Source organism: Bos indicus x Bos taurus, chromosome X (assembly GCF_003369695.1).
Source record: "Bos indicus x Bos taurus breed Angus x Brahman F1 hybrid chromosome X, Bos_hybrid_MaternalHap_v2.0, whole genome shotgun sequence".
Taxonomy (NCBI): domain Eukaryota; kingdom Metazoa; phylum Chordata; class Mammalia; order Artiodactyla; family Bovidae; genus Bos; species Bos indicus x Bos taurus.
The window spans coordinates 66,701,793-66,773,881 of NC_040105.1; the positions used below are offsets into that span (position 1 = coordinate 66,701,793).

General features: G+C 43.3%; 1 protein-coding gene and 1 pseudogene across 1 annotated transcript; both read right to left on the reverse strand.

Annotated features, from left to right (window-relative positions):
• Positions 1-24,809: 24,809 nt before the first annotated feature.
• LOC113886742 (doublesex- and mab-3-related transcription factor C2-like) lies at positions 24,810-44,952 on the reverse strand. The gene is made up of 6 exons (XM_027533159.1): positions 44,868-44,952; positions 28,876-29,094; positions 28,635-28,792; positions 27,844-27,980; positions 26,330-26,477; positions 24,810-25,352 (listed from the first exon to the last, which is right to left on the reverse strand). The coding sequence occupies exons 2-6, from the start codon at positions 29,088-29,090 to the stop codon at positions 25,306-25,308; spliced, it is 705 nt and encodes a 234-aa protein (XP_027388960.1). The 5' UTR covers positions 29,091-29,094; positions 44,868-44,952; the 3' UTR covers positions 24,810-25,305.
• Positions 44,953-61,200: 16,248 nt separating this feature from the next.
• LOC113888068 lies at positions 61,201-62,571 on the reverse strand (annotated as a pseudogene).
• Positions 62,572-72,089: the final 9,518 nt, after the last annotated feature.

A 72,089-nucleotide genomic window follows, 5' to 3' on the forward strand; every position in this document is an offset into this window, starting at 1 on the left:
CTCAGGATCAGCCCTTGGCACCCTCACAAGGCCCAGACCTTGAGGATGCCCAAGGGTGTGTCCAGGGCTTGAAACAGGTTTTGTAGAACACTGTGATGAGTCTTATGGCGGTGACACCTGAGCCCCTAGGGCTCTGGTCTAGGAAGCATCAGTTGTCCCAGTCTTTCAATTTCTCGTCTGTGGCAGGAGGAAGAAGGAAAATGTGGAGATGCATAGAAGGGCCAGGAGATTATGGTTGATCAGTCCCTGCTAAAGGGCTCTTCAAACAATCTGCACCAATTCACACACCCAACATCAGTGTATGTGACACTTTTGATATCATTAATTTTCATCAATTTGCAGTTTGAATAGTATAACCCCATTGTTATTTTGTTTCCATTATTTCTTGTGGTGTTGAGCTCCTATTTCTTTTATATTGACATTTGTATTTCTGTAATCAACTTCTTCAGGTTCTCTGCTAACTTTCCTATTGTTATTTGTTTGTGGGTATGTGTTTCTTGAGTTGTTTCAGCAGAGTTCTCTGTATAATGTAACTATGATTCTTTAGTGTGTTATAACTGGAAGAAACACAAGCTGGAATCAAGATTGCCGGGAGAAATATTAATAACCTCAGATATGCAGATGACACCACCCTTATGGCAGAAAGTGAAGAGGAACTAAAGAGCCTCTTGATGAAAGTGAAAGTGGAGAGTGAAAAAGTTGGCTTAAAGCTCAACATTCAGAAAACGAAGATCATGGCATCCGGTCCCATCACTTCATGGGAAATAGATGGGGAAACCATGGAAACAGTGTCAGACTTTATTTTTCGGGGCTCCAAAATCTCTGCAGATGGTGACTGTAGCCATGAAATTAAAAGACGCTTACTCCTTGGAAGGAAAGTTATGACCAACCTAGATAGCATATTCAAAAGCAGAGACATTACTTTGCCAACAAAGGTTCGTCTAGTCAAGGCTATGGTTTTTCCTGTGGTCATGTATGGATGTGAGAGTTGGACTGTAAAGAAAGGTGAGCGCTGAAGAATTGATGCTTTTGAACTGTGGTGTTGGAGAAGACTCTTGAGAGTCCCTTGGACTGCAAGGAGATCCAACCAGTCCAATCTGAAGGAGATCAGCCCTGGGAGTTCTTTGGAAGGAATGATGCTAAAGCTGAAACTCCAGTACTTTGGCCACCTCCTGCGAAGAGTTGACTCATTGGAAAAGACTCTGATGCTGGGAGGGATTGGGGGCAGGAGGAGAAGGGGACGACAGAGGATGAGATGGCTGGATGGCATCACTGACTCGATGGATGTGAGTCTGAGTGAACTCTGGGAGTTGGTGATGGACAGGGAGGCCTGGCGTGCTGCTATTCATGGGGTCACAAAGAGTCGGACACGACTGAGTGACTGAACTGTACTGAACTGACCAGAGCCTTATACCACCTGGGATTCGTTAATTCTCAAAGGCACTGGGACTCTAAACAACTAAAGGACAATTCCTTCACGTAGCAGGTGCTGTTCAAGCACTTTTTTCCCACTCTGGCCTTGAATAGTGGACTACGTGAGTTAAGAGAAAAGAATGTTTGGCGTGTGCCAGTTATCCTCTTTGATATTGAAGAGCTCTTCCTATATGTTTATCTGCTGCCTGGTAAATTTGGTGTTGCAACACCTAACAGGGCCTTCATGTGTTGTTGGGTTAAAAGGAACAAATAGGTTCCAACCCCTGGGACAGACTTGCCCTACTGATATTATGTTGCAATACATATCAAGGTCACCTTACGAAGGCAAAAAAAAAAAAAAAAAAACCCTCATCATATGAAAATGAATAATCTGCAGTTAGGGACGAAGTTGCCTGTTGGAAGGGCTGTCTTGTGGTGGAGTGGGTGTGCTTGGGAGTTGACTCTATGTATGTGGGGCTAAGAGTTTTTCTTTGGATCTAGAGATTTTTTTTAAGGGTACCTCCCCCATCCCCTTCCATATAACCACTGCGCAGTTGTTCTCAGACATGAAGACTCCCTGTGGTGTCAAGAGAAGAGAGATGTTATTCCTTTCTTATTCCTGGCTTAGTCCTTCCCCATGAGGGTCAGAGCTCTCTGCTGTGGAAAATTCACTCTTTATTGGCTGAAGTCTATTGCAACCATGACCGAGGAGCCAGTGGCACTGCCCCAAGAAGGAGCTAGTACAGCCTTAAAGGGCAAAGTGAGATGCTATCTCCCACCCTTCACCACCCCACCTCCACCACTGACATTCCCCAGTCCACCTGAGGCTGGAGTCAGTGTTGAAAGCTTCATAGTTGTAAAGGTGAAGTGAAAACAGTCCAATGTGCCAGTATTTATTTCAGGCCCAGTGACCGAGAAACTGGGGAAAGTAGGGATGGGTGGCAGCAGAGGGAGCTTGGTCACTGTTCATGAGTCTGTGTCTGTGGGTCCTGAGGTCTCAGCTTCCCAGTGTCTGATATCCTCCCCTAGAAAGGAAAGCAGAGTGACAGTTGAACCTTTGGGAACCCTGGGGGAAGGCAGGCTTGGCCTGGGGCTCTCTAGGTCAAGCAGGAAGGGGAAGCATGTTGGCTTGGCTGTGAGCAGCGAGAGAGGCAGAGGCTGACTCTGAGCCTCTCACCTGAAGGACTGGGTGAAACAGGCCAGGGCTCTCTAGAACTGGCTCCTCCGACACCCTTGGGGACCAGAAGGCTCCCTGAGCAAGCTTGTGCCACTGGATGGGTTCTACATAGTGTCAGATGAAACCACAAATTCCTCAGTGTCTTTAAGCTGGATCTTCGTGTTCTGCAGGAAAAGAGACAGAGAGACAGAGAGGGCGAGAGAGAGCGGCCTCATCCTAATCTCCGTGCCTTCCCTGATATTCACTACCTCATTCAACAAGTAGTATGTGCACTGCAACACTGTTCCAGATGCTGGGGATACAACCGTGACCTCTACAGACCACATCCCAGCCCCAGGGGCTGACATTCCATGACACCAAGGGGAAAGCAGACTTGCCAGGTCAGGAGGTGGAAGGAAGGGCCTGCTTCTAGGAAGGTGTGATGTGTGTGTAGTGACCAACAGGACTTCTTTGAAGAGACCAGCTAAGCTCTTGACTCTGCTGTGTGCAAAGAGGCTGAGGAGCTGGCTCCTCCACATCCTTCCAGCCCCTCTGGCCCCGCCCTGTCTTTCCTCCCTCCTGCAACCCGGTGCAATGTGCTCAAGCAGTGGATACATTTCTGGTATGTGACGTCCCTGCTGTTGTTGTGTGTCTTACTCCCACCCTTCCCTTCTCTCTGTCTCTCTTTTTCTTCTTTCCACTGAACCTCCCAGCAGGCTCAAGCCAGGTTTCTGAGTGCTGAAGAAAGAAAGCAGATGGTGAGTTGTCATTTGGTGGGGATGTGATAGACAGGGGTGTGTATGTGGACCCTCCCCACATTTAGAGTCATAGGATTGTGTACCTAAAAGCCCCAGGGAGGTATATGGGTCCAAATGGGTTATCAAAGAAAGGAGGGTAAACTTGGTGATGGCATCCACAGTCCCAATCAAGACCGGAGTTTTTCCTCTCGGGTGGCAGGGGCCGGGGTGCGGGTTATGTGAGATGCCATGTCTGTGAGACAGTCAGCATCTAGTGGGTAGTGGACAGGCGATTTGGGGCCTGGTGGGTGGGGGGAGGTCTTGGAAAATGTGAGGGACAGAGGGGAAGGGGAAGGGCCTGGCCTGGACTAAGCTGAAAGCAGAACAACTGAGGTGAGTGCTCCTTGTTACCTAGTCCTATGTTATATGAGATTCCATCGTTGATACTTGGATTTTAAGAGAAGCTGCCTAGTTGTGGCCCCTGTTTATCACCTAGAACTATGAGGCTGTGCTCCACTGACTTCAAGGGAGCCCCCTGCAAACAGTAACTGGAAGGAAAAGAGGACGTAGGTGGCCTAAGAGTCTTTATCTGGTTTTTGAAATAATGGTGTTGCTTAGGAAGACATCTTTTATATACATGTGAGGATACAGGACTGATTGATTGTCTTCAGGAGCCTACCGCAGGTCATGGTCTGAGGTTATAAAATGGATGAGGTTCTGTTACTGCTTCAAGTCATTCAGTGGGACAGAAGTCAAAAAAAAAAGAAACAAAAAAGCAAGAAACCCAGGATGATAACAATACAGGGAGATGGCTATGAGAAGATGGAGGAGGGGCAGCCACCAGCCTTGAGAGTTGGAATGGAGTCTTAGAGATTTCCCAGAGAAGGCATGCCTGAAATGAGTGAAGAAAGAAGTTGGCCAGGAAATAGAGAATGGGGAGAGCTATGCAAGCAGTCGCCTGAGACAATAAAGTGCAGATTTTGCAACTGAAAATAAGTAGACTCGGGTTTCTCTTCTAGGGTTTCAGAAGAAAGTCAGTCATGCCACTTAAGTATAGGGGTAAAAAGTGGTGCCACACAGAGATACAGAGCCCTGGATTTTGAGAAGCAAAAGATTTTGAGTATTGTTAACTTTCATGATGGAGAAGGCAATGGCACCCCACTCCAGTACTCCTGCCTGGAAAATCCCATGGATGGAGGAGCCTGGAAGGCTGCAGTCCATGGGGTCGCTGAGGGTCGGACATGACTGAACGACTTCACTTTCACTTTTCTCTTAGACGCATTGGAGAAGGAAATGGCAACCCACTCCAGTGTTCTTGCCTGAAGAGTCCCAGGGATGGGGGAGCCTGGTGGGATGCCGTCTATGGGGTCACACAGAGTCGGACACGACTGAAGTGACGCAGCAGCAGCAACTTTCATGATGGTCCATTGATTATTTATCCTTTATTATTCAGTTTTTGAATGAAAGTTCTACCTAAGATATCTTTGCCTAACCTCATGGCACAAAGGTTTTCTCCCATTATTTTCTTGTAGGTTCACAACTTACACTTAGCTCTATTATTTATTTTGAGGGCTTTTGCATGCAGTGAGAGGTATTGACGTTTATTGGTGGTTTCCATACAGAGATTCCCTTTCTCCAGCTCTATTAGTTAATTATCAGTTAATTTAATTATCTTAGCACCTTTTGTCACAAATCAACTGACCATATTTTTGTGTACATCTGTTTCTGGGCTTTCTATTTTATCCACTGATCCATACATCTAGTTTTATGGTAATACCACACTGTCACGACTACTATAGGTTCACATTAAGTCAGGGAATTTGGTACCGTAAGTCCTCCATCTTTGTTCTTTTCCAAATGGCTTTAGCTATTCTACGTCCTTTGCATTTCCATATAAGTTTTAGAAATAACTTTTCATTCTAATTATGATTATGACAAATCGATAGATGAATTACTAGAGACCTGACATCTTAAACCTTCTGGAGTCTTCTGATCCACAAACATAGTATGCTGCTGCTGCTGCTGCTGCTAAGTCACTTCAGTCGTGTCCAACTCTGTGCAACCCCAGAGACGGCAGCCCACCAGACTCCCCCGTCCCTGGGATTCTCCAGGCAAGAACACTGGAGTGGGTTGCCATTTCCTTCTCCAGTGCATGAAAGTGAAAAGTGAAAGTGAAGTCGCTCAGTCGAGTCCGACTCTTAGCGACCCCATGGACTGCAGCCTACCAGGCTCCTCCGTCCATGGGATTTTCCAGGCAAGAGTACTGGAGTGCGGTGCCATCGCCTTCTCCGAAAACACAGTGTATCTCCATTTAATTTGCATCTTCTTTAATTTTTCTTAGCAATATTTAATAGATACCTGTATATGAGTCTTGCAATACTACATTAAGCTTCTTAATAGGTATTTCATTTATTTCAGTGCTATTGTAAGTGATATTTAAGTTTCTTCCATCTCCAATCATTTGTTCCTGGTATGCTGAAATAGAGAGGACTTTTTCCCGTTGAGTTTCTATCCTGTAACCAGGTTAAATGCATATCAGATCTGAGAGATGATTTTGTTTTCTGTAGACTACTAAGTATTTTCTAAGTATTACTAAGTATGATCCCTTTAATGTATTGTTGCATTCAGTTTGTGCCTCTAGGTGTTCTTGCCAAATGCCATCAGGGAAAAGGATTTCAAACTGGGTAAGGTCTGTCAGAGAAAGCCACCCAAGTGAGTCTTCTAGGGAACTACCAGACAGGACAAATAATGACCTGGGAACCTTATCTGGGAACAAGGCTCTGCAGGAGGCCTGTCCCATTTCTGCTCCCTCTGGTGGCTGCCAGGCTGCCGGTTTTCACCATGATTGCAGGCTGTCAGCATTCAAAGCTGAGCTTCCCTTGTGGCTCAGCTGGTGAAGAATCTGCCTGCAATGCAGGAGACCTGGGTTCGATCCCTGGGTTGGGAAGATTCCCTGGAGAAGGGAAAGGCTACCCACTCCAGTATTCGGGCCTAGAGAATTCCATGGACTGTATAGTCCATGGGGTTGCAGAGTTCGACAAGACCTAGAGACTTTCACTTTCACTAAAATTAGTGAGTTTACCGAGTGACCAATTTGCCACATTTACTGGATTTCTTGATTGTCACGTTAGCAACCTTTACGGGAATAGCTGGGCTTCCCAGATGGTATTAGTGGTAAAGAACCTGCCTGCCAATGCAGGACACATTAGAGACATGGGTTCGATCCCCAGGTGGAGAAGATCCCCTGTGGAAGGCGTGGCAACCCACTGCAGTATTCTTGCCTGGAGAATCCCATGGACAAAGGAGCCTGGTGAGCCACAAGTCTATAGGGTCACAAAGAGGCAGACGCGACTGAAGTGACTTAGCACTGCTGCTGCTGCTGCTAAGTCGCTTCAGTCGTGTCTGACTCTGTGCGACCTCATAGACGGCAGCCCACCAGGCTCCCCCATCCCTGTGACTTAGCACACATGCACAGAAAAAATCATTTTTATTTTAAAGATGAATAATATGTTTCTGAGTATTAACTCAACAAAGTAGATATACCTTAGACATTTGGAAAAATACCCAAAATTAGGGACTGAAAACTTTCCCCATGAAAGGATCGTTCTAACCCAAAATTTGGATTTTACCTATGATGAAACCATTTTAATTATTCCTGATTTATCTGGGAATATTCTGAATGTTATTTTCTATCTTTTCAAGCCACATGGATTTTGTGTGTGCGTGTGTGTGTGTGTGTGCATATTTTCAAATAGATTATTAGATAGAACTGCTGGTTTCTTGCATTTATAATTTTTAATCAAAGATGGGTATGTTAAATTCAAAAACTATATTTAATTTTAATTTTAAAAACTGTTATTTTAAGCTGAACTAAAATTAATTAATTTAAATTGATCAGATCAGATCAGTCACTCATTCGTGTCTGACTCTTTGCAATCCCATGAATCACAGCACGCCAGGCCTCCCTGTCCATCACCAACTCCCAGAGTTCACTCAGACTCACGTTTTGAATTTAGATTGAATTTTAAACTTGAATATGAGCTAAAAGTCAAAATTTATATTTAAGTTCATATGGACAACTCTGCTTCTGGGAAGACAGAGTGGATGAACGTTTCCTATTCTTCCCACCAAGTACCACTTAGAACCCTGGTTGCCATATATAAAATAAACATAAGGCTCTGCAATGTGGGGAGGAGAAGGTGGATCAACTACGGATCTCAGAACCTGAGAAAGGACACGGTGGTGAGTTCCCTGGGTTTTCTTTCTGCATCATGTATCCCAGGCTTGGAGCTGAAGAAGCCGGCTTCTGAGAGAAATGCCGAAAGGTGGAGACAAAACAACAGTGACAACAACAGCAGCAGCAGCAATGAAACCCAGCTGAAACAGAAAGAAAAGTCTGCTCTCTCTAATGTAAGGATCAAGAATGACAAGACAGAAAAGGTTTTCTGCATGACTGCTCTACTCCAGCCAAGCCGTATGGAAAGGAAAAAAAAAAAAAAAGGATTGTGGCCTGCCCGCCCCCTCGCCGCCCCTCCTCCCCGCCCCCGCCACCCCTCCCCCGCTTCCACCCCGCCAAGCCAGCGAACATCTAGCAGGGTATCTAGAATTCCACGTTTTACTGGCGGGAACAGGAGCCACCTTCCCCTCTTCACCAGGTCCCTGGAAATCAAACACATGGAGATTCTGGAATTATACCTCCACTTGGCAGTAAGATGGCAATCCTCCCCATCCCTGCTGGGATGATTTCAATACTTTCACCACCACTCAGTAGTAAGGAGGCCGCTCAATCCGTGGGCTAAAGAAAAGTTTCCCAGCACATTAAGAGATGGCTTGAACTAAATGGAGATGATTACAAACCATACCCAAATTTGTGGGATGAAGCTAAAGCATTGCTGGAAGGGAAATTTACACCAGTAAAGGCTTACATTATGGAAAGGGAAACGCACCAAGTCAATAATCTAAGTTCTCACCTCAGGAAACTAGAAGCAGCAGCAAAATAAATCCAAAGCAAACAGAAGGCAGGGGATACAGAAGATGACCCCAGTAATCAATGGAATTGAAAACAGAAAAACAACAGAGAAAATCAAGGAAACAAAAATCTCAGTTTTTGAAAAGATCAATAAAACTTACAAACCTCCAGCGAGTCTGACAAACTAAACCGCAGTGATTCACTGCATTTACTGAATGACTTCAGTGACTATGTTCGTGAAATAGTCTATTTTAGAAACCACGTGTAAAATAGATAAACCAGTGCAAGCTTGATGCATGAAGCAGGGCACCCAAAGCCACTGTTCTGTGACAACCTAGAGGGATGAGGTGGGGGTGGGGGGATGTGGCGGGGGACAGAGGTGGGAAGGGTGTTCAGGATGGAGGGGACACACCTATGGCTGATTCATATTGATGTATGACAAAACCCGTCACAATACTGTAAAGTAAATTTCTGACATAACAGCTGGATTGATGTCCTTCATACAGAAACTATTTGAGGTAACATTGTTTTGTAATTAGCTCAAATTCTTTTCTAAGTGATAGAAATAATTGCCTGACATCTACTCCACAAGTTCAAAATTTTTAGGCTATAATCATATCTTTGCAGATTGCAAAGTCCTTGGAGAGAAAAATGTACCTAAAATATTAATTGGCCAAGGTTTCATGCAGCATGACTCATGAGAAGAAGGTATTTGAAAAGTAAGGTGTTTGAAATGCTTTCCTGGTTTGAATCAATTGCTCTTTCACGTTGTTGGAAAGGTCCTGTATTATATGGGCTTAGTTGCAGATCTTAGGCTTTTAGTAAAATGATGTATATGGTCCTGCAATTCTCTAACATACGTTCTGTAACTGTAATAAAATGCATTTATTTTTATTTGTTTTCTATGTGCTGTGCTTAGTCACTCAGCCATGTCTGACTCTCTGCGACACATTGGACTGTAGCCCACCGGGCTCCTCTGTCCATGGGATTTTTCAGGCAAGAATATTGGAGTGGTTGCCATTTCCTTCTCCACGGGATCTTCCCAACCTGGAGATTGAACTCGTGTCTCCAGTGTCGCCTGCATTGCAGGTGGATTGTTTACCTGCTGAGCCATTGGGGAAGCCCTATTTACTTATTTCTTTATATTTTACTATATCTCCATTTAAAATGTCTGTGTGTGTGAGAGAGAGTGAGTGCATAAGTGTGTGCTTGCGCCCAGGATCCAAGCTACTTTATAGCGGCCAAATTTATAACCCAGGTTCTCTTAATAATTGTTAAAAACTGTTTCTAGTTGTTGCTGAACAGTTACTTCCGATTTCAGGCAACAGATCTTGTCATTCTCTTTGGACTGTTAGAGGAAATTCTTTTTGAATTCGTCTTATATTTGCTTACATTTCTCTTCGTATTGTTCACTTTGTTTTCTTCATATTTCTTTGAACACAGCAAATAAATCGCTTTTCCTCTTTATTTTGTTGTTGCAAACACAGCAACCGCAGCAACAACAACAATGGAAGGGGTTGGAGGCTGAGGTGCTCAACTTTACAGCAAAATGCCCACTAATTAAAAGTAGACAGGAATTTCTAGAAAACAGAAATAGAGTATAGCCATGTTTCCAACCACCAAAGCAATAATCAAACCAGACCCAGAGCACTGAATAAAAGCTAAGGCCAAGAGGTGAGAATGTTTTTCGAGAACAGACTACCCACATGGTATCAGAATATCATGCCACAGACTGCTTACATATACGGCAAAACCAATACAATATTGTAAAGTTAAAAAATCAAATCAAATCAAATCAAAAGGTACCTTTACCGTGAAATGATCTCTACAACAACCCCTTAAATAAGTGATCAGACTCAGTAATGCCAACTGTAGCAATGACAGCTAGACACACTGAACTTGGGGGCCTACAGATGTGAGGCTCATGACCTATTTAATATACTTGCCAAGAATATTAAATCTGAAGACATAAATCTAAACAAGAGGAAAATATCAGGCAAATGCATACTGTGGACACTTTACAAGCAAACGAGCCTAGGCGCCATGACATGAAAATGTCATTGCAGTGGAAGATTGGAGTTGAGGGACTGTTTGGGACTGCAGGATACTAAAGAGACATGACAACGGAGTGCAGTGTGTGATCCTTGATTGAACTGTGGATCCTCAAAAGGATATTATTGGGACAATTGGGGAAATTTGACTATGGACTCTATATGGACTCAGATGACACTATCACCTCATTGTTAAATTCCTTCGACATGATAGCAGTACTGTGGTCAGACGGGAGAGCATCCTAGTTCTTAGGAGACAAGTTCTGAAGTAATTGGATGAAGTGTTTGGAACTGTTACGTGGTTAAGCAAAAAAGAAGAAAAAGAGAGCGAGAAAGCAATGGGATAGTAGGAATCTAGGTAAAAGAATGCTTACTCTTTATGCATTTTCAAAATAAAAAGCTGAGGAAAATGGATTGCTCATATTTTAGAGTTATGAATTGAAATATTTCCCAATAAAAATAAGAAAATTTCTGATGCTTTCTTGAAAATAGTCTGGGAGAGGGGTAGAGGAGAAGATATATGCGAATCGAGTTTGGCTATAAGTTGTTGCTGGTTGCAGTTGGGTGATGGGATAATCGGAGGTTCCTTCACTGTTCTCTCGCGTACAATGGTTCTCAAGTGTGGTTCCCTCCCAACAGCACCTGCATCACCAGGGAACTTGTCAGAAAAGGAAACTCTGGGTCCCACTCCAGAACTTTTAATCTGAGACTATAGATATGGAGCTCAGCGATCTGTGCTTTAACAAGCTCTCTGTGTGATTCTGCCGCAAGTTCCCATTCCAGGACCACAGCTCTAGTGTCATGAACTTGGAGATTGAAAATTTGTATACAAGCTCTATTTGCAAATGTTTGAAATCATCCACAGTATAATTTTTAATGTATTTATTTTTATTGAGGGATAATTGCTTTCCAGAATTTTGCTGTTTTCTGTCAAACCTCAACATGAATCAGCCATCAGATCAGATCAGATCAGTCACTCAGTCGTGTCCAACTCTTTGCGACCCCATGAATTGCAGCACGCCGGGCCTCCCCGTCCCTCACCAACTCCCGGAGTTCACTCAGACTCACATCCTTTGAGTCGGTGATGCCATCCAGCCATCTCATCCTCTGTCGTCCCCTTCTCCTCCTGCCCCCAATCCCTCCCAGCATCACAGTCTTTTCCAATGAGTCAACTCTTCACATGAGGTGGCCAAAGTCCTGGAGTTTCAGCTTTAGCATCATTCTTTCCAAAGAACTCCCAGGGCTGATCTCCTTCAGAATGGACTGGTTGGATCTCCTTGCAGTCCAAGGGACTCTCAAGAGTCTTCTCCAACACCACAGTTCAAAAGCCTCAATTCTTCAGCGCTCAGCCTTCTTCACAGTCCAATTCTCACATCCATACATGACAACAGGAAAAACCATAGCCTTGACTAGATGAACCTTTGTTGGGAAAGTAGTGTCTCTGCTTTTGAATATGCCATAGGTATACATATATCCCGTCCCTTTTGAAACTCCCTCCCATCTCCCTCCCCACTCCACCCCTCTAGGTTGATACAGAGCCCCTATTTCAGTGTCCTGAGCCATACAGCAAATTCTGGCTGGCTATCTCTTTTATATATGGTAATGTATGTTTCCACGTTACTCTTTCCATACATCTACCCTTTCCTCCCCTCTCCCCATCACAGTAAAATTTTTTTAAGCAAATAAAACAGGCCTCCTAGCTTAGTGGTCAACCTAGATTAGTGGTCAGGTTTTAATGAAAAGTTTCAAGGACAGATCACACTAATCTTACCTGAACACTGCCAGAGGATAGCAAAGAGGGCAACTAAGTTGCTCCACTTAGTCTATGAGACTAGAAAACCTTGACCCTGGAACCAGCAATTATGCTCTGAGGAGAGAAACATCAAGTCAATCTTGCTCATGAACAGAAGGCAGGCAAATTCCAGGCAAAACTTTAGCAAAGTGAACTCACCAGTGTACACAAAAGATGATACACTGTGATGTATAGCTACGTCTATCCTAGGAGAGCAAATCTGGTGGAAGGGGGCATGAGAGAGGTTTGGGTCTTGCTAATATATTCTGCTGCCTGCTCCAGGTGCTAACTGAATGCGTATGTTTAATTTTTGAAAACTCACTAAGATGCACATGTACGATTTGATTCTTTCTTGATTATAAGATATACTTCACTAAAAATTTGAAAGAAATCTTATAAATAATCCTCATTATATTAACAGATCCCAAATGAATAGAGCCCTGATCATTTCAATAGAGGCCCCCAAATTAAAACCCAATTATCTATTCATGATTTTTAAGACAAACTTATTAAACTAGAAATATAAGGATGCTCCTTAATCTGATAAAGGGAAAGAAGGAAAGAAAAAGAGAGAGGAGGGAGAGAGAGAGAGAGGAAGAAAAAGAAACAAAAGTGAGAAGGAAAAAATAAAGGAGGAAGGGAGGAAAGACAGAAAAAGGAGGAAGAGAGAATAAAAGAAAGAAAGTAAACAATGAAACAAACACAGAAAGCCCATTTTAATATGGAAATGTTGGCAACATTCTGTTTAATATTAGGAACAACCCAAAGATGCCCAATTTTGCCATCTCCATTTGACCTGGTAGTGGATGTCCTAGCCAGCCAGTAAGAAACTTGTAAACTCACAGATTCACAGAAAACTGCAGACCACCTCTAGACACATGATAAAATGTCACAGAGTTTAGCATGGTGGCTGACTTTAAGATCGAGATATATATATATCTTATATATCATATATATATATATATATATATAAGTCAAATGGATTTCTATAAATTAGAAAGAGATAGAAAATGTCATTTTGAACAGATATCAAGCACCAGAGCAACATGGTTCCAGAGTATCTTGAAAGTGCAAGTCGCTCAGATCACGTCTGACTCTTTGCGACCCCATGGACTGTAGCCCACCAGGCTTCTCTGTCCTTGGATTCTCCAGGCAAGAATCCTGGAGTGGTTTGCCATTTCCTTCTCCAGGAGATCTTCCCGTCCCAGGGAATGAACCTGGGTCTCCCGCATTGCAGGCAGATTCTTTACTGTCTGAGCCACCAGGGAGTATCTAGGGATAAATACAAAAAGGAGGTACAAAATCTGAACGTAAAAAAGATAAACACTAAGCTGAAGGATTCCAACGTTAAAGAAGAGCCACAAAAATAGAGAGCCATTCCATGTTGGTGACTAGGAAGGCTGAATATCATAAAGATAGTCAATTCTCCCTTAACTGATCCACAGATTCAATGAAAATGTAATCCAAATCTACCGCAGATGAGTTTTCAGGGAACACGACATGCTGATCCTGACATTTACATTTTTGAGTTTAGGAAGGACAAAAGGCAAAGAATAGCAAAGATGTGCCTGGAAATGATGAATAAGGTGTGAGGACTTGTCCCACCAGAGATCAAGATGTCTTACTAACAGATAAAAATTAAGAGAGTGTAGTACTGGCCCAGGAATAGATTGACTTATCTGTGGAACAGAACAGGGAACTCAGAGACACAAATGAAGACCAAAATGACTCCACACACTGCCCATTGTTCCCTGGGGCTGCAAAATCGGATTTCGAATTGAGAATCCCTGACATAGGAATTGATGCTTTTGAACTGTGGTGTTGGAGAAGACTCTTGAGAGTCCCTTGGACTGCAAGGAGATCCAACCAGTCCATTCTGAAGGAGATCAGCCCTGGATTTCTTTGGAAGGACTGATGCTAAAGCTGAAACTCCAGTACTTTGGCCACCTCATGCGAAGAGTTGACTCACTGGAAAAGACTGATGCTGGAGGGATTGGGGGCAGGAGGAGAAGGGGACGACAGATGGCATCACTGACTCGATGGACGTGAGTCTGAGTGAACTCCGGGAGTTGGTGACGGACAGGGAGGCCTGGTGTGCTGCGATTCATGGGGTCGCAAAGAGTTGGACACGACTGAGTGACTGAACGGAACTGAACTGAACTGACTGACATAGGAATACGGAGGGATCTTAAAAACACAGGCTGAATTTTGTAAAAGTAATTTACAGAATACCAAGGATGCCTGTTTAAAATGCTCGCATATACAGTATTTCACAGGGCTTCCCAGGTGGCACTAGTGGCAAAAATCCTCCTGTCAATGCAGGAGACTTAAGAGAAATAGGTTGAGTTTTTATCATAAATGGATGTTGAATTTGTCAAAGGCTTTCTCTGCATCTATTGAGATAGTCATATAGCTTTTATTTTTCAATTTGTGAATGTGGTGTATTACATTGATTGACTTGCGGATATTGAAGAATCCTTGCGTCCCTGGGATAAAGCCCACTTGGTCATGGTGTATGATCTTTTTAATGTGTTGTTGGATTCTGATTGCTAGAATTTTGCTAAGGAGTTTTGCATCCATGTTCATCAGTGATATTGGCCTGTAGTTTTCTTTTTTTGTGGGATCTTGTCAGGTTTTGGTATTAGGGTGATGGTGGCCTCATAGAATGAGTTTGGAAGTTTACCTTCCTCTGCAATTTTCTGGAAGAGTTTGAGCAGGATAGGTGTTAGCTCTTCTCTAAATTTTTGGTAGAATTCAGCTGTGAAGCCGTCTGGACCTGGGCTTTTGCTTGCTGGAAGATTTTTTGATTACAGTTTCAATTCACATGCTTGTGATGGGTCTGTTAAGATTTTCTATTTCTTCCGGTCCAGTTTTGGAAGTTGCACTTTCTAAGAATTTGTCCATTTCTTCCACGTTGTCCATTTTATTGGCATATAATTGTTGATAGTAGTCTCTTATGATCCTTTGTATTTCTGTGTTGTCTGTTGTGATCTCTCCAGTTTCATTTCTAATTGTATTGATTTGATTTTTTCTCCCCTTTGTTTCTTGATGAGTCTGGCTAATGGTTTGTCAGTTTTATTTATCCTTTCAAAGAACCAGCTTTGGCTTTGTTGATTTTTGCTATGGTCTCTTTTGTTTCTTTTGCATTTATTTCTGCTCTGATAACATGATCCTCTACATAGAAAACCTTAAAGACATCCACCAGAAAATTACTAGAACTAATCAATGATTATAGTAAAGTTGCAGGATATAAAATCAACACACAGGAAATACCTTGCATTCCTATACACTATAATGAGAAAAACAGAAAGAGAAATTAAGGAAACAATTCCATTCACATTGCAACGGAAAGAATAAAATACTTAGGAATATATCTACCTAAAGAAACTAAAGATCTATATATAGAAAACTATAAAACACTGGTGACAGAAATCAAAGCGGACACTAATAGACGGAGAAATATACCATGATCATGGATTGGAAGCATCAATATAGTGAAATGAGTATACTACCCAAAGCAATTTATAGATTCAATGCAATCCCTGTCAAGCTACCAACAGTATTCTTCACAGAGCTAGAACAAATAATTTCACAATTTGTATGGGAAATACAAAAACCTCGAATAGCCCAAAGCTATCTTGAGAAAGAAGAATGGAACTGGAGGGAATCAACCTACCTGACTTCAGGCTCTACTACAAGCCACAGTTATCAAGACAGTATGGTACTGGCACAAAGACAGAAATATTGATCAATGGAACAAAATAGAAAGCCCAGAGATAAATCCACGCACATATGGACACCTTATCTTTGACAACGGAGGCAAGAATATACAATGGATTAAAGACAATCTCTTTAACAAGTGGTGCTGGGAAATCTGGTCAACGACTTGTAAAAGAATGAAACTAGGACACTTTCTAACACCATACACAAAAATAAACTCAAAATGGATTAAAGATCTAACGTAAGACCAGAAAACTATAAAACTCCTAGAGGAGAACATAGGCAAAACACTCTCCGACATACATCACAGCAGGATCCTCTATGACCCACCTCCCAGAATATTGGAAATAAAAGCAAAAATAAACAAATGGGACCTAATTAACCTTAAAAGCTTCTGCACATCAAAGGAAACTATTAGCAAGGTGAAAAGACAGCCTTCAGAATGGGAGAAAATAATAGCAAATGAAGCAAACTGACAAACAACTAATCTCAAAAATATACAAGCAACTCCTACAGCTCAACTCCAAGAAAAATAAAGACCCCAATCAAAAAATGGGCCAAAGAACTAAATAGACATTTCTCCAAAGAAGACATACAGAGGGCTAACAAACACATGAAAGATGCTCAACATCACTCATTATCAGAGAAATGCAAATCAAAACCACTATGAGGTACCATTTCACACCAGTCAGAATGGCTGCGATCCAAAAGTCTACAAATAATAAATGCTGGAGAGGGTGTGGGAGAAAAGGGAACCCTCTTACACTGTTGGTGGGAATGCAAACTAGTACAGGCCACTATGGAGACAGTGTGGAGATTCCTTAAAAAAAACTGGAAATAGAACTGCCTTATGACCCAGCAATCCCACTGCTGGGCATACACACTGAGGGAAACCAGAAGGGAAAGAGACACGTGTACCCCAATGTTCATCGCAGCACTGTTTATAATTAGCCAGGACATGGAAGCAACCTAGATGTCCATCAGCAGAATGAATGGATAAGAAAGCTGTGGACATATACACAATGGAGTATTACTCAGCCATTTAAAAAGAATACATTTGAATCAGTTCTAATGAGGTGGATGAAACTGGAGCCTATTATACAGAGTGAAGTAAGCCAGAAAGAAAAAAACACCAAAATACAGTATACTAACGCATATATATGGAATTTAGAAGATGCTCTAACAATAGACCCTGTGTACGAGGACAGCAAAGAGACCACTGAAAGCATAGAAACATCTTATGGACTCTGTTGCCAGAGGGAGAGGGTGGAAGATTTGGGACGAGAATGGCATTGAAACATGTATAATATCATGTATGAAACGAGTTGCCAGTCCAGGTTCGATGCCACGATACTGGATTGCTTGGGGCTATGCACTGGGACGACCCAGAGGGAGGGTATGGGGAGGGAGACGGAGGAGGGTTCAGGAAGGGGAACACATGTATACCTGTGGCGGATTCAATTGATATTTGGCAAAACTAATACAGTTTGTAAAGTTTAAAAAATAAAATAAAATTAAAAAAAAAAAAAAGAGAGGGACATAGGTTGGATGCCTGGATCGGGAAGATCCCATGCAGAAGGAAATGGCAACCCACGTCCAGTATTCTCGCCTGCCAGAACGTTCATGGACCAGAGGAGCCTGGTGGGGCTATATAGTCCATAGCTCTCAAAAGAGTCGGACATGACTGAAGAAAAGTCAGAAACCCTATAGAAATTCGGCCCCAAATGACAATTAATAGTACAAAAGGAAGAAGAAAACAGGACTGGGTTTTAACCATATAAAAAAGATACGCAAATTTGTCCACATTGAGGGAAATGTAAGTTAAAACATACACTGATATACCACTTATCTACCATCTGATTGGCAAAATTCAAAACTCTGGCAACAGTACTAATGAAACACGGGGAAATTGGCACTCTCATATACTGATGAAGAAAAGGCAAAAGGTACAGCATTTCTGAAGGAGAATTTGGCAGTAATGAGCAAGATTATATATGCTTTCTTTACACCCTTACTTCAATAGTATATCTCAGGATCAAACTCAAAGACACACTGATAAAAACTGTATAAGATGATGTCACAAGTCTATTCACTGTAGATATATTTGTAATAGTAAGAGCGCATACATGCTCAGTCACACAGTCTTGTCTGATTCAGCAACCTCCTGGACTGTAGCCTGACAGGCTTCTCTGTCCACAGGATTTTCCAGGCAAGAATACTGGAGTGGGTTGGCATTCCCTTCTCCAGGGGATCTTCCCAACCCAGCGATGGAACATGTGTCTCTTGTGTCTCCTGCATTGGCAGGCGGATTCTTTAAAACTGTGCCACCTGGGAAGCCCACAATACATCTTACACGAAGCATCGAAAATAGTCAAGCGTACAGAAGCAGACAATAGGATGGTGGTTTCCAGGGGATGGGAGAAGGGGGCTATGGAGAGTAGTTGTTTCGCGAATATAAAGTTACAGTTGTACAAGATGAGTGTGTGCTGGAGATCTGCTGTGTAACATGGTGCCTGTACTCAACGACAAAGGGCATGTTTTTAAGTGAAAAAAGGCAAGGTGGAGAAGTTTGTGTAGATTATGCAGCATTCATCTGAGAAAGACGAGGGAGGGTAGCGAATGTCTGTCTCTTGATGAGAGATACAGATCCCATGGCCAGGGAACACCAGTTGCCCCATCCCTTTAACCTTTAAGAAATCTGTTAACAACATCCCTGCATGAGTCTTGCTTATTCTGGCCTTTACCAGACAAGGCATGTTTGCTCATAAACAATGCTGACAACTCATTTTGCTCAATATTTGTTCCAGATCATTCGATTTTTAAAAATCAGTAACGAATACTTTCCCCTCACTTTAGGCTGTTCTTGGTCAGAAACCAGTGGCAGCAGCCCTGCAGTGTTAGTGTGCCCTACGTTGAAAGAGATGCCTTTCTGGGCAAGAGCTGAAAGCAGTAGAGTGCTGGAGAGGACTCTTACTGGAACATAAAAGGCGAGTATCACATTGTCAGGAATTTCGTGAGCCAGCTGTTAAACACAGCTGTTATTAAAACTAAATGTATAAAGTAACAAATGCATTACATATGCATTATATTGAAAATGAACATAATATATGATCAAAAGTCATCGATTTCTAATTACTTTCCTACATTTTACTATTATCTATGCTCTTGAGATTATGTATATTTATTGTAATTGAATGATGGAAATGCATCTCTTCCCAACTCCGCATCAAAGGACATCTCGTTGGTAGCTTGAAATTGGCAAATGCTACAACACAGGGCGGTTCATGCAACCCTCCTTCTTCCCCCAGCCTGTTGTTAATCATTTACCTGCATAGCATTGGTTGAGACTAATCCACTCTGCAGATGCTCTGGTGTGATGGATAGCCTCAGACCTAATCAATGCTGTCATACAACATAACAGAGTCAAGAGCTAACTCACACTGTTATGTAAAGTGATATTTTAAATGCGTGAACTGGAGTAGTGACCAAAGGATAGTTCACAAAAGATGTTAGATGTCTAACATTTATAACAATATCCTACGATGCCTATACTATGCCATTCAGAGACTTTTTAAAAAGGTATAGCTCAACACGTGTGGGGGTATGGTGAGGGTGGGTGGGCAGGATCTTGAACATCAGCAGAGGACTGAGAAACAGGTGAAAGTAAGATTTGATTGATCACCACAGAATGTTACTTTGAGTACAAAATAAAGGGATGGTTTTTGAAAGACCCCCCTAGCTGGGTGTCTGCCACTTCAAGTTTCGAACCTCTCACTGGACATTTTGTAAAAAAAAAAAAAAGAAAAGAAAAGAAAAGTAAACTTATTAGCTAATTTCGGGCAAATCAAAGAGAAAGGAGTCTCCCCCCGCCCCCCAACCACCTTTGCCTTAAAATTTCCCTTCAAGTACTTGTGCAAGTTACTTTTCCTCTTTGAGCACATTTCCTGATGTGTAAAAGGGTATGAAAGTGGAGAATGAAAAAGTTGGCTTAAAGCTCAACATTCAGAAAATGAAGATCATGGCATCTGGTCCCATCACTTCATGGGAAATAGATGGGGAAACAGTGGAAACAGTGTCAGACTTTATTTTTCTGGGCTCCAAAATCACTGCAGATGGTGACTGCAGCCATGAAATTAAAAGACGCTTACTCCTTGGAAGGAAAGTTATGACCAACCTAGATAGCATATTCAGAAGCAGAGACATTACTTTGCCAACAAAGGTCCGTCTAGTCAAGGCTATGGTTTTTCCTGTGGTCATGTACGGATGTGAGAGTTGGACCGTGAAGAAAGCTGAGCGCCGAAGAATTGATGCTTTTGAACTGTGGTGTTGGAGAAGACTCTTGAGAGTCCCTTGGACTGCAAGGAGATCCAACCAGTCCATTCTGAAGGAGATCAGCCCTGGGATTTCTTTGGAAGGAATGATGCTAAAGCTGAAACTCCAGGACTTTGGCCACCTCCTGTGAAGAGTTGACTCACTGGAAAAGACTCTGATGCTGGGAGGGATTGGGGGCAGGAGGAGAAGGGGACGACAGAGGATGAGATGGCTGGATGGCATCACTGACTCGACGGATGTGAGTCTGGGTGAACTCCGGGAGTTAGTGATGGACAGGGAGGCCTGGTGTGCTGCGATTCATGGGGTCGCAAAGAGTCGGACACGACCGAGTGACTGAACTGAACTGAACTGAACTGAACGCTGAGCTTACAGAACTACTATGAGGTTATATGAGCTTAGTGTTCAGTGAACACAGACTAACCAAATGATAATGATTCTTCTTTGTATCTCCTGGGTCCTTCAAAATAGGTCCCATATCTAACTAATTTCCCCTCTTTGAGTCTTCTTGTCCAGATTGGCTTTAGTTTCTCCCCACTGTAAAATACGTACTGGACTAGAATCAAACCAGCATTCTACTGGCCAAAGTTGGCCTGCTTGGAAGTTTTTGTTTGGCCCATTTGAAGAGTTTAGAGGAAACCAGAGCCAACATTTCACAATTGAGATATTTTGCATAGAAATCTAGAGTTTCATCTTATCTTTATTTTTTTTTAATTTTTTTTTTATTTTTAAACTTTACAATATTGTATTAGTTTTGCCAAATATCGAAATGAATCTGCCACAGGTATACCTGTGTTCCCCATCCTGAACCCTCCTCCCTCCTCCCTCCCCATACCCTCCCTCTGGGTCGTCCCAGTGCACCAGCCCCAAGCATCCAGTATGGTGCATCGAACCTGGACTGGCGACTCGTTTCATACATGATATTATACATGTTTCAATGCTATTCTCGCAAATCTCCCTGCCCTCTCCCTCTCCCACAGAGTCCATAAGACTGTTCTATACATCAGTGTCTCTTTTGCTGTCTCGTACACAGGGTTATTAATACCATCTTTCTAAATTCCATATATATGCGTTAGTATACTGTATTGGTGTTTTTCTTTCTGGCTTACTTCACTCTGTATAATAGGCTCCAGTTTCATCCACCTCATTAGAACTGATTCAAATGTATTCTTTTTAATGGCTGAGTAATACTCCATTGTGTATATGTACCACAGCTTTCTTATCCATTCATCTGCTGATGGACATCTAGGTTGCTTCCATGTCCTGGCTATTATAAACAGTGCTGCGATGAACATTGGGGTACACGTGTCTCTTTCCCTTCTGGTTTCCTCAGTGTGTATGCCCAGCAATGGGATTGCTGGGTCATAAGGCAGTTCTATTTCCAGTTTTTTAAGGAATCTCCACACTGTTCTCCATAGTGGCTGTACTAGTTTGCATTCCCACCAACAGTGTAAGAGGGTTCCCTTTTCCCCACACCCTCTCCAGCATTTATTGCTTGTAGACTTTTGGATCGCAGCCATTCTGACTGGCGTGAAATGGTACCTCATAGTGGTTTTGATTTGCATTTCTCTGATAATGAGTGATGTTGAGCATCTTTTCATGTGTTTGTTAGCCCTCTGTATGTCTTCTTTGGAGAAATGTCTATTTAGTTCTTTGGCCCACTTTTTGATTGGGTCATTTATTTTTCTTGAGTTGAGCTGTAGGAGTTGCTTGTATATTTTTGAGATTAGTTGTTTGTCAGTTGCTTCATTTGCTATCATTTTCTCCCATTCTGAAGGCTGCCTTTTCACCTTGCTAATAGTTTCCTTTGTTGTGCAGAAGCTTTTAAGGTTAATTAGGTCCCATTTGCTTATTTTTGCTTTTATTTCCAATATTCTGGGAGGTGGGTCATAGAGGATCCTGCTGTGATGTATGTCGGAGAGTGTTTTGCCTATGTTCTCCTCTAGGAGTTTTATAGTTTCTGGTCTTACGTTGAGATCTTTAATCCATTTTGAGTTTATTTTTGTGTAAGGTGTTAGAAAGTGTTCTAGTTTCATTCTTTTACAAGTCGTTGACCAGTTTTCCCAGCACCACTTGTTAAAGAGATTGTCTTTTCTCCATTGTATATTCTTGCCTCCGTTGTCAAAGATAAGGTGTCCATATGTGCGTGGATTTATCTCTGGGCTTTCTATTTTGTTCCATTGATCTATATTTCTGTCTTTGTGCCAGTACCATACTGTCTTGATAACTGTGGCTTTGTAATAGAGCCTGGAGTCAAGTAGGTTGATTCCTCCAGTTCCATTCTTCTTTCTCAAGATAGCTTTGGCTATTCGAGGTTTTTTGTATTTCCATACAAATTGTGAAATTATTTGTTCTAGCTCTGTGAAGAATATCGTTGGTAGCTTGACAGGGATTGCGTTGAATCTATAAATTGCTTTGGGTAGTATACTCATTTTCACTATATTGATTCTTCCAGTCCATGAACATGGTATATTTCTCCATCTATTAGTGTCCGCTTTGATTTCTGTCACCAGTGTTTTATAGTTTTCTATATATAGGTCTTTAGTTTCTTTAGGTAGATATATTCCTAATATTTTATTCTTTCCGTTGCAATGGTGAATGGAATTGTTTCCTTAATTTCTCTTTCTGTTTTCTCATTATTAGTGTATAGGAATGCAAGGGATTTCTGTGTGTTGATTTTATATCCTGCAACTTTACTATAATCATTGATTAGTTCTAGTAATTTTCTGGTGGAGTCTTTAGGGTTTTCTATGTAGAGGATCATGTCATCTGCAAATAGTGAGGGCTTTACTTCTTCTTTTCCAACTTGGATTCCTTTTATTTCTTTTTCTGCTCTGATTGCTGTGGCCAAAACTTCCAAAACTATGTTGAATAGTAATGGTGAAAGTGGGCACCCTTGTCTTGTTCCTGACTTTAGAGGAAATGCTTTCAATTTTTCACCATTGAGGATAATGTTTGCTGTGGGTTTGTCATATATAGCTTTTATTATGTTGAGGTATGTTCCTTCTATTCCTGCTTTCTGGAGAGTTCTTATCATAAGTGGATGTTGAATTTTGTCAAAGGCTTTCTCTGCATCTATTGAGATAATCATATGGTTTTTATTTTTCAATTTGTTAACGTGGTGTATTACATTGATTGATTTGCGGATATTGAAGAATCCTTGCATCCCTGGGATAAAGCCCACTTGGTCATGGTGTATGATCTTTTTAATGTGTTGTTGGATTCTGATTGCTAGAATTTTGTTAAAGATTTTTGCATCTATGTTCATCAGTGATATTGGCCTGTAGTTTTCTTTTTTTGTGGGATCCTTGTCAGGTTTTGGTATTAGGGTGATGGTGGCCTCATAGAATGAGTTTGGAAGTTTACCTTCCTCTGCAATTTTCTGGAAGAGTTTGAGCAGGATAGGTGTTAGCTCTTCTCTAAATTTTTGGTAGAATTCAGCTGTGAAGCCGTCTGGACCTGGGCTTTTGCTTGCTGGAAGATTTTTGATTACAGTTTCAATTCACATGCTTGTGATGGGTCTGTTAAGATTTTCTATTTCTTCCTGGTCCAGTTTTGGAAAGTTGCACTTTTCTAAGAATTTGTCCATTTCTTCCACGTTGTCCATTTTATTGGCATATAATTGTTGATAGTAGTCTCTTATGATCCTTTGTATTTCTCTGTTGTCTGTTGTGATCTCTCCAGTTTCATTTCTAATTTTATTGATTTGATTTTTCTCCCTTTGTTTCTTGATGAGTCTGGCTAATGGTTTGTCGGTTTTATTTATCCTTTCAAAGAACCAGCTTTTGGCTTTGTTGATTTTTGCTATGGTCTCTTTTGTTTCTTTTGCATTTATTTCTGCCCTAATTTTTAAGATTTCTTTCCTTCTACTAACCCTGGGGTTCTTCATTTCTTCCTTTTCTAGTTGCTTTAGGTGTAGAGTTAGGTTATTTATTTGACTTTTTTCTTGTTTCTTGAGGTATGCCTGTATTGCTATGAACTTTCCCCTTAGGACTGCTTTTAAAGTGTCCCATAGGTTTTGGGTTGTTGTGTTTTCATTTTCATTAGTTTCTATGCAAATTTTGATTTCTTTTTTGATTTCTTCTGTGATTTGTTGGTTATTCAGCAGCGTGTTGTTCAGCCTCCATTAGTTGGAATTTTTAATAGTTTTTCTCCTGTAATTGAGATCTAATCGTACTGCATTGTGGTCAGAAAAGATGCTTGGAATGATTTCTATTTTTTTGAATTTACCAAGGCTAGATTTATCAAGAGATGTGGCAACAATGAGTCTGCATTCCTGTAGGGCAGCACTTGGCTAGAGCCAAGTGACAGCTGCTCCCTTAGGTAGAGCATGCACTCTCAGTTGGCCAGGCCCCATCTGGCTTGCTCTACTCATTTATATAATCTGCTTGATCCTGCAGACATCTGAATTTGTGGCCTTCTGGACAACTGGAAGCAGTCATTGCCAGGCAGGGTGTAGGCACTTACTTGCTGAATGAGTAAATCTCCTACCCATTTTTTTTCTCTACCACTTCCTTAACAACCATGTTAAGAAATCCCAGTTATTGAGGAAAGTGATTGTCCCTTTGAAAAGTGAATTGAACATGGTAAACTCAGGGTACTCTAGGTTATACTGTGGTAACAAGCAACACCAATATTTCAGTGCCTTACAATGAAGGTTTATTATTTTCACACATACACAAACCTAGACACAAAATGAAAACATCCTCAGATTTTCAGATGCGTGGATAAGTACATGAGCATGCGGGTATCATGAATCAAAATAACCTCTGGCTGATGAACAGATGAACTCAGACAGAACCCTACTTAGAGACTGATGAGCTTAGATTGCAAAACCCTGTTTTCATAAGAGACATTATAAGACCCCAGGATCCAAGAGAGTAAAGGATGGAGGTAGAGGAATATCCACCCTCAGTCAAGGAATTGTCCCATATAATAAAAAGCACCTAAAACTTATAAAAGAGCCTAAACGCTTTTTTTTTTTTTTTAAATACAGTAAGAATTTTGGACATTAAGCATTTTGCAAATGCATAAATATACAGCATTCTAATGAGTTTCCCACTTCTGGGCTTCTAGTTCAAGAGGGAGATGCACCCCAGGTGACCAATAGGCAGAGAAATGGAGATGGCCGGCCTAGGTCAAAGAGAGGGGCTAGAAGGCTGAGGTCCTTTATCTTCATCAGGAGCTGTCAACACACAAAAAAAGGGTCAGGGCCAGGTCACATCCATTTGTCCTCCCAGCTCTCCCCTCTTTTTGTTCCACCCAGTCAAAGCTGTGTCACCTTGGACTATATTGCACAGAACTCCCTTGATTTGCCCATCTCAATTCTCGCTTCCTCCAATCCCTCCATCACAGCAGCCACATTTCTTTTTGTCAAGCCCAGGGTCTCCAAACATGCTCCTCTCTAGTTCAGACATTCCTTGGTCCCTCATCACCCACAGTTGCTGGCCAAACCTCTTAAGCCTGGCAGGCAGACCTCCGTGACTGGTAGCCTCTCCCCGCTCATCTCTTCCATCGCGTTCTAGCAGTTCCTCCAGGGTTGCCTGCTTCACTCACACTCCATATCACAGTCCATTTTGATCTGGTAGTGCCCAGCCTTCCCCCTCAGCCTTCCCAGGTGTCTAGCTCTCCTCCACCCTTCTTCTCCAGGCTCATCATTGAGATTCAGCCCCAAAACATGACCTGTGGAGGCATCCAGGCTCCACATCAAGACTGGAAGCTCCCTGAAGGCAGGAACTAGATCTTCTCTACCAGACACTTATCACCTATACACGTCCTCCCCAGATCACAGCAGACTGCAGGAGTCTGGGTAGAAAACTCTGGACTGGGAGTCAGGAGACCTGATTCTTCCACTTGATATGCTGCATGCCCTTGGTAAGTCCCTGCCATTCTCAGGGACTCAGTTTCCTTATTTCTTGACATCGGGGCAGTGAGCATTTGCTTTTGAGCACAATGCTCAACAAACGCTCAGTGATTCTCTGAACAACCATCTACTGCCACTTCGAGAGTCCGACTGAGGAGCTTGGCAGCCTGGGTCCAGAGAAGTTCAACCCCCCTTCCTCCCTCCAACTCTGACTTCCCAGTTAGCCCCTGCTTACCACAACAGCCTCCCATTTCCCAACTGTCCCCAACCCCTTGTTCTCCTTTCAAAGACCAGGCTACCTGGAGCAACGCAGGGCTGGGGCACAGAGATGGAGCCAGAAGGGGCCCAGGAAGATCTTTTCAGAGTCAGCAGAGCCTGGGCTGCTTCCAGTTTTTGCTGCCACTCTGAGGAGGCAGAAACCGAGGCCTGGTTGGAAGCTTCGGGAGCCTGAAAACAAAGGATGTGAGAGAATGGGAGCTGGGAACCCACACTCCCTCAATGCCCCTTCAGTCCCCAGCTACCCCGAGGCCTTCTGCTCTTCTCCTTCACTAAGCTTGGCCCCTGCCAGGGTTCTGGACCCCACAATCTCCCCAGACTCTGTGGCTGCAGTAGAAGGGGGTTAAGGGTGGCATGGGGCTGGAGGATCAGAGTTGAGTGTCTAGGAACAAGGAAAGGAGAGACCAGGGGATTTATCCCTTTGGCAGGCACATACTACCAGTGAGGAGGGGGCCGAGAGTTTACAATATCTGCATGTGGGAGTCTGAATGGCCATTAGGTGTTGTGGCTTAGACAAGTCGCTTCCCCTGCCTGGCCTGTCCTCTTTTCCATTTTTTTTTTTTTTTTTTCCTGTATCTTTCCAGAGACACTAATTCCTCTCAGCTTTTTTATTTTATTTTTTTAATTTTATTTTATTTTTAAACTTTACAATATTGTATTAGTTTTGCCAAATATCGAAATGAATCCGCCACAGGTATACCCGTGCTATGGGACATCAGAGGTGTCTGCATTTTAATCTGCGAGGCACCTGGAGAGACGTGCTTACTGTTCCTGTCCAGGGACTGGTTCTTGCCCCTATATTCCCCAATCCCCAAGGGGCTTGAAGGGCCAGCTTGACTCATCTCCAGGACACTTTCTCTGATGGTTATTAGACTCTGGCCTGGGCAAGATGGTGTCCCTCACCATTATGGCTCCCCTTCTCAGCAGAAGCTTCTCTCCCATCTGTTTGTTTCATGTGGAATAACAGCCTCCACTTGTCAAAGGCCTGTGATGTGGCAGGCCCTGTGCTAGTCCTCTTTGCAATGCTATGTTGCTGTTGTTGTTCAGTTGCTAAATCATGTCTGACTCTTTGTGACCCCGCGGACTGCAGCATGGCAGGCTTCCCTGTCCTTCACTATCTCCTCGAGTTTGCTCAAGCTTATGTCCACTGAGTCGGTGATGCCATCCAACCATCTCATCCTCTGTCACCCCCTTCTCCTGCCCTCAATCTTTCCCAGCATCAGGGTCTTTTCCAATGAGTCGGCAGTTCTCTATAGGTGTAGAATACTGTCCCCTCTCAGCACACTGGTAGGAAATAGAGGCTCGGATATGTAAAGTCACGTGTCCAAAGTCTCACAGATTGGGAATGGCAGAGCTGAGAGAGCCCCTAAGTCTGAGATGCCTGCTCCTCCTCCCCTTCCTCCACCTCGCCCCCCGCCCCCAGTTGCCCTGTACTGCCTCCATCTCCTCCTTCTAGCTCCAGAGCCTTAAGCAGAAGGTTTGGACACTCAGTAACACAATATACAAGTAGCCCCATGGTCTTTCTCACTCTACTCGCCTGCTGGGCAGGGCAGGGGATCTGTGCGACTCCCTCAAAAGAGAAATTGTTAGTTGCTTCTTCAAGGGTGCTGGAGTCCAGGACAGAGACAAAGAGTCCAGGACTTGACCGAGCAGCAGAGCGCCTTCGAAGATTGTCTGCAGGAACAGAGAGCACAGGTTGGAGCCAGGAACCAAGCCGGCCATGGAGAGGAGATGTGGGCATATTTTGGGGCAAGGATAGGAGCCCGGAATGCCAGAGCTGAGAAGACCTTCAAGACCACCTAGTCCTCTTCTTCATTTTGGGACTGAAGACTATGAGATCCATAGAGAAGTAGTTTTCCCTCAGGGTCATATGGCAAGTTGTAGTAGGGTTAGAGATGGTACCCAGGTCTTCAGGACACAGAAAGGGCTCTGAGCAGTGGCTGAGGTCAGAGCTTCCCACACTGGCCCCAGACTCCTCCTCGGGGATTGCACAGGGGTGAGCCTCGAGCTGAGGTGTGATGTTCTCCTTCCCAACTGTGAGACACTGGGGACACCTTAGGTGAGCCTTACCCTCTGGCCCCATCCCACTCTACCTCATCCCCAACCTGTCCCCCTCTAGACCCTTTTTGATTTCCCAGATCTCTCCTTCCCACCAACACTTGGTAGATAATACTGATGGCATTTTTATAGTTGGGGGAGCTAAGGCCTGAAGAGTAACTTTCCCAAGGAGGAAAGCCACATAGAAACTGGGTGGTAGGACTGCTGACAGAACTACTCATGCTCCCTACACCCGAAACGCCAACTCCCTCCCTGGCCAGAGACACTCACCGGGGACTCTTGCTTGAGTGCCCGACTTCTTGCCACGGCTGCGAGCTCTGGGAGAGGTAGTCCCACCCCTGATCCGTCCTCGAGTCGGGCGCCTCCTTAGGTGTGGCCCCTGGTCCGTCTTCAAGTCACGTTCAGCAGGCAAGATGCTGTCGTGTTCCCTAAAGTGGGAGGATTGTGGGTCTAAGGTCAGTCACCTTTAGAGGAGGCCTCCTCCCCTGCCCTTGTCAGATGCCATACTCACGAGGAGAGAACACATTTGTGACACTTGCAGGCCTGGAAGAGGCAGAGGTGCTCCTCGTCCTTGATTTGGTCAGTGATGCCATGGTTGTGGCAGCGGGCACAGCGACGTATAGATCCTCTGGGGCCAAGTTCAATGCCACGTGGGGCTCCGGTCTCAAGTCCAGGGGTGGAGTCGGGGAGGCAGGAGGGCATACCAGGCATTTCATTGGGATCCATGGTTCTAGGGCAAGGAGTGGAGGTCAGAGTGGCCACATGATCCCCTACCCGCTACGTACTTCCTCTGCCCCTGGAAAACCCCATCTGAGGTGGCTGGATTCTTCTCCATCCAGCTCACTGCTGAAATGAGATTGCACCCTCTCTTCTTGCTCATGTAGCCTCCTTCCCAGGAAGCCCCACTCACATATAGGCCAGTTCCAAGAAACTCTGGGCGTGGGTCCTGTATACTTCCAATCCAATTATTACTCCCCCCTGCTTACCTTCACTTCCCATGGACCCCCGACCCCTTCAGGCATACACATGCACTCTCGTGCCTCCTTCAACAAATACTACTTCCGTGTCTCATGTTTATCATCCTGTATTCTGCTATGCCCAACTATTATTCCTGGCATCCCTTTCCACAATTGTCTTCCTCGCCTCCTGCATTCATCCACTCCCTGCTCATGATTCTTATGTCCTGCACTCAATTCTATTATTGGTCTCATGTATGCCCTACATTCAATTTTCCTCTCATCTTCCATTCCAATTTTTTCTTGCACTCTATCAAAATCTTAATTGTTTTCGTGCTCCCTCTTTAAAGTGACACCCCGAAATCATATCATATCATGAAATCCTATACTCCTCCTGCATCTCAAGCCCTTCTTTCAATGATTACTTTCACTCATCCCCTCATCGACTTACCAAGTAGATGTTTGTTGAGCCCCCTATTGAACGCCAGACGCTGATCTAGTCAACAGCCAACTCCTCACTGCACTAATTGTTCTCTTGCAGCAGCACACCCTCTCTGCTTTCATGCAACCCGTGCATCCCCTCCTCAGCCTCCCAACAATCTTCCCAGCTCCTCTCCAACACCTTCAACAATTATGCTTGAGCACAGCTTCCCCTCCTGCCAAACCCAGAGTTCGCCACCTCCCTGCTCTCAGCTTACCCAACCATTCCCTGTCACCCCCACCTCAGAATCATGAGGTGGCGGGGGTGCGGGTGGGGGGACAGAAGCCCTGCCCCAGCGGCCAGAGGCCAGGGGTCAGGAGTCTGGAGCAAGCGATCATCTCACAGGACTTCAGCCAAGGAGAGATGCGGTGTGGGGTGTGGAGTGGGGGGAGGGGTGGGGCGGGGTGGGATCCGAGGTACCCTGCGGAGGTGGAGGAGAGAAGAGGGACTGGGGATCCAGAGCGGGAGGGAGGGAGGAAAGAAATGATGCAGAGAATGAGGGTCCTGTTCCTGATGCCAGTCTATGGTTACCCCAGCCCCCAGCAGGTCAGGATCAATCTATTGGGACAGGAGGCCCGAGGGAAGACCCAGCTCTCAGTCCCTTTCCCGCCCTTCCTTCAAAAGACAGTGAGCTTCCAGCTCTGCTTTTCACTTCCCACCGCTGTGGTCAGTGACCAATGAGCTTCAAGTTCGTCTGAAGGTCACGACAAAAGCCCTGCGCTCTCTTCAACTCCCTTGCACTTCTCCTCCTGCTGGGTGGCTTTACTGGGCCTGCCATTCGACTCCAGAACTGAAGTGGAGCTTTGTGCTCCCCAAACCTTGTTTCCCAAACTCTTTGCTTTTTGGATGTGAAATACTGTGTGCTAAGTTTCTTCAGTCATGTCCGACTCTTTTGAGAGCCTATGGACTATATAGCCCACCAGGCTCCTCTGTCCATGACGTTCTGCAGGCGAGAATACTGGAGTGGGTTGCCATTTCCTTCTGCATGGGATCTTCCCGATCCAGGCATCCAACCTATGTCCCTCTCTTTTTTTTTTTTTTTAATTTTATTTTATTTTTAAACTTTACAAACTGTATTAGTTTTGCCAAATATCAAATTGAATCCGCCACAGGTATACATGTGTTCCCCTTCCTGAACCCTCCTCCGTCCTCCCTCCCCATACCCTCCCTCTGGGTCGTCCCAGTGCATTAGCCCCAAGCATCCAGTATCGTGCATCGAACCTGGACTGGCAACTCGTTTCATACATGATATTATACATGTTTCAATGCCATTCTCCCAAATCTTCCCACCCTCTCCCTCTGCAACAGAGTCCATAAGACTGTTCTATACATCAGTGTCTCTTTTGCTGTCTCGTACACAGGGTTATTGTTAGCATCTTTCTAAATTCCATATATATGCGTTAGTATACTGTATTGGTGTTTTTCTTTCTGGCTTACTTCACTCTGTATAATAGGCTCCAGTTTCATCCACCTCATTAGAACTGATTCAAATGTATTCTTTTTAATGGCTGAGTAATACTCCATTGTGTATATGTACCACAGCTTTCTTATCCATTCATCTGCTGATGGACATCTAGGTTGCTTCCATGTCCTGGCTATTATAAACAGTGCTGCGATGAACATTGGGGTACACGTGTCTCTTTCCCTTCTGGTTTCCTCAGTGTGTATGCCCAGCAGTGGGATTGCTGGGTCATAAGGCAGTTCTATTTCCAGTTTTTTAAGGAATCTCCACACTGTTCTCCATAGTGGCTGTACTAGTTTGCATTCCCACCAACAGTGTAAGAGGGTTCCCTTTTCCCCACACCCTCTCCAGCATTTATTGCTTGTAGACTTTTGGATCGCAGCCATTCTGACTGGCGTGAAATGGTACCTCATAGTGGTTTTGATTTGCATTTCTCTGATAATGAGTGATGTTGAGCATCTTTTCATGTGTTTGTTAGCCCTCTGTATGTCTTCTTTGGAGAAATGTCTATTTAGTTCTTTGGCCCACTTTTTGATTGGGTCATTTATTTTTCTTGAGTTGAGCTGTAGGAGTTGCTTGTATATTTTTGAGATTAGTTGTTTGTCAGTTGCTTCATTTGCTATCATTTTCTCCCATTCTGAAGGCTGCCTTTTCACCTTGCTAATAGTTTCCTTTGTTGTGCAGAAGCTTTTAAGGTTAATTAGGTCCCATTTGCTTATTTTTGCTTTTATTTCCAATATTCTGGGAGGTGGGTCATAGAGGATCCTGCTGTGATGTATGTCGGAGAGTGTTTTGCCTATGTTCTCCTCTAGGAGTTTTATAGTTTCTGGTCTTACGTTGAGATCTTTAATCCATTTTGAGTTTATTTTTGTGTATGGTGTTAGAAAGTGTCCTAGTTTCATTCTTTTACAAGTCGTCGACCAGTTTTCCCAGCACCACTTGTTAAAGAGATTGTCTTTAATCCATTGTATATTCTTGCCTCCGTTGTCAAAGATAAGGTGTCCATATGTGCGTGGATTTATCTCTGGGCTTTCTATTTTGTTCCATTGATCAATATTTCTGTCTTTGTGCCAGTACCATACTGTCTTGATAACTGTGGCTTTGTAGTAGAGCCTGAAGTCAGGTAGGTTGATTCCTCCAGTTCCATTCTTCTTTCTCAAGATAGCTTTGGCTATTCGAGGTTTTTTGTATTTCCATACAAATTGTGAAATTATTTGTTCTAGCTCTGTGAAGAATACTGTTGGTAGCTTGACAGGGATTGCATTGAATCTATAAATTGCTTTGGGTAGTATACTCATTTTCACTATATTGATGCTTCCAATCCATGATCATGGTATATTTCTCCGTCTATTAGTGTCCGCTTTGATTTCTGTCACCAGTGTTTTATAGTTTTCTATATATAGATCTTTAGTTTCTTTAGGTAGATATATTCCTAAGTATTTTATTCTTTCCGTTGCAATGGTGAATGGAATTGTTTCCTTAATTTCTCTTTCTGTTTTCTCATTATTAGTGTATAGGAATGCAAGGGATTTCTGTGTGTTGATTTTATATCCTGCAACTTTACTATAATCATTGATTAGTTCTAGTAATTTTCTGGTGGAGTCTTTAAGGTTTTCTATGTAGAGGATCATGTTATCAGAGCAGAAATAAATGCAAAAGAAACAAAAGAGACCATAGCAAAAATCAACAAAGCCAAAAGCTGGTTCTTTGAAAGGATAAATAAAACTGACAAACCATTAGCCAGACTCATCAAGAAACAAAGGGAGAAAAATCAAATCAATACAATTAGAAATGAAACTGGAGAGATCACAACAGACAACACAGAAATACAAAGGATCATAAGAGACTACTATCAACAATTATATGCCAATAAAATGGACAACGTGGAAGAAATGGACAAATTCTTAGAAAAGTGCAACTTTCCAAAACTGGACCAGGAAGAAATAGAAAATCTTAACAGACCCATCACAAGCATGTGAATTGAAACTGTAATCAAAAATCTTCCAGCAAGCAAAAGCCCAGGTCCAGACGGCTTCACAGCTGAATTCTACCAAAAATTTAGAGAAGAGCTAACACCTATCCTGCTCAAACTCTTCCAGAAAATTGCAGAGGAAGGTAAACTTCCAAACTCATTCTATGAGGCCACCATCACCCTAATACCAAAACCTGACAAAGATCCCACAAAAAAAGAAAACTACAGGCCAATATCACTGATGAACATGGATGCAAAACTCCTTAGCAAAATTCTAGCAATCAGAATCCAACAACACATTAAAAAGATCATACACCATGACCAAGTGGGCTTTATCCCAGGGACGCAAGGATTCTTCAATATCCGCAAGTCAATCAATGTAATACACCACATTCACAAATTGAAAAATAAAAGCTATATGACTATCTCAATAGATGCAGAGAAAGCCTTTGACAAAATTCAACATCCATTTATGATAAAAACTCAACCTATTTCTCTTAAGTCTCCTGCATTGACAGGAGGATTTTTGCCACTAGTGCCACCTGGGAAGCCCTGTGAAATACTGTATATGCGAGCATTTTAAACAGGCATCCTTGGTATTCTGTAAATTACTTTTACAAAATTCAGCCTGTGTTTTTAAGATCCCTCCGTATTCCTATGTCAGTCAGTTCAGTTCAGTTCCGTTCAGTCACTCAGTCGTGTCCAACTCTTTGCGACCCCATGAATCGCAGCACACCAGGCCTCCCTGTCCGTCACCAACTCCCGGAGTTCACTCAGACTCACGTCCATCGAGTCAGTGATGCCATCTGTCGTCCCCTTCTCCTCCTGCCCCCAATCCCTCCCAGCATCAGTCTTTTCCAGTGAGTCAACTCTTCGCATGAGGTGGCCAAAGTACTGGAGTTTCAGCTTTAGCATCAGTCCTTCCAAAGAAATCCCAGGGCTGATCTCCTTCAGAATGGACTGGTTGGATCTCCTTGCAGTCCAAGGGACTCTCAAGAGTCTTCTCCAACACCACAGTTCAAAAGCATCAATTCCTATGTCAGGGATTCTCAATTCGAAATCCGATTTTGCAGCCCCAGGGAACAATGGGCAGTGTGTGGAGTCATTTTGGTCTTCATTTGTGTCTCTGAGTTCCCTGTTCTGTTCCACAGATAAGTCAATCTATTCCTGGGCCAGTACTACACTCTCTTAATTTTTATCTGTTAGTAAGACATCTTGATCTCTGGTGGGACAAGTCCTCACACCTTATTCATCATTTCCAGGCACATCTTTGCTATTCTTTGCCTTTTGTCCTTCCTAAACTCAAAAATGTAAATGTCAGGATCAGCATGTCGTGTTCCCTGAAAACTCATCTGCGGTAGATTTGGATTACATTTTCATTGAATCTGTGGATCAGTTAAGGGAGAATTGACTATCTTTATGATATTCAGCCTTCCTAGTCACCAACATGGAATGGCTCTCTATTTTTGTGGCTCTTCTTTAACGTTGGAATCCTTCAGCTTAGTGTTTATCTTTTTTACGTTCAGATTTTGTACCTCCTTTTTGTATTTATCCCTAGATACTCCCTGGTGGCTCAGACAGTAAAGAATCTGCCTGCAATGCGGGAGACCCAGGTTCATTCCCTGGGACGGGAAGATCTCCTGGAGAAGGAAATGGCAAACCACTCCAGGATTCTTGCCTGGAGAATCCCAAGGACAGAGAAGCCTGGTGGGCTACAGTCCATGGGGTCGCAAAGAGTCAGACGTGATCTGAGCGACTTGCACTTTCAAGATACTCTGGAACCATGTTGCTCTGGTGCTTGATATCTGTTCAAAATGACATTTTCTATCTCTTTCTAATTTATAGAAATCCATTTGACTTATATATATATATATATATATGATATATAAGATATATATATATCTCGATCTTAAAGTCAGCCACCATGCTAAACTCTGTGACATTTTATCATGTGTCTAGAGGTGGTCTGCAGTTTTCTGTGAATCTGTGAGTTTACAAGTTTCTTACTGGCTGGCTAGGACATCCACTACCAGGTCAAATGGAGATGGCAAAATTGGGCATCTTTGGGTTGTTCCTAATATTAAACAGAATGTTGCCAACATTTCCATATTAAAATGGGCTTTCTGTGTTTGTTTCATTGTTTACTTTCTTTCTTTTATTCTCTCTTCCTCCTTTTTCTGTCTTTCCTCCCTTCCTCCTTTATTTTTTCCTTCTCACTTTTGTTTCTTTTTCTTCCTCTCTCTCTCTCTCCCTCCTCTCTCTTTTTCTTTCCTTCTTTCCCTTTATCAGATTAAGGAGCATCCTTATATTTCTAGTTTAATAAGTTTGTCTTAAAAATCATGAATAGATAATTGGGTTTTAATTTGGGGGCCTCTATTGAAATGATCAGGGCTCTATTCATTTGGATCTGTTAATATAATGAGGATTATTTATAAGATTTCTTTCAAATTTTTTAGTGAAGTATATCTTATAATCAAGAAAGAATCAAAATCGTACATGTGCATCTTAGTGAGTTTTCAAAAATTAAACATACGCATTCAGTTAGCACCTGGAGCAGGCAGCAGAATATATTAGCAAGACCCAAACCTCTCTCATGCCCCCTTCCACCAGATTTGCTCTCCTAGGATAGACGTAGCTATACATCACAGTGTATCATCTTTTGTGTACACTGGTGAGTTCACTTTGCTAAAGTTTTGCCTGGAATTTGCCTGCCTTCTGTTCATGAGCAAGATTGACTTGATGTTTCTCTCCTCAGAGCATAATTGCTGGTTCCAGGGTCAAGGTTTTCTAGTCTCATAGACTAAGTGGAGCAACTTAGTTGCCCTCTTTGCTATCCTCTGGCAGTGTTCAGGTAAGATTAGTGTGATCTGTCTTGAAACTTTTCATTAAAACCTGACCACTAATCTAGGTTGACCACTAAGCTAGGAGGCCTGTTTTATTTGCTTAAAAAAATTTTACTGTGATGGGGAGAGGGGAGGAAAGGGTAGATGTATGGAAAGAGTAACGTGGAAACATACATTACCATATATAAAAGAGATAGCCAGCCAGAATTTGCTGTATGGCTCAGGACACTGAAATAGGGGCTCTGTATCAACCTAGAGGGGTGGAGTGGGGAGGGAGATGGGAGGGAGTTTCAAAAGGGACGGGATATATGTATACCTATGGCATATTCAAAAGCAGAGACACTACTTTCCCAACAAAGGTTCATCTAGTCAAGGCTATGGTTTTTCCTGTTGTCATGTATGGATGTGAGAATTGGACTGTGAAGAAGGCTGAGCGCTGAAGAATTGAGGCTTTTGAACTGTGGTGTTGGAGAAGACTCTTGAGAGTCCCTTGGACTGCAAGGAGATCCAACCAGTCCATTCTGAAGGAGATCAGCCCTGGGAGTTCTTTGGAAAGAATGATGCTAAAGCTGAAACTCCAGGACTTTGGCCACCTCATGTGAAGAGTTGACTCATTGGAAAAGACTGTGATGCTGGGAGGGATTGGGGGCAGGAGGAGAAGGGGACGACAGAGGATGAGATGGCTGGATGGCATCACCGACTCAAAGGATGTGAGTCTGAGTGAACTCCGGGAGTTGGTGAGGGACGGGGAGGCCCGGCGTGCTGCAATTCATGGGGTCGCAAAGAGTTGGACACGACTGAGTGACTGATCTGATCTGATCTGATGGCTGATTCATGTTGAGGTTTGACAGAAAACAGCAAAATTCTGGAAAGCAATTATCCCTCAATAAAAAATAAATACATTAAAAAATTATACTGTGGATGATTTCAAACATTTGCAAATAGAGCTTGTATACAAATTTTCAATCTCCAAGTTCATGACACTAGAGCTGTGGTCCTGGAATGGGAACTTGCGGCAGAATCACACAGAGAGCTTGTTAAAGCACAGATCGCTGAGCTCCATATCTATAGTCTCAGATTAAAAGTTCTGGAGTGGGACCCAGAGTTTCCTTTTCTGACAAGTTCCCTGGTGATGCAGGTGCTGTTGGGAGGGAACCACACTTTGAGAACCATTGTACGCGAGAGAACAGTGAAGGAACCTCCGATTATCCCATCACCCAACTGCAACCAGCAACAACTTATAGCCAAACTCGATTCGCATATATCTTCTCCTCTACCCCTCTCCCAGACTATTTTCAAGAAAGCATCAGAAATTTTCTTATTTTTATTGGGAAATATTTCAATTCATAACTCTAAAATATGAGCAATCCATTTTCCTCAGCTTTTTATTTTGAAAATGCATAAAGAGTAAGCATTCTTTTACCTAGATTCCTACTATCCCATTGCTTTCTCGCTCTCTTTTTCTTCTTTTTTGCTTAACCACGTAACAGTTCCAAACACTTCATCCAATTACTTCAGAACTTGTCTCCTAAGAACTAGGATGCTCTCCCGTCTGACCACAGTACTGCTATCATGTCGAAGGAATTTAACAATGAGGTGATAGTGTCATCTGAGTCCATATAGAGTCCATAGTCAAATTTCCCCAATTGTCCCAATAATATCCTTTTGAGGATCCACAGTTCAATCAAGGATCACACACTGCACTCCGTTGTCATGTCTCTTTAGTATCCTGCAGTCCCAAACAGTCCCTCAACTCCAATCTTCCACTGCAATGACATTTTCATGTCATGGCGCCTAGGCTCGTTTGCTTGTAAAGTGTCCACAGTATGCATTTGCCTGATATTTTCCTCTTGTTTAGATTTATGTCTTCAGATTTAATATTCTTGGCAAGTATATTAAATAGGTCATGAGCCTCACATCTGTAGGCCCCCAAGTTCAGTGTGTCTAGCTGTCATTGCTACAGTTGGCATTACTGAGTCTGATCACTTATTTAAGGGGTTGTTGTAGAGATCATTTCACGGTAAAGGTACCTTTTTGATTTGATTTGATTTGATTTTTTAACTTTACAATATTGTATTGGTTTTGCCGTATATGTAAGCAGTCTGTGGCATGATATTCTGATACCATGTGGGTAGTCTGTTCTCGAAAAACATTCTCACCTCTTGGCCTTAGCTTTTATTCAGTGCTCTGGGTCTGGTTTGATTATTGCTTTGGTGGTTGGAAACATGGCTATACTCTATTTCTGTTTTCTAGAAATTCCTGTCTACTTTTAATTAGTGGGCATTTTGCTGTAAAGTTGAGCACCTCAGCCTCCAACCCCTTCCATTGTTGTTGTTGCTGCGGTTGCTGTGTTTGCAACAACAAAATAAAGAGGAAAAGCGATTTATTTGCTGTGTTCAAAGAAATATGAAGAAAACAAAGTGAACAATACGAAGAGAAATGTAAGCAAATATAAGACGAATTCAAAAAGAATTTCCTCTAACAGTCCAAAGAGAATGACAAGATCTGTTGCCTGAAATCGGAAGTAACTGTTCAGCAACAACTAGAAACAGTTTTTAACAATTATTAAGAGAACCTGGGTTATAAATTTGGCCGCTATAAAGTAGCTTGGATCCTGGGCGCAAGCACACACTTATGCACTCACTCTCTCTCACACACACAGACATTTTAAATGGAGATATAGTAAAATATAAAGAAATAAGTAAATAGGGCTTCCCCAATGGCTCAGCAGGTAAACAATCCACCTGCAATGCAGGCGACACTGGAGACACGAGTTCAATCTCCAGGTTGGGAAGATCCCGTGGAGAAGGAAATGGCAACCACTCCAATATTCTTGCCTGAAAAATCCCATGGACAGAGGAGCCCGGTGGGCTACAGTCCAATGTGTCGCAGAGAGTCAGACATGGCTGAGTGACTAAGCACAGCACATAGAAAACAAATAAAAATAAATGCATTTTATTACAGTTACAGAACGTATGTTAGAGAATTGCAGGACCATATACATCATTTTACTAAAAGCCTAAGATCTGCAACTAAGCCCATATAATACAGGACCTTTCCAACAACGTGAAAGAGCAATTGATTCAAACCAGGAAAGCATTTCAAACACCTTACTTTTCAAATACCTTCTTCTCATGAGTCATGCTGCATGAAACCTTGGCCAATTAATATTTTAGGTACATTTTTCTCTCCAAGGACTTTGCAATCTGCAAAGATATGATTATAGCCTAAAAATTTTGAACTTGTGGAGTAGATGTCAGGCAATTATTTCTATCACTTAGAAAAGAATTTGAGCTAATTACAAAACAATGTTACCTCAAATAGTTTCTGTATGAAGGACATCAATCCAGCTGTTATGTCAGAAATTTACTTTACAGTATTGTGACGGGTTTTGTCATACATCAATATGAATCAGCCATAGGTGTGTCCCCTCCATCCTGAACACCCTTCCCACCTCTGTCCCCCGCCACATCCCCCCACCCCCACCTCATCCCTCTAGGTTGTCACAGAACAGTGGCTTTGGGTGCCCTGCTTCATGCATCAAGCTTGCACTGGTTTATCTATTTTACACGTGGTTTCTAAAATAGACTATTTCACGAACATAGTCACTGAAGTCATTCAGTAAATGCAGTGAATCACTGCGGTTTAGTTTGTCAGACTCGCTGGAGGTTTGTAAGTTTTATTGATCTTTTCAAAAACTGAGATTTTTGTTTCCTTGATTTTCTCTGTTGTTTTTCTGTTTTCAATTCCATTGATTACTGGGGTCATCTTCTGTATCCCCTGCCTTCTGTTTGCTTTGGATTTATTTTGCTGCTGCTTCTAGTTTCCTGAGGTGAGAACTTAGATTATTGACTTGGTGCGTTTCCCTTTCCATAATGTAAGCCTTTACTGGTGTAAATTTCCCTTCCAGCAATGCTTTAGCTTCATCCCACAAATTTGGGTATGGTTTGTAATCATCTCCATTTAGTTCAAGCCATCTCTTAATGTGCTGGGAAACTTTTCTTTAGCCCACGGATTGAGCGGCCTCCTTACTACTGAGTGGTGGTGAAAGTATTGAAATCATCCCAGCAGGGATGGGGAGGATTGCCATCTTACTGCCAAGTGGAGGTATAATTCCAGAATCTCCATGTGTTTGATTTCCAGGGACCTGGTGAAGAGGGGAAGGTGGCTCCTGTTCCCGCCAGTAAAACGTGGAATTCTAGATACCCTGCTAGATGTTCGCTGGCTTGGCGGGGTGGAAGCGGGGGAGGGGTGGCGGGGGCGGGGAGGAGGGGCGGCGAGGGGGCGGGCAGGCCACAATCCTTTTTTTTTTTTTTTTCCTTTCCATACGGCTTGGCTGGAGTAGAGCAGTCATGCAGAAAACCTTTTCTGTCTTGTCATTCTTGATCCTTACATTAGAGAGAGCAGACTTTTCTTTCTGTTTCAGCTGGGTTTCATTGCTGCTGCTGCTGTTGTTGTCACTGTTGTTTTGTCTCCACCTTTCGGCATTTCTCTCAGTAGCCGGCTTCTTCAGCTCCAAGCCTGGGATACATGATGCAGAAAGAAAACCCAGGGAACTCACCACCGTGTCCTTTCTCAGGTTCTGAGATCCGTAGTTGATCCACCTTCTCCTCCCCACATTGCAGAGCCTTATGTTTATTTTATATATGGCAACCAGGGTTTTAAGTGGTACTTGGTGGGAAGAATAGGAAACGTTCATCCACTCTGTCTTCCCAGAAGCAGAGTTGTCCATATGAACTTAAATATAAATTTTGACTTTTAGCTCATATTCAAGTTTAAAATTCAATCTAAATTCAAAACGTGAGTCTGAGTGAACTCTGGGAGTTGGTGATGGACAGGGAGGCCTGGCGTGCTGTGATTCATGGGATTGCAAAGAGTCAGACACGAATGAGTGACTGATCTGATCTGATCAATTTAAATTAATTAATTTTAGTTCAGCTTAAAATAACAGTTTTTAAAATTAAAATTAAATATAGTTTTTGAATTTAACATACCCATCTTTGATTAAAAATTATAAATGCAAGAAACCAGCAGTTCTATCTAATAATCTATTTGAAAATATGCACACACACACACACACACGCACACACAAAATCCATGTGGCTTGAAAAGATAGAAAATAACATTCAGAATATTCCCAGATAAATCAGGAATAATTAAAATGGTTTCATCATAGGTAAAATCTAAATTTTGGGTTAGAACGATCCTTTCATGGGGAAAGTTTTCAGTCCCTAATTTTGGGTATTTTTCCAAATGTCTAAGGTATATCTACTTTGTTGAGTTAATACTCAGAAACATATTATTCATCTTTAAAATAAAAATGATTTTTTCTGTGCATGTGTGCTAAGTCACAGGGATGGGGGAGCCTGGTGGGCTGCCGTCTATGAGGTCGCACAGAGTCAGACACGACTGAAGCGACTTAGCAGCAGCAGCAGCAGTGCTAAGTCACTTCAGTCGCGTCTGCCTCTTTGTGACCCTATAGACTTGTGGCTCACCAGGCTCCTTTGTCCATGGGATTCTCCAGGCAAGAATACTGCAGTGGGTTGCCACGCCTTCCACAGGGGATCTTCTCCACCTGGGGATCGAACCCATGTCTCTAATGTGTCCTGCATTGGCAGGCAGGTTCTTTACCACTAATACCATCTGGGAAGCCCAGCTATTCCCGTAAAGGTTGCTAACGTGACAATCAAGAAATCCAGTAAATGTGGCAAATTGGTCACTCGGTAAACTCACTAATTTTAGTGAAAGTGAAAGTCTCTAGGTCTTGTCGAACTCTGCAACCCCATGGACTATACAGTCCATGGAATTCTCTAGGCCCGAATACTGGAGTGGGTAGCCTTTCCCTTCTCCAGGGAATCTTCCCAACCCAGGGATCGAACCCAGGTCTCCTGCATTGCAGGCAGATTCTTCACCAGCTGAGCCACAAGGGAAGCTCAGCTTTGAATGCTGACAGCCTGCAATCATGGTGAAAACCGGCAGCCTGGCAGCCACCAGAGGGAGCAGAAATGGGACAGGCCTCCTGCAGAGCCTTGTTCCCAGATAAGGTTCCCAGGTCATTATTTGTCCTGTCTGGTAGTTCCCTAGAAGACTCACTTGGGTGGCTTTCTCTGACAGACCTTACCCAGTTTGAAATCCTTTTCCCTGATGGCATTTGGCAAGAACACCTAGAGGCACAAACTGAATGCAACAATACATTAAAGGGATCATACTTAGTAATACTTAGAAAATACTTAGTAGTCTACAGAAAACAAAATCATCTCTCAGATCTGATATGCATTTAACCTGGTTACAGGATAGAAACTCAACGGGAAAAAGTCCTCTCTATTTCAGCATACCAGGAACAAATGATTGGAGATGGAAGAAACTTAAATATCACTTACAATAGCACTGAAATAAATGAAATACCTATTAAGAAGCTTAATGTAGTATTGCGAGACTCATATACAGGTATCTATTAAATATTGCTAAGAAAAATTAAAGAAGATGCAAATTAAATGGAGATACACTGTGTTTTCGGAGAAGGCGATGGCACCGCACTCCAGTACTCTTGCCTGGAAAATCCCATGGACGGAGGAGCCTGGTAGGCTGCAGTCCATGGGGTCGCTAAGAGTCGGACTCGACTGAGCGACTTCACTTTCACTTTTCACTTTCATGCACTGGAGAAGGAAATGGCAACCCACTCCAGTGTTCTTGCCTGGAGAATCCCAGGGACGGGGGAGTCTGGTGGGCTGCCGTCTCTGGGGTTGCACAGAGTTGGACACGACTGAAGTGACTTAGCAGCAGCAGCAGCAGCAGCAGCATACTATGTTTGTGGATCAGAAGACTCCAGAAGGTTTAAGATGTCAGGTCTCTAGTAATTCATCTATCGATTTGTCATAATCATAATTAGAATGAAAAGTTATTTCTAAAACTTATATGGAAATGCAAAGGACGTAGAATAGCTAAAGCCATTTGGAAAAGAACAAAGATGGAGGACTTACGGTACCAAATTCCCTGACTTAATGTGAACCTATAGTAGTCGTGACAGTGTGGTATTACCATAAAACTAGATGTATGGATCAGTGGATAAAATAGAAAGCCCAGAAACAGATGTACACAAAAATATGGTCAGTTGATTTGTGACAAAAGGTGCTAAGATAATTAAATTAACTGATAATTAACTAATAGAGCTGGAGAAAGGGAATCTCTGTATGGAAACCACCAATAAACGTCAATACCTCTCACTGCATGCAAAAGCCCTCAAAATAAATAATAGAGCTAAGTGTAAGTTGTGAACCTACAAGAAAATAATGGGAGAAAACCTTTGTGCCATGAGGTTAGGCAAAGATATCTTAGGTAGAACTTTCATTCAAAAACTGAATAATAAAGGATAAATAATCAATGGACCATCATGAAAGTTGCTGCTGCTGCGTCACTTCAGTCGTGTCCGACTCTGTGTGACCCCATAGACGGCATCCCACCAGGCTCCCCCATCCCTGGGACTCTTCAGGCAAGAACACTGGAGTGGGTTGCCATTTCCTTCTCCAATGCGTCTAAGAGAAAAGTGAAAGTGAAGTCGTTCAGTCATGTCCGACCCTCAGCGACCCCATGGACTGCAGCCTTCCAGGCTCCTCCATCCATGGGATTTTCCAGGCAGGAGTACTGGAGTGGGGTGCCATTGCCTTCTCCATCATGAAAGTTAACAATACTCAAAATCTTTTGCTTCTCAAAATCCAGGGCTCTGTATCTCTGTGTGGCACCACTTTTTACCCCTATACTTAAGTGGCATGACTGACTTTCTTCTGAAACCCTAGAAGAGAAACCCGAGTCTACTTATTTTCAGTTGCAAAATCTGCACTTTATTGTCTCAGGCGACTGCTTGCATAGCTCTCCCCATTCTCTATTTCCTGGCCAACTTCTTTCTTCACTCATTTCAGGCATGCCTTCTCTGGGAAATCTCTAAGACTCCATTCCAACTCTCAAGGCTGGTGGCTGCCCCTCCTCCATCTTCTCATAGCCATCTCCCTGTATTGTTATCATCCTGGGTTTCTTGCTTTTTTGTTTCTTTTTTTTTTTTGACTTCTGTCCCACTGAATGACTTGAAGCAGTAACAGAACCTCATCCATTTTATAACCTCAGACCATGACCTGCGGTAGGCTCCTGAAGACAATCAATCAGTCCTGTATCCTCACATGTATATAAAAGATGTCTTCCTAAGCAACACCATTATTTCAAAAACCAGATAAAGACTCTTAGGCCACCTACGTCCTCTTTTCCTTCCAGTTACTGTTTGCAGGGGGCTCCCTTGAAGTCAGTGGAGCACAGCCTCATAGTTCTAGGTGATAAACAGGGGCCACAACTAGGCAGCTTCTCTTAAAATCCAAGTATCAACGATGGAATCTCATATAACATAGGACTAGGTAACAAGGAGCACTCACCTCAGTTGTTCTGCTTTCAGCTTAGTCCAGGCCAGGCCCTTCCCCTTCCCCTCTGTCCCTCACATTTTCCAAGACCTCCCCCCACCCACCAGGCCCCAAATCGCCTGTCCACTACCCACTAGATGCTGACTGTCTCACAGACATGGCATCTCACATAACCCGCACCCCGGCCCCTGCCACCCGAGAGGAAAAACTCCGGTCTTGATTGGGACTGTGGATGCCATCACCAAGTTTACCCTCCTTTCTTTGATAACCCATTTGGACCCATATACCTCCCTGGGGCTTTTAGGTACACAATCCTATGACTCTAAATGTGGGGAGGGTCCACATACACACCCCTGTCTATCACATCCCCACCAAATGACAACTCACCATCTGCTTTCTTTCTTCAGCACTCAGAAACCTGGCTTGAGCCTGCTGGGAGGTTCAGTGGAAAGAAGAAAAAGAGAGACAGAGAGAAGGGAAGGGTGGGAGTAAGACACACAACAACAGCAGGGACGTCACATACCAGAAATGTATCCACTGCTTGAGCACATTGCACCGGGTTGCAGGAGGGAGGAAAGACAGGGCGGGGCCAGAGGGGCTGGAAGGATGTGGAGGAGCCAGCTCCTCAGCCTCTTTGCACACAGCAGAGTCAAGAGCTTAGCTGGTCTCTTCAAAGAAGTCCTGTTGGTCACTACACACACATCACACCTTCCTAGAAGCAGGCCCTTCCTTCCACCTCCTGACCTGGCAAGTCTGCTTTCCCCTTGGTGTCATGGAATGTCAGCCCCTGGGGCTGGGATGTGGTCTGTAGAGGTCACGGTTGTATCCCCAGCATCTGGAACAGTGTTGCAGTGCACATACTACTTGTTGAATGAGGTAGTGAATATCAGGGAAGGCACGGAGATTAGGATGAGGCCGCTCTCTCTCGCCCTCTCTGTCTCTCTGTCTCTTTTCCTGCAGAACACGAAGATCCAGCTTAAAGACACTGAGGAATTTGTGGTTTCATCTGACACTATGTAGAACCCATCCAGTGGCACAAGCTTGCTCAGGGAGCCTTCTGGTCCCCAAGGGTGTCGGAGGAGCCAGTTCTAGAGAGCCCTGGCCTGTTTCACCCAGTCCTTCAGGTGAGAGGCTCAGAGTCAGCCTCTGCCTCTCTCGCTGCTCACAGCCAAGCCAACATGCTTCCCCTTCCTGCTTGACCTAGAGAGCCCCAGGCCAAGCCTGCCTTCCCCCAGGGTTCCCAAAGGTTCAACTGTCACTCTGCTTTCCTTTCTAGGGGAGGATATCAGACACTGGGAAGCTGAGACCTCAGGACCCACAGACACAGACTCATGAACAGTGACCAAGCTCCCTCTGCTGCCACCCATCCCTACTTTCCCCAGTTTCTCGGTCACTGGGCCTGAAATAAATACTGGCACATTGGACTGTTTTCACTTCACCTTTACAACTATGAAGCTTTCAACACTGACTCCAGCCTCAGGTGGACTGGGGAATGTCAGTGGTGGAGGTGGGGTGGTGAAGGGTGGGAGATAGCATCTCACTTTGCCCTTTAAGGCTGTACTAGCTCCTTCTTGGGGCAGTGCCACTGGCTCCTCGGTCATGGTTGCAATAGACTTCAGCCAATAAAGAGTGAATTTTCCACAGCAGAGAGCTCTGACCCTCATGGGGAAGGACTAAGCCAGGAATAAGAAAGGAATAACATCTCTCTTCTCTTGACACCACAGGGAGTCTTCATGTCTGAGAACAACTGCGCAGTGGTTATATGGAAGGGGATGGGGGAGGTACCCTTAAAAAAAATCTCTAGATCCAAAGAAAAACTCTTAGCCCCACATACATAGAGTCAACTCCCAAGCACACCCACTCCACCACAAGACAGCCCTTCCAACAGGCAACTTCGTCCCTAACTGCAGATTATTCATTTTCATATGATGAGGGTTTTTTTTTTTTTTTTTGCCTTCGTAAGGTGACCTTGATATGTATTGCAACATAATATCAGTAGGGCAAGTCTGTCCCAGGGGTTGGAACCTATTTGTTCCTTTTAACCCAACAACACATGAAGGCCCTGTTAGGTGTTGCAACACCAAAGATTACCAGGCAGCAGATAAACATATAGGAAGAGCTCTTCAATATCAAAGAGGATAACTGGCACACGCCAAACATTCTTTTCTCTTAACTCACGTAGTCCACTATTCAAGGCCAGAGTGGGAAAAAAGTGCTTGAACAGCACCTGCTACGTGAAGGAATTGTCCTTTAGTTGTTTAGAGTCCCAATGCCTTTGAGAATTAACGAATCCCAGGTGGTATAAGGCTCTGGTCAGTTCAGTACAGTTCAGTCACTCAGTCGTGTCTGACTCTTTGTGACCCCATGAATAGCAGCACGCCAGGCCTCCCTGTCCATCACCAACTCCCAGAGTTCACTCAGACTCACATCCATCGAGTCAGTGATGCCATCCAGCCATCTCATCCTCTGTCGTCCCCTTCTCCTCCTGCCCCCAATCCCTCCCAGCATCAGAGTCTTTTCCAATGAGTCAACTCTTCGCAGGAGGTGGCCAAAGTACTGGAGTTTCAGCTTTAGCATCATTCTTTCCAAAGAACTCCCAGGGCTGATCTCCCTCAGATTGGACTGGTTGGATCTCCTTGCAGTCCAAGGGACTCTCAAGAGTCTTCTCCAACACCACAGTTCAAAAGCATCAATTCTTCAGCGCTCACCTTTCTTTACAGTCCAACTCTCACATCCATACATGACCACAGGAAAAACCATAGCCTTGACTAGACGAACCTTTGTTGGCAAAGTAATGTCTCTGCTTTTCAATATGCTATCTAGGTTGGTCATAACTTTCCTTCCAAGGAGTAAGTGTCTTTTAATTTCATGGCTACAGTCACCATCTGCAGAGATTTTGGAGCCCCAAAAAATAAAGTCTGACACTGTTTCCATGGTTTCCCCATCTATTTCCCATGAAGTGATGGGACCGGATGCCATGATCTTAGTTTTCTGAATGTTGAGCTTTAAGCCAACTTTTTCACTCTCCGCTTTCACTTTCATCAAGAGGCTTTTGAGTTCCTCTTTACTTTCTGCCATAAGGGTGGTGTCATCTGCATATCTGAGGTTATTGATATTTCTCCTGGCAATCTTGATTCCAGCTTGTGTTTCTCCCAGTCCAGCGTTTCTCATGATGTACTCTGCATATAAGTTAAATAAACAGCGTGACAATATACAGCCTTGACGTACTCCTTTTCCTATTTGGAACCAGTCTGTTGTTCCATGTCCAGTTCTAACTGTTGCTTCCTGATCTGCATACAGGTTTCTCAAGAGGCAGGTCAGGTGGTCTGGTATTCCCATCTCTTTCAGAATTTTCCACAGTTTATTGTGATCCACACAGTCAAAGGCTTTGGCATAGTCCGTAAAGCAGAAATAGATGTTTTTCTGGAACTCTCTTGCTTTTTCCATGATCCAGCGGATGTTGGCAATTTGATCTCTGGTTCCTCTGCCTTTTCTAAAACCAGCTTGAGCATCAGGAAGTTCACGGTTCACATATTACTGAAGCCTGGCTTGGAGAATTTTGAGCATTACTTTACTAGCATGTGAGATCAAAAGTAGCAAGTCAAGAAACACCTGGAGTAACAGGCAAAGTTGGCCTTGGAATATGGAATGAAGCAGGGCAAAGACTAATAGAGTTTTGCCAAGAAAATGCACTGGCCATAACAAACACCCTCTTCCAACAACACAAGAGAAGACTCTACAGATGGACATCACCAGATGGTCAACACTGAAATCAGATTGATTATATTCTTTGCAGCCAAAGATGGAGAAGCTCTATACAGTCAACAAAAACAAGACCAGGAGCTGACTGTGGCTCAGACCATGAACTCCTTATTGCCAAATTCAGACTAAAATTGAAGAAAGTAGGGAAAACCACTAGATCATTCAGGTATGACCTAAATCATATCCCTTATGATTATAGAGTGGAAGTGAGAAATAGATTTAAGGGTCTAGATCTGATAGATTAGAGTGCCTGATGAACTATGGAATGAGGTTCGTGACATTCTACAGGAGACAGGGATCAAGACCATCCCCATGGAAAAGAAATGCAAAAAAGCAAAATGGCTGTCTGGGGAGGCCTTACAAATAGCTGTGAAAAGAAGAGAAGTGAAAAGCAAAGGAGAAAAAGGAAGATATAAGCATCGGAATGCAGAGTTCCAAAGAATAGCAAAAAGAGATAAGAAAGCCTTCCTCAGCGATCAATGCAAAGAAATAGAGGAAAACAACTAATGGGAAAGATCTCTTCAAGAAAATTAAAGATACCAAGGGAATATTTCATGCAAAGATGGGCTCGATAAAGGACAGAAATGGTATGGACCTAAGAGAAGCAGAAGATATTAAGAAGAGGTGGCAAGAATACACAGAAGAACTGTACAAAAAAGATCTTCACGACCCAGATAATCACGATAGTGTGATCACTGACCTAGAGCCAGACATCCTGGAAGGTGAAGTCAAGTGGGCCTTAGAAAGCATCAGTATGAACAAAGCTAGTGGAGGTGATGGAATTCCAGTTGAGCTATTTCAAATCCTGGAGGATGATGCTGTGAAAATGCTGCACTCAATATGTCAGCAAATTTTGCAAACTCAGCAGTGGCTGCAGGACTGGAAAAGGTCAGTTTTCATTCCAATCCCAAAGAAAGGCAATCCCAAAGAAAAGCCTCTGGTAGGAAACAACATTTGGGAGTCTGATAGATAGCTGTTGTATAGCCCTTTCCCTACATCCCTGGGGAGGGGGGGTGGGCAGCCAAGATGGAACCCACAGGTATAGAATAATGGTGTGATTGGTTTGCTTTACGTCTAGTAGCTCAGCAGCTATTCCTGGTGGCCTAGGATCCACCCCTTTCCCCACATGGCTCTGTTCTCCTGGGCTGTGCCATAACTCATGGGGGTGCTCAGTTCCATATCACTACTTCTCCCAAAGGAGCTGAGATCTCATATCCTGAGGCTCTATCCTGTCCAAAAGATGTGAGAAGCTCCAGCTCCCAGGGGCTGGGGAGCCTGCTGGGCTTTTGCTCCTTTGTAGCTGCTGTTACTTCTCACGTCAGTCACTGGACACCACTGAGGCTTACAGTGTGTGTCTGTGTCCGTGTCCGTGTGTGTGTTTGTGTATGTGTGTGTGTTTAAGCTGTGAATATTTGTGGAAACAAGGAATTATATGGTGAAGTCTAGTGGATAAACATGGGGCAGGGCTCAGCAGCCCCACTTGAACCCCAAGCAACAGAGATGAGATTTTATATAGCAGGACACGGCACCAAGGAGTCCTCACCTCTCTTCCTCACCCTTGGCACAACCGCACCCTGGCTGGGTTTCTCAAATCTGACCCTAACATTTTCCAAGCCCTCTAGGCCCAGAGCCATCTGCCGCCTACTGGCCAGACACCGACTGACACCCATATACCACACTATATACACCATCTCCTGAAAGGAACACCTCTGCTGTTGATTTACCTCAGGCTGCCGTCACCCCTCTCAGCCCCTCTTGGCTTTGATGCACCATGTGGCCCTACCTGCCTCCCACTTTGTACAGGCCTTTGGACTCTGCAGCCTCACAGCAGGAGATCGTTTCCTCTGCTGGCCCCAGACTCAGGCCGTTGCCCATATGCCTCCCCATTAGCATCCCAGTTTTCCTACCTGGGAGGACCATAATCTCTCTTGCAAGTCCTTGGGCAAGTCCTTCCTCCCGTTTGGGCTTGGCACTTAAAGAAATGTTTGCCTGGATTTTCACTAAGTCATGTTCTCCTAGCTGTGTGCATCCTTAAGACTTCTGGTTGGTCCTTCTCTGTTTGTGGAGGGCTCAGAATCAACTGGAAAGCATCAAACACAACTCTTCCTCCTGTCAGCCATGACTAGGAATGAGTGAACTTGTGCATCTCAAGAGGGGCCCTGGTACCCCTTGAACAGTCAGATGAACCATCAGAACACACAGGACAATTGCGTGGAGGAAGTGGACAGACAGGTCAGCATTAGGGAGTGGTGTGGGTCATCAGTTTTCAATCTTTATTTCTGAAACATGACTGAGCTCAAGTTCTGAGCTCTCCTCCTTTGCTTTCATCCCTCTGACCCCCAAATGCGTCATGACACAATCCCTGAACTGTAGGGATAGCTCAGGTAGGTGAAGAAAGTGGGCAGTTCCTCAAGAGACAGTGTGGGGTCAGCAGGACCTCCTGGCTCTTATGGTGAACAGATGACCATTGGAGCCTATGAGTGAGCACGAGATCAAGCATGGTTTCTTTGAGTTTTTTCTTTTTCTTCTTTTTTCTACCCGTCCACCCCCTTTCCCTCTGGTGCTACATCCCAGTGAATCCTGGTCAACCTTAGGAAGGGGGCAACATTCTTCTTCAGCTCTACCAAACATTACACAGCCTGCTGCATTACAGGGTCTTCCTATGTATTCAGTTTATTCTCCAGTCTTCCAAAACAAGGGGAGTTGTATGAAGTCCATTCTGGGATCACATCACCAGCAAGGGGCAGAGTCAGAATTCTGTCCATGGCTGATCTGGGGCAAAGGCCCTTCCGCTACAACAATGCAGTCTAGGTGCCACTGTCCCCAGCTAGGAGCCCTGGGTTGCCAGTCTGCTCTGTATCACGGTTCATCCTCTTAGGGACAGCAATTCTGTACGTGCTGTCCTACACCCAACAAAGCTAAAACACTAGAGGGTCAGCATTCCTAGGTGACTGGATCACCTGGAGAGAGTTGCCACTACTCCAGGTCCAGTCTCATACCACACCACACCACACCACACCACACTGGGGTATTATTTATGTTAATAGAATGATGGTGGTAATCCAGTGGAAAAAGAAACAACATCTGCTGTACCCTTTACATGTTGCTCCCTGAGGCACTTCCACAGACCTCTGAGGCACACCTCAGAGTGCTCTGAAAACCACGGATCTTGTGCAAAATTTGGAGTCTAATGGTGGGCCTTTCAAACACAGAATAATAAGAGGGAGGACCTCATTGAGGTCCCCATCAAATCATATTAATCTTCCATTTTCTTACAGTATGGGGAAAGCTGCATCCCACTGAGACCCCCCAGTGTGCGGTCCTCAGTTACCCAAGGTAGGGAGTTCAATTATTGAATGGAGAGCACACTCTTTTTCTTTTTTTAAATTAATTAATTTATTTTAATTGGAGGATAATTACTTCAGAATATTGTGATCGTTTTTTGCCATACATCAACATGAATTGGCCATAGGTTTACCTGTGTCCCCTCCATCCTGAAGCCCCCTCCCACCTCCCTGAGAGCACACTCTTGAGGACCACAACCACAAAAGGCTGGCCCATCCTTCCTGTGCCAAGCATAAAGAGGGACTCTCTTTTTCTGTGACTCCAGTGTGAGGAAATGTACTGACATCCTGCCAGTGGGGGCCAAGGTGGGATTTACTTATATCCACAATTCTGCCAGTCGATTTTGTTCTTCACTGCCCATCCTCAGACACTCCTGGTCTCAACCACAGACAAAAGAGAGGCAGACAGAGAAATTGCCCGTACTCACTTGTTGGATTTAAATGTGTGCTGAAAGTAGTGGACAAGGGAGTGGAGGGAAGTGACATGATTTGAGATATGTTTTACACGGGACAGATAGTCTTAGGTGCACCAGAGTGGAGGGACAAAGAGGGGCCAAGGCTGATACCCCAGTCTCCAGCTTGAGTGACCTGTGGCCTGGGGTTGCCATTCACCAAAGCTAGGGATCACAGGTGAGAGGCTGAAGACATCAGGTCTAGACTTAGACTCTTACTAAAATTCACAGAGCTGATGGGATGGTGGAAAGCTACCTTAAATATGCTTGCAATGACAGAGGAAATCAACAACATTCCATGCCACTTGGGAGTGCATACATATGCTGTTTCACTCCTTTATTTTTCTACATACATGATACTGCACATAAGAAGTGTGTTATGTTTTGGGGTATGGTGTGAAGGTGGGGTTCAGACTCAGTGGTAACACTACCAGACATATGATCACCAGTGGGCATTTAATAATGAAGAGTTGTAACAGTTACCATCCATTGCAATGGGCTAAAAGCAGCTCCATTTCTTCTGCCATTGACGAGCTGGGTTGGACTTGTACCACTCTCAGTGCTTTCTAATATCTCCCAGTGCTGTTGGATTTACCTCGTCAGTATCCACAGCATTCCTGGAGGGTTGAGAGGGACTTTGGGGTTGGGGGGAAGGGTGAGTCCAGGGACTTACTGGAACAACAGCTTCTGTCTCACAGAGAGGCTGTGAGGATTAAGTGGGATGCCCTTTTCACAGAGCAGCAGGTGTTGAACCAGGCCCAGAGCCCACAGAGCAGTTTCTTTGAGGTCAGGCACTTTGGGCAGGCTTTGGATCTCATTTGTGCCCCCATTCCCCGCCCCCAACCTGTCCCAGCAGCCATCTGCGTGAAAATCACGAATACACGCAATAGCTGAGAGCTTGCAATGAGGAGAGCTATGGGCTGCTGAAACGATTGCTGGAGATATAACACATCTCCTTCCCTTTTAACCCAGCTAAGGTCAAAGATCTCCCCCCAACCCAACTCTGTGAAATGAGGGCCAGAACTATCATTTTGGTTTTAGAGAAGTGACCAGGAGAGAATCAGTTACTTCACCAAAGTCACAGTCAGGGATGGGTCTGATCCTGGCCCCCATATCACCTTCTGTCCAGAGGGCCTGTTATCATGTCCCATTCTTCTGAGATACCTTGTCTCGGAGGTTAAAAAGTAGGCATGCACCTCGACGGGTAAAAGGCTCTAGTTTTGCTATGTGCTTTATTCCTTCTATGCTTGGGAGGAGGCAGATGTGAAGGGGCTTTAGTGTTGGCTGACAAACTGTCATGGACCCAACTCATTACACAGCTTTTCATTCTTGCACACACGTAGGTGAGGATCTCAGGTTGGCATGAAGGAGCAAATCACTGCAGCTTCTCAAGGACTTGTTTTCAGTTATTGACAATTGGGTTGAGTCTTACCAACCTTGCATGGCTGTGGTGAGGACTAAATAAAGCAGCCAGTGTGTATACCCCAAATGAAAAGCCACGTGAGAAGATACAGGAAACAAAATGAAAAGAGAAGTGAGAGGCTGGGAGTAGACACATTCTTCAGTTACAACACACTAAAGAATCATAGTTACAGTATACAGAGAACTCTGCTGAAACAACTCAAGAAACACATACCCACAAACAAATAACAATTGGAAAGTTAGCAGAGAACCTGAAAAAGTTGATTACAGAAATACAAATGTCAATATAAAAGAAATAGGAGCTCAACACCACAAGAAATAATGGAAACAAAATAACAATGGGGTTATACTATTCAAACTGCAAATTGATAAAGATTAATGATATCAAAAGTGTCACATACACTGATGTTGGGTGTGTGAATTGGTGCAGATTGTTTGAAGAGCCCTTTAGCAGGGACTGATCAACCATAATCTCCTGGCCCTTCTATGCATCTCCACATTTTCCTTCTTCCTCCTGCCACAGACGAGAAATTGAAAGACTGGGACAACTGATGCTTCCTAGACCAGAGCCCTAGGGGCTCAGGTGTCACCGCCATAAGACCCATCACAGTGTTCTACAAAACCTGTTTCAAGCCCTGGACACACCCTTGGGCATCCTCAAGGTCTGGACCTTGTGAGGGTGCCAAGGGCTGATCCTGAGCCTTACCTGAGCAAGCAGCCTGAGAAACACCAGTTTCTAGATCCGTGCTTCCCTCAACTGCCCTACCTTGGCTTCCACTACCTCGGGGGAGAGAAATCTGGAGTTTGATTGTGCATCCCCAGCAAAGCTGTGGCTCTACTCTCTGCAAATTCAAGGGCAGTTTCAGGGATTTGGCAGTGCCTTCTCCTTTACAAACTGAGTTTCTCCATACGAGGATGGGTCTGGTGAAGGGAAGTATGATCAACAATTACCTGGATTTGAATTAAAATAAACAATGTGCAAGTTAGTCTTTCTATAAGTCTTCAGGCTTATATATTCATATATAGAGTAACAAAAAAAATGGGGACCATCACTTTCAATTAGTCATGCAGGCATCTGTGTTAAAGTGGAATGGTGGGGCTGGAAGCCTGATTAGAGTAGGTTTAAGGGAGAGTGAGGGAGAAGAAAGGGAAACAATGATATTAGTCAATGACGCATCTCAGTACTAGGAGGAGTGCAGGAAAATGTATCGATTGCTTGAACACAGTGTACTTCTCTCCAGGGTCGGGTAGTGGAAATCCAGGCCAGGGAGGCAGAGATGGGATTTCAAGGAGGGGACAGGCCCTTAGCCTCTTTCCACCCAGCAAAATGATGAAGAGCTCTGTTGGCCTCTGACAATAAGCCCTTTCAGATGACATGCCTACTGCACGTCACAGAAAATGTGAACTTCACTGGCATCCAACCTGGTGACTGTGAGTTTTCTCCAGCACCCCGGATCATCAGCTCCAGGAAGACTGGGATCTAGGTCTCTAGAGTTCACTCTTGTATCCCCAGTGCCTAGAAGTGACCCTGGTGTGCACTCAGTAGGCCCTCAACAAACGCTTGCTGAAAGAAGGAATGAATGTTAGTGCTGGCCAGGATGTTTTTTCTCTCTTTTCTAGAACAGGACTGGCTCAGCTAAAGGCGTTTTGTCAGCACAGTGGAGAATCCATCCAAACCTAGGCACAAGTTAACCTAGGGAGCCTGCTAGAGGAGCCAGTTCCAGAGAGCCCTGGCCTGTTTCACCAAGTCCTTCAGGTGAGAGGCTCAGAGCCAGCCTCTGCCTCTCTCACTGCTCACAACCAAGCCAACATGCTTCCCCTCCTGCTTGGCCCAGAGAGCCCCCAGGCCAGGCCTGACTTCCCCCAGGGTTCCCAAGGGTTCAGCTGTCACTCTGCTTTCCTTTGTAGGGGAGGATATCAGACACTGGGAAGCTGAGACCTCAGGACACAGAGACACAGACCCATGCATGGTGATCAAGCTACCACTTGCCCCATCTTCCCGGTTTCTCTGTCACTGGGCACTCTTGATTCTTTTGGCTCCATGATATTTATTGTCCCTTTGCACATCGATATCCACCTCTTGTGGTTATGGCTTGCCTCTGTTGGTGGGGGTTGGGGGGACATGTTGGAGGAGGGAGCTAGCCCATTGCTTAGCCATAAGAGTCAGTACTCCTGTACCTAGAGCAGAACTGCTTATCTCTCAGTCACTGTTGGGATAGGAATGTGTTTGATGGACAGTAATTGTTCTACTAGTTTCAAACATTTCAAAAAGGGCGGCTGTTGGGTGTGACTGAGTGATAGCCATTGGGGTGGGGGTGGGGGCGTGGTGGGACCGCAAGGATCCTGAGTAAATGGACAGGGTGGCTGGGACAAAAGGATAGAAGATGTCACAGAACTCAAAGCTTTTAGAGACATTAGAGCCACTGATCCCAAAGACCCCCAGCCACCCTTAGAAAGAATCCCTCCAGCACATGATCTCATCTATAACCTCAGGTTGTTGATCACATAATATGATGCCATGTCCTTTTGTAAGCTGCTCTTGGTATGTATTGCAGGAAAACAGCAGTAGGGGAAGAGCTATGTTTGGTGAGTGCTTCCCAGAACTGAGAAGAGCCTAGGCTCTTCTGGAACTGTTCTGCTCCTGGCTTAGTCTCTGCTAGGGAAGTCCAGCCCTAAGGCTTCCATACTCCCATGGCCTAAGAGAACCATTTGTTTCCTTGGAAACTCCCAAGTCCTCCAGGCCCCTTTGACTTGCTGTGCTTGGCTCTGAGCCACATCAAGGAAATGTGGGATGCAGGGGCCCTGAGAGTTTCTCCTCAGCTGTTTTCCACTTTTTGGAGTATTTTCTATTATAATATTTCAAATGTGCAGAAAAACAGAGAGACTAGTACAACAGCTAGCACCCCTATTTAATAACACTTTGCCATAAGTGCTTTACAGCTCTCTCTAGTTTTGAATTAAATATCTTTTTTTAAAAATTTTATTTTATTTTTAAACTTTACATAATTCCCTGACTCACACTCACTCATGTCCTCCCTGAAGTAGGTCCCCTTCCTGGGCGTTTGAATAACCCTATGTCTCTATGCAGCTTCACAGCCGTTCTGCCTCCTCTATGGGTGACTCCATATCGCCTTGGAAATAGTCCCCTGATGCCTCCTGGTGAACTTGGAGGATTCTACAACCCGGAATCTGAAGTCAGAGAGCACAAGCAAGAACATCTCAGCAGCTTTTCCAGATAACCCAGCACTCAGCCCTCTCCCATCTATAAATTTCTTCTCTTGAAGTGGGCCCTGTCTCAGTGGTAGAGCTGAGCTCTCTGTTTTACCAAGAGAGGCCAAAAGCACCACCTTGAGTCCCAGCCTTGCTCAAGTGATAGGAGTGTTCCATTCACACAGAGGGCTGGTCCCTTGTCAGCTGCTATCACACCCCCTGGGCTCAATGACCAGGTATGACTGATGGGGATGGGGAGGAAGGCAAGACTATGCAGATCTGAGTCCTGATGAGACTCATCCAATGGGTCTACTGGGAGCCGGCTAGGATCACCAGACCACACAGCACTCTCCAAGGTGACCCATCAACCATTTTCCACATCAAAGCCGCTGATACCTGCAGTCGCTCACTATACTGAGGTGGATACAGAGAGCAAGTGTGGTAGACAGCCTTCTAAAATGGCTTTGCAGACCCTTGCAACCTGGCACTCCTGCCCTGTATAATCCTTCCCTTTGAGTGTGGACTGGACTTAGTAACTTGCTTCTAATCGACAGAATTTGGCAAACATGGTGACATGTCATTTCTGAGGTTAGATTATACCGAGACTGTGACTTCTGTCTTGTTGGCACTCATTCTCCTTCTCTCCCTCTCTCTCTCTCTGATTCAGTTTGCATTTTGCATTCTTGCTCTGATGGAGAGGGCCACATAGCAAGGATCTGATGATAGTCTCTGGCCAACGATAGACCAGAGAGGAGCTGAGGCCCCCAGTCCAATAACGCACAAGGACCTGGATCCGAACAATAGCCGCATGAGTGAGCTTGGAAGTTGACCCTCCCCCAGTCACACCCTCAGACGAGACCACAGTTGAACTAACACCTTGATCATGGCCTTGTGAGAGATGGATAAAGGAGGACCTGGTTAATTCATACCTGGGTCCCTGCTGCACAAACGCTGGAGCAAATAACAGTATCATTTTAGGCCACCATGTATGGGGGTAACTTGTTATGCAGTAGTCAGGAATAACGAAGAGAGCAGGAACCTCTAGGGGCTCAGGGCAGGAGGCAGAGGCCTGACCCAGCCTGGGAGAGCTTCTCAGGGGCCAGGGTGGTGAAGGATGTGCCCACACTTTGGGGACTTGTCCCGCTTTGGCACTAATCCTCTGTGTCACCTTGGGCAAATCACTTGAAGTCTCTGGCTCAGTTTTGCTCTTCTGTTAACACTTAACTGATACTCAGCTTACAAGACTGTTGGAAAGATAACTGCCAGTTTATTTGTAACTCACATGACAGGATGTCTGATACATACTAGGCCCTCAGGGAATGGCAGCCGTGAGTATTGACATAGTTGATGTGAGACCCTGCACCCACCTTGCAGAAGCTCCCCAGTGATCCTGGAGGGTCCAGTACTCAAAAAACCAATCCAGGGAAAATTATTTCCCTATCAAGTAGTACAAAAGCATTTGTTCTCCAGGAAGGGAGGCTTATCTGAACAGACACTTTTATAAAACTTCTGATGTGAGGGAGGCAGGCCCAGTTGGATGCAATTCTGAAGCAATATCAAGGGACACAAAGGACAAATACTCTTATTTCTCCCTTCCTCCCTCATTCCATTCCTTTTTCTCGTTGCCCGTTTTCAAGGTCCTGTCTTTGCAATTCTGCCTCTTTTCCCTGATGTCATGTCTACTAAACATGCAAAACTTCCTTATGTTTTTCTTGTGGTAGACTGCATAAACTCATATCAACACTCTCACTATGCACTGGTCTCTGGCTCCCTCAGGCCACAGAGGAAAGTCCCTGGTCACTGGCTTCTGCAGAACAGCTGAGGTGGGAATCACCTTAACATTCTCATTATTCCCTAGAGATGGTGCATTTAGAGGGCCCCATTTATACAGGATAGACGTCTGTACAGGACAGCAGCTCAAGACACATTCCAGACCAGTGGAGTGGAGACTTTGTTCTGGATCCCCCATACCCCAAATGAGATGATTTGATAAGAGCCCCTTTTCATCCAGGATTTTGTCTCTCATCCCCCAGACCTTCCACCTGAACATCTGAACTATGTTTTTCTCCTACAGCCTCATCTCTCTCTACAGTATGTCTCAAATTTGCCTTCAGTCACCCTCCCCATTCACACACACACACACATACGCACACACACACACACACACATACACACACACACTTTCAGTCCTGCCCTGTCTCAAGGCCTTTACACTTACAGCTCTCCTCTGAAACCACTATTTCCCATTTTGATCTTGCACTTGTCTTTCTAGTCTTTGATATTCCTTCCTCCATAAGGAACCCTTTCTTGCTCCAAGATCACCCCAGCCCTTGGTCTCCTGTCCCCTCTCTGCTGTGCACACAAACATGCCAGGGACTTTTCTCCATCACAGCATTTTGCACAACTGAACTGTCACTTCTGGTAAGTTAATTTGCACGACTGTCCCACCCAGACTCTCACCTCTGGGGCAGGAAGTATGCTTTATTGGTTCTGGAACACCCAGGCTACAGTACATTGGGTCACAAAGAGTCAGACACGACTTAGCGACTGAGCACACATGCACGTATCTCTGATCTAGGACAATGGTGAGCAGTATCCTTTTATTTCTTCCAGCAGGGAGTCCAAAGCCTCCCGCCCAGCAGGAGTTGCATGTTTTCCAAGTCTGGGCTGAGAGAAGTCTCCCTGGAGGTGCCAAAGGCTTTCCTGACATGAAACTGGTCTGGCCAAATATAGGTAGGGCAAGTGGTGTGAGGCCACAAGGGATACAGAGATGGGTGTCAATGTTACCACAGATGACAGATCCCAGGCCCAAGGGGCAAGGTGCTGAGGCTTCCTCTCTCCCTCTGCCATTTCAGGAGAGTTTTTGAAAGGGGACCCCCTGGCTGTGATGCTGCCACTCGCCAACTGATCCAGTGGACAGACAAAGGCATAACTTGGCAAGCAGCACTAGGAATTCTAGTGCCCTGATTTATTTTAACCTACTATATGTGTTCCCTCTTTAGCTCATCCAGCATTTAAGATGATAGCTTTGAATTCTTTGTCAAGTAAGACTTATGCACGTAGTTTTCATGGTGAGTTACTGGATATGTTTGTTATTCCCTTGAATGGGCCAGGTATCCCTGTATCTTCATATGCCTTGGTATCTTTTAGTGAGAATTTAGGAGACTACCTCCTGATCATGGTTCACTCTGCTGGGAAGGTGGTTACGCAAGTGTAAGACAAAATGCCACGGACTTCATCATCTTTAGTGGAATCTTTTCTGAGGAGGTTTACCTTGTTGCTGTAACTCTTTGTTTTTGGAGTGCTTATTAAGATACTTTGGTCTGTATATTGTTGTTTACTTTATATTTCTATATGCAAGCCATGGCCTAGATTTTCCTAGTCCTGTCCTCTTGTTGAAATCCTTCTTTCAAGAACATCTCATTTCAAGAGCCCTGTTTAAATCCATTTGCTTTTTCACTGCTCGTAGTTTTGAATAAGAGGCGAGCTGTACCATGAGGTTTATACTGACATCTTGGAAATGATATAGTGATCTTTTCTGATGGATCAACAAATAGTTCAGAAGTCATCCAAATGTTATTTTCTTTACAAAATGCAAAGCATAGGTCTCAGCAGATGTACACTTCTCACATTTATGGTTCTCTTCATTGTCTCATTATAAGAAGCATAACACTCTCTGACCAACCTGGCATGGATCCTGAAGGGCTTTATGAAGGTACCATTTTTTATGTCTAGAGAGCTAAACATTTTCTTTTCTCTATAGCACTTTCATATAATATCTTTTTTTACTTTTTAGCTCCTAGCATCTTTTATTCTTACTAGACTCTAGATACAATTAAATCTAGCAGGGCAGGGCTCAATTCTGTTTAAGCCTCACATTTGAGATTAATTACTTAAATATCATAAATGGATGCACATTCTCAAAACCGGGAAACTAAAATTTGATGTAACTGATTTACTTGATATTTACATAACCATAAAAGATTTTATATGCTACATGAGCTTTCGTGTTATAAATTTGACCTTCTTATAAACTTGCTTTCATATAAAACATAGTAACTCTTTGCTCATCTATCCTAACCTATGAATTGTCAAACCAACACTTTTTAAGATCTATTTAAAGAGATGAGTTCTCCTTATACAAGTTTAAGAAACCTGAAGCTCCAACCCAGAAATTTAAAATTCTTTTGTTTCACCAGAGATAGATTATGGGCAAATCTTACCTAAGTAGTACTATAGGAAGTTACAGTGTTGGCCAAAAGGAGACACAAGTTTTTCAACCATTGTTTTTAATGGGTGTCAAAGTCTGTGACAGATTTTTGGTCAAATTGTTTCTATTGAAAAGTTCTGAACTGCCACACACAAAACTCATGGTCCACAGAACATTCACCTCACCTTCTGAAGGTTTTGTGATGCATTGTTATCATTACCCAGTGTTTTACATTAACCTTCCATGGCCAATTGAGGCAAACAGTTCTGAGACCCTTCTTCCACCACTAAGGCTGGGTTGGCAGGTGTTAGTGATAATATTCATCTAGTCTTCTGAGCTTGTTTGGCAGACTCGGTGACCTTGCAAGCTCTAGCTGCCTTCTTGTTCACTGTTTTGATGACACCCACGGCAATCACCTGTCTCATGTCATGAACAGCATAATGGCCCAGAGGAGGATACTCAGAGAAGCTCCCAACAGATGGACTTGCCAGGACCCATGTCAATGATTGGTGGCATCAAGCGTTTTGAGGCCATCTTCAGAATGACGATCAGTCTTCTCATTCAGCTCAGCAAAATTGCAAGCAATGTGAGCTGTTTGACAGTCCAGCACAGGTGCATATCCAGCACTGATTTGGGATGGATGGTTCAAGATAATCACCTGAGCTGTGAAGCCAACTTCTTACATCAGTGGGTCATTTTTGCTGTCACCAGCCACATTGCTATGACAAACATCTTTGACAGACACGTTCTTGACACTGAAGCCCACATTGTCCCCAGGAAGGCCTTTACTCAGTGCTTCATGGTGCATTTCAATAGACTTCAGTTGTTACGCTGACTGGAGCAAAGGTGACCACCATGCCAGGTTTGAGAACACCAGTCTCCACTTGATCCACAGTGGCAGTATCAGTACCACCATTCTGTAGATGTCCTGGGGGAATCAAACACAAGAGTTTGTCAGGTGAGTTGGTGGCAGGATGCATCCAGAGCTTCAAGCAGTGTGGTTCCACTGGCATTGTCATCTTTACTGGTGACTTTCCATCCCTTGAATCAAGGCATGTTAGCACTTGGCTCTAGCATCTTGTCGCCATTCCAGTCAGAAACTGGCACAAATGCTACTGTGTCAGGTTTGTAGCCAGTTTTCTTAACGTAGGTGCTGACTTCCTCAACAATTTCCTCATTTCTCTTCTGGCTGTAGGGTGGTTCAGTGGAATCTATTTTGTTAGTTCCAACAATTAGTTGTTTCACATCCAGAGTGTAAGCCAGAAGGGCATGCTCGTGGATCTGCCCATTCTTGGAGATACCCGCTTCAAATTCACCACCACCAGCAGCAGTCATCAGAACAGCACAGTCAGCCTGGGACGTGCCTGTAATCATGTTTTTGATGACGTCTCTGTGTCCTGGGGCATCATTGATGGTCACATAGCCCTTACTGGTCTTGAATTCCCATAAGGAGATATCAATGGTGATACCACACTCATGTTCAGCTTTCAGTTTGTCCAAGACCCAGGCATGCTTGAAGGAGCCCTTTCCCATCTCGGCAGCCTCCTTCTCAAACTCTTCAATGGTTCTTTTGTTAATCCCACCACATTTGTAGATCAAATGGCCAGTAGTGGTAGACTTTCCACATGCCCAATGACAAGGATGTGGATGTGGGTCTTCTCCTTTCCCATTTTTGCTTAGGTTTAGCGGTGGTTTTCACAACACCTGTGTCCTGGTGGCAAAATTGTTGCAAGAAAGCTATCTTTTAATCTTAATGATTTATTTTGTTTATGGTTTCAGCTCAGAGGGTAAAGTGTCTGCCTGCAATGTGGGAGACCCAGGTTCAATCCTTGCGTCAGGAAGATCCCCTGGAGAAGGAAATGGAACCCACTCCAGTACTCTTGCTTGGAAAATTCCATGGACAGAGGAGCCTTTTAAGCTACAGTCCATGGGGTTGCAAAGAGTTGGACACTACTGAGCGACTTCACTTCTCACTCCACTAGGATGTCATTTCAAGTGATTTGTGTCTGTCTTGTTTTTGCCCTACTCAAATGGTTAGAAGAATGACTAAAACACAGAAGACCTCAAAAGGTATCTGCTGTATTGAGCTGGACTGATATATGCTGACACCTGAGGCTATCCTCAATTAAAGATTCACCACCGATTCCTTCACCTGGATGCTCCAAAAGGCCAATGTTCAAGAGTGCCAACTTTTCTATGTGTATTTATTAACTTCATCCCCACAGAAATCCTATGATGTTGGTAGTATTGTTATCCATATTTTGGAGATGTAGAAACAGAAGAGTGGAGGAGGAATAAGTAACTAGCCGATCTACACAGCTAGTAAGTGGCAAACCCTGATATTTCAGCACGGGCACCTCAGCTCTAGCATTTGTGCATCTTAACACTACACTGCAGCTTCCCTGGTGGCTCAGTCAGTAAAGAGTCTGCCTTGAACCCTGATTGGGAAGATCCCCTGGAGAAGGGAATGGCAACCCACTTCAGTATTCTTGCCTGGAGAATCCCATGGGCAGAGGAGCATGACAGGCTACAGTCCATGGGGTCACAAAGAGTCAGACACGACTGAGCGACTAAACCTACCTACCTAAACACTACACTGTACTGCCTCTCTGGAAATATGCCATTGGCTAGTCCTAAAGGAGACCTTCCTTGGTGGCTCAGTGGTAAAGAATCCACCTGCCAACGCAGGAGACAATGGGCAGAGGAGCCTGGCAGGCTGCAGTCCATGGAGTCGCAAAAGAGCCAGACACAACTTAGCAGCTAAAACACAAGAACAATCCTAAAGAAATCTTCAAGTGGTCAGTTAGCTTACCTGGATGGAAATATCAGAATCCATGAGTTAACTGCCTTTCAAATGACAAAATACTGAATCCATTTCTGTTAAAAAATTTTAAGTGACAACAATACTCTTTGTTTTAGGCATCTTGACAATCAAAAGTCAAGAAAGAAAGAAAGAAAGAAAGAAAAAAAACACTAGCTCTTTCCTTGAATAGATAGCCTCATAGTCTATTGCCAGTCCCCGGTTACTTCATCTTTCCTTTGACAGTAGTGTTTCGTGCATACATGTGTGACTTCCACCCAACACCACTTCTTGCTGATGGTGATAATGGAGGCTCCATATGTCTCTGTGGACTGAGAGATCTCATTGGTTACTATAGGACCCATATGCCCTTCAGAAAGAACATCTTAGAGAAAAGTGCATCAAACATGCATGCAGAAAATACCTTAGATAATTCTTGGCTCAGGCATTGCCTAGCTCTGGATAAATTTGGGCAAACTGCTTCATCATCACAAACCTCAGCTTCCTCAGTAGGAGAATAAGGATACTAAAACCCAGTAGATTGGGTTATTGTGAGGAGTAATTGAGGTCATGCAGGAAAGAGATCAAACAGTGCCTGAAACATTGTAGACACCCAATATGGAACTGGTGGTTTGAAATAATAATGTCAGAGTAGATAGAATCTATTTCCTCCACAAAATACCGTGTAATGTGCTTTACTCTTTCTTTTCAAATTTATGCAATATATAACCAAAGTTTGGGGACCTGCTGCTGACTTAACCTGTAAATAGTTTGGGTGCATACTTACATCTACAGATGAGTCCTGATTTTACAAGAGAGTTGGGGCAGGCTTCTGGGTCTGGCTGCCTTTTATCTGGGAGAAAACGAAATTATGTTCTACATAGTCATTCTGACTGTCATGTAACTGCCTTGAGAGGAGAGCTGGGACATAAGGCAAGAATTCAGAAAACTGATCAAGTTGTGGATTTATCTAAAACAGGTATATCTTGGGCTTCACTTTAGTGCCTGCCAGAGGGACAGGTATAATGTTACCACACGTTTATTTCATTTCTTGTGCTTATATTTTCAAGTTCTTGCTTTGCTAACTCTGATATTTAGTTCAGACAAAAGCTATGTCTTTTGTGGGAGGTGCAAGACAGGACTGGAAGCAATGATATTTCCTGAAGGGTTGCTATGTGCCAGACATTTTACACAGCAATACCTTGAAAAGAAACAGAGATTGCAATAACCAGCAGGTCAATTATAGGGGGAATTGTCACTCTGTATTTGTTGACCATTGGTATAGTTTTGAATTTTTTTAAAGAATAGGAATATTTGAGTTCCTGTGCATGTCTATGATTTTTTTGGAGAGAAAATATAGATATTCCTAATTCAGACTCATCTGCTCTGGAATGATCAATGGCTATTGAGTATAGGAACACCTGATTGTTACAGTCACAACAAAATGAGAATATACATGTTAAACCAAACAGAAGATATTATTTATATATATATATATATATATATATATATATATATATATATATTTTGTGTGTGTGTGTGATACTAGCTCCAAGAATCTATCACCTGTATAGAGAAGTGATCATTAAAAATTCATATTATCATGGGATTTACTTTCATTGGGAAAGCTGCTGAGGGACAATTAGTATGAATAAAATACCAAGAAGTGTATTTAACAGTTCATTTGTGATAACCAGGAATTGAGGTCTGTATTAGGGATCTCCAGAGAAACAAAACCAATAATTTCTCTCTCTCTCTCTCTTTATATATATAGATATAGATAGACATTAGACATAGATAGATATAGGTATCAATTCAGTTCAGTCACTCAGTCGTGTCCGACTCTTTGTGACCCCATGAACCGCAGCACGCCAGGCCTCCCTGTCCATCACCAACTCCTAGAGTTTATTCAAACTCACATCCATTGAGTCAGTGATGCCATCCAACCATCTCATCCTCTGTCATTCCCTTCTCCTCCCACCTTCCATCTTTCCCATCATCAGGGTCTTTTCAAAGAGTCAGTTCTTTGCATCAGGTGGCCAAAGTACTGGAGCTTCAGCTTCAGCATCAGTCCCTCCAATGAACACCCAGGACTGATCTCCTTTAGGATGGACTGGTTGGATCTCCTCACAGTCCAAGGGACTCTCAAGAGTCTTCTCCAACACCACAGTTCAAAAGCATCGATTCTTTGGTGCTCAGCTTTCTTTATAGCCCAACTCTCACATCCATACATGATCACTGGAAAACCATAGCCTTGACTAAACAGACCTTTGTTGACAAAGTAATGTCTCTGCTTTTTAATATGCAGTCCAGGTTGGTCAGAACTTTTCCTCCAAGGAGTAAGCGTCTTTTAATTTCATGGCTGCAGTCACTGTCTGCAGTGATTTTGGAGCCTGAAAAAATAAAATCTGACTCTGTTTCCCCATCTATTTGCCATGAAGTGATGGTACCAGATGCCATGATCTTAGTTTTCTAAATGTTGAGCTTTAAGCCAATTTTTTCACTCTCCTCTTTCACTTTCATCAAGAGGCTCTTTACTTCTTCTTTGCTTTCTGCCATGAGGTGTGTGTCATCTGCATACCTAAGATTATTGATGTTTCTCCTGGCAAACTTGATTCCAGCTTGTGCTTCATCCAGCCGTGTGTTTCTCATGATATACTCTGCATATAAGTTAAATAAGCAGCGTGACAATATATAGCCTTGATGTACTCCTTTCTTATTTGGAACCAGTCTCTTTATCCATGTCCAGTCTAACTGTTACTTCCTTACCTGCATACAGGTTTTGCAATAGGCAGGTCAGGTGGTCTGATATACCTGTCTCTTTCAGAATTTCCCACAGTTTGTGGTGATCCACAGAGTCAAAGGCTTTGGCATAGTCCATAAAGCAGAAATAGGTGTTTTTCTGGAACTATTGCTTTTCCAACTATCCAATGGATTTTGGCAATTTGACCTCTGGTTCCTCTACCTTTTCTAAAACCAGCTTGAACATCTGGAAGTTCACGGTTCACATACTGTTGAAGCCTGTCTTGGAGAATTTTGAGCATTACTTTACTAGAGTGTGAGATGAGTGCAAATGTGCAGCAGTTTGAGCATGCTTTGGCATTTCCTTTCTTTGGAATTGGAACGAAAACTCATCTTTTACAGTCCTATGGCAACTACTGAGTTTTCCAAATATGCTGGCATATTGAGTGAAGCACTTTCACAGCATCATCTTTTAGGATTTGAAATAGCTCAACTGGAATTCCATTACTTCTACTAGCTTTGTTCATAGTGATGCTTCCTAAATCCCAGTTGACTTCACATTCCAGGACGTCTGGCTCTAGGTGAGTGATCACACCATCATGATTATCTGAGTAATGAAGATCTTTTTGGTATAGTTCTTCTTTTTATTCTTGCCACCTCTTCTTAATATCTTCTGCGTCTGTTAGGTCCCTACCATTTCTGTCCTTTATTGAGCCCATTTTTGCATGAAAGTTTCCCTTGGTATCTCTAATTTTCTTGAAGAGATCTCTAGTCTTTCCCTTTCTATTGTTTTCCTCTATTTCTTTGCATTGATCACTGATGAAGGCTTTCTTATCTTTCCTTGCTATTCTTTGGAAATCTGCATTCAGATAGGTATATCTTTCCTTTTCTCCTTTGCTTTTCCCTTTTCTTCTTTTCACAGCAATTTGTAAAGCCTCCTCAGACAGCCGTTTTGCTTTTTTTGCATTTCTTATTCTTGGTGATTGTCTTGATCCCTGTCTCCTCTACAATGTCATGAACCTCCATCCATAGTTAATCAGGCACTCTGTCTATCAGATCTAGTCCCTTAAATCTATTTCTCACTTCCACTGTATAATCGTAAGGGATTTGATTTATGAATGGTCCATTTACCTGAATGGTCTAGTAGTTCAATTTAAGTCTGAATTTTTCAATAAGGAGTTCATGATCTGAGCCACAGTAAGCTCTAGGTCTTGTTTTTGCTGCGTATAGAGCTTCTCCATCTTTAGCTGCAAAGAATATAATCAATCTGATTTCAGTGTTGACCATCTTGTGATGTCCATTGGCAGAGTCTTCTCTTGGTTTGTTGGAAGAGGCTGTTTGCTATGACCAGTGCATTCTCTTGGCAAAACCCTATTAGCCTTTTCCCTGCTTCATTCTGTACTTCAAGATCAAATTTGCCTGTTATTCCAGGTGTCTCTTGACGTCCTACTTTTGCATTCCAGTCCCTTATAATGAGAAGGACATCTTTTTTGTGTGTTAGTTCTAGAAGGTCTTGTAGGTCTTCATAGAACCATTCAACGTCAGCTTCTTCAGCAAGACTGATCAGGGCAAAGACTTGCATTACCATGATATTGAATGGTTTGCCTTGGAACCGAACAGAGATAATTCTGTTGTTTGAGACTGCATCCAAGTACTGCATTTTAAACTCTCTTGTTGACTATGGTGGCTACTTCATTTCTTCTAAGGGATTCTTGCCCACAGTAGCAGATATAATGGTCATCTGAGTTAAATTCACCCACTCCAGTCCATTTTAGTTCGCTGATTCCTAAAATGTCGACATTCAATTGTGCCATCTCCTGTTTGATCACTTCCAACTTGCCTTGATTCATGGACCTAACATTCCAAGTTCCTATGCAATATTGCTCTTTACAGCATTGGACCTTGCTTCCATTATATATATAATGTATACTATTTGTATATGTATATATAATGTATATATATACAAGTATACATATACATATATATGTATATATAATGCACATATATATCATATATTTTGATATTGGTTATATATACTTGTAATATATTGATTTTATATATATAATGAATATCAATATCTGTCTATCTATATGTAGATTGACTGATTGATTTTAAGGAATTGACTTATGCGATTATCAGGCCAGGCAAGTCCAAAATTTGCAGGGTAGGCTGGCAGGTTGGAGACCTAAGGAAGAATTACAATTTAAATTTAAAGCCAGTCTTCCAGCAGAATTCCATTTCCCCTGGGAAGGTCAATCTTTTTTCTATTGTAGTCTTCAACTGATTGGATGAGGCACACACTATGGGAGGTAATCTACTTTACTCAAAGTCTCCTGATTTAAAACATTAATCTCTCTAAAATATACCTTCACAGAAACATCTAGAATACTGTTCAAACAAATATTTGGATACCATGGCCTAACCAAGTTGACACATTAACCATTCTATGGTCCTATGTATTTTATCATAGCCTATGAAAATTTTATTTCTATTGACAATTGTTTTGGATACGAGTATATGCTAGGTTGGCCTTCCCTTGTAGCTTAGCTGGTAAAGAATCCGCCTGTAATGCTGAAGACCTGGGTTCGATCCCTGGGTTGGGAAGATCCCCTGGAGGAGGGCATGGCAACCCACTCCAGTATTCTTGGCTGGAGAATCCCCGGATAGAAAAGCCTGGTGGGCTACAGTCCATGGGGTTGCAAATAGACACAGTTGAGCGACTAAGCACATATCCTTAAACAGAACCTCACCAACATAGCACACCACCCCCAACTTCAGGTTGTTCTTTCTCACATTAGAATGATTTCCCCCTTCCTCAGCTGCCCTTGATAGAAATTGAAACATAGCATTTTCCAAGAAAGAGTAAAGAATTTGGAAGAGAATAAAGACCTTCAGAGAATTTAAGGAATTTTCAATTTATATATTTCAGAGTGATCATGTATATTACTTCTGAGATAAAATTAACAAGCCAAAAACACATGCCACAATCAGCCACTTATAAATCTGTAAATGAGTAGCATTTATTTACAATTTGGAGAACACAGAAGAAACTCATTGAAAGATCTGATGTAAACGATGAACTCTCATCATTAAACAATTTTTAGGCAGTCCTCAATATTTTGCACTGGTGAACCCAATCAATACATAGCAAAAATTAATACCAAACATCAGTTCAGTTCAGTTCAGTTGCTCAGTCGTGTCCGACTCTTTGCTACCCCATGAATCGCAGAACGCCAGGCCTCCCTGTCCATCACCAACTCCCGGAGTTCACCCAGACTCATGTCCATCGAGTCAGTGATGCCATCCAGCCATCTCATCCTCTGTCGTCCCCTTCTCCTCCTGCCCCCAATCCCTCCTAGCATCAGAGTCTTTTCCAATGAGTCAACTCTTCGCATGAGGTGGCCAAAGTACTGGAGTTTCAGCTTTAGCATCATTCCTTCCAAAGAAATCCCAGGGCTGATCTCCTTCAGAATGGACTGGTTACATCTCCTTGCAATCCCAGGGACTCTCAAGAGTCTTCTCCAACACCACAGTTCAAAAGCATCAATTCTTCGGTGCTCAGCTTTCTTCACAGTCCAACTCTCACATCCATACATGACCACAGGAAAAACCATAGCTACACAAACCTTATAAGAAAATAAAGGAGGGAACACATATTTTTATAACGTTTTATTTTATATTGGAGTATAGCTGATTAACAGTGCTATTCTAGTTTCGGGCAGAGAGCAAAGCTATTCAGCCATACATATACATGTATCCATTCTCTCCCAAATGCCCCTGCCATCCAGGATATCATTGAGCAAAAGGAGGAGACACATCTTAACTCACTTTATGAGGCCAGCTACTAAAATTCACAAAGACATTAAAAATAAAACTACAGATCAATATTATTCATTAGCATAAATCCAAATGCCTTATTAAAATACTATCAATTTTAATCTACTGTTACATAAAAGAGGATAATCCATCATGAGCAAGTGAAGGTTCACTCAGAATGGAAGACTGGTTTAACACTGAAAATAAAAATTGATAACTAGCTCTTTTAAGCACTCTTATGAAGATAATAGAAAGCTACATGCTAAGAGAAAAGATTTGCAAAGCATATATCACATGTCACAACTAAAGATCCTGCATGCCTCAACTAAGACACTGCATAGCCAAATAAATAAATATTTTTTACAATGGGCAAAGAACATGAGCAGACATTTCACTGAAAAGGATATAGGAATGACAAATAAACACATGACAAGCTGTTCAACTTCATTAGCTGTTATGGAAATGAAAATTAAAATCACAATATTACTACACAGCTTTCTGAATGGCTAAATAAAAAAAAAATAGTGACAAATGCTAACAAAGATGCAGAGAAGCTGAATTAGCCATACATTGATGGTGGGAATGTAAAGTGTAACATTTATTATTGGAAATAGTTTGGCAGTTTCTTTAAAAAAAAAAATGTAGCTATGATATGACCCAGCAAATGCACTCTTGGGCATTTATCCTCGATAAATGGAAGTTCATGTTCACGCAAAAATCAGAACACATTTATTTATAGTAACTTTATTTGTAATAGTACAAGTTGGGAAAAACCAAAATATACTATGGTAGGTAAATGGCACAGTAAATAGGTGTGGTATGTCCATACCATACTGAGAAATTTTACATGTACAAGGTGGATTTAGAAAAGGCAGAGGAACCGAAGATGAAATGGCCAGCATCTGTTGGATTATATAAAAAGCAAGGGAATTCCCCCCCCCCCCAAAAAAAAGCACCAATCTCTGCTTCATTGACTATGTAAAACCTTTGACTTTCTAGATCACAACAAATTGTGGAAAATTGTTAAAGAGATGGAAATACCAGACCACCTTACCTGTTTCCTGAGAAACCTGTATGCAGGTCAAGAAGCGACAGTTAGAACTGGACATGGACCAACAGACTGGTTCCAAATTGGGAAAGGAGTATGTCAAAGCTGTATATTGTCACCCTGCTTATTTAACTTCTATGCAGATTATATCATGCAAAATGCTGGGCTTGATGAACCTCAAGCTGGAATCAAGATTGCTGGGAGAAATATCAATAATCTCAAATATGCAGATGACACCATCCTATTGGCAGAAAGTGAAGAGGAACTAAAGACCCTCTTGATAAAGTTGAAAGAGAAGAGTGAAAACGCTAGCTTAAAGCTCAACTTTCAAGAATAGACTTTTGGGCTCTGTGGGAGAAGGCGAGGGTGGGATGATATGAGAGAACAGCATTGAAACATGTATATTATCATATGTGAAATAGATTGCCAGTCCAGGTTCGATGCATGAGACAAGGTGCTCAGGGTTGGTGCACTGTAATGACCCTGAGGGATGGGATGGGGAGGGAGGTCGGAGAGGGGTTCAGATGGGGAACACATGTATACCCATGGCTGATTCTTGTCAATGTATGGCAAAAACCACTACAATAATGTAAAGTAATTAGCCTCCAATTAGAATAAATAAATAAATTTTAAAAAATGAAGATCATGATATCTGGTCCCATTACTTCATGGCAAATAGATGGGGGAAAAAATGGAAACAGCAACAGATTTTATTTTCTTGGGCTCCAAAATCACTGCAGATGGTGACTGCAGCAATGAAATTAAAAGATGCTTGCTCCTTGGAAGAAAAGCTATGACAAACC

What these genes read in the sequence shown, in the direction of transcription:
- LOC113886742 (XM_027533159.1), bottom strand. Translation starts at nt 29,090, where the DNA reads ATGGATCCCAATGAAATGCCTGGTATGCCCTCCTGCCTCCCCGACTCC. An exon ending in TCCCCTGCCCTGCCCAGCAG is followed by an intron (nt 26,478 to 27,843) that starts GCGAGTAGAGTG and finishes CTTTGTTTTCAG; the next exon opens with GCTCCCGAAGCTTCCAACCA. An exon ending in CCAGCCCTGCGTTGCTCCAG is followed by an intron (nt 25,353 to 26,329) that starts GTAGCCTGGTCT and finishes GTGTGTTGACAG; the next exon opens with CTCCTGATGAAGATAAAGGA.